The sequence below is a fragment of the Camellia sinensis genome, chromosome 3 (assembly GCF_055761805.1).
Source record: "Camellia sinensis isolate YWXY chromosome 3, ASM5576180v1, whole genome shotgun sequence".
Taxonomy (NCBI): domain Eukaryota; kingdom Viridiplantae; phylum Streptophyta; class Magnoliopsida; order Ericales; family Theaceae; genus Camellia; species Camellia sinensis.
In genome coordinates this window covers 138560530-138632618 of record NC_138963.1, presented here as the reverse complement: position 1 = coordinate 138632618, position 72089 = coordinate 138560530, and the positions used below count along the sequence as shown (strand labels likewise).

The window sequence follows — 72089 nt, the reverse complement described above, 5'->3', positions numbered from 1 at the left end:
GTTTTTGTAACATATTCGGATGTATGACGTTATTATTTGTAATTGGAATATATTAGTTTGTTTGTATATAAGTTTACATTATAAGGTGTTTTTTTTTTTTTAATGATTGTATGTGAAACATGCATTACGGAATAGGTGATAATATATATATTAATTTGTTTGTATACTTATTACAGGTTGTTGTGGATATATACAAGTTGTGAAAAAATTTTATTAAAACGAAAAAAACAAAACAAAAATAAAAATGACGTTTTTGGTGACAAAACAATTGGTAGCCAAAATAAATAAATAAATCTTTTGGCGACTAAATATTTAGTAGCCAAAACGAATTGAAAACAGTTTTGGCGACTAATTTTTTAGTAGCTAAAACTCAAAACACTTTTTGGCGACTAAATATTTAGTTGCGAAAACATAAACTATATGTCATAGGCGACTAAATTCTGTAGTAGCTAAACAAACCTTTCCGCGACAAAACATTTAGTAGCTAAAAATAGCACTATTGGCGACTACTAATTTGGTCGCCGTAGATAATTGAATTTTTTGGAGACAAAAAATTTAGTAGCTGAAGATGTGAGTTAAATGAATTGATGTACCCTTTGGACAACTAATGTGTTAGTCACCAATCTGACTCATCAACGACTAATCCACTTTTAGTTGCTAATACTGCTACTTTTGCCTACTAAAATATTAGTCGCCATTATGTTGGACTTTTGGCGACTAAATTTGTTTTAGTCGTCAAAACCTTCGCTGACAATGTACCCGCGACAAAGCCAGCGACCAAAATTTTTGGTCAGGAAAGCATTTCGGCGACTAAAATCAATTCTTTTGGCGACTAAATTTTTAGTCACCAAAAGTGTATTTTCTTGTAGTGAAAGCCCGGCCCATCGGCCCACTCAAGGCTTAGCCCGAGGCCTAGTGTCAGTTTTTATGGAAAAAAATAAAATTTTAGTAAATAAAAAATAAAAAAATGGTCATGCCTAAGGCCCAGCCTGCTCAAGGCCCGAGTAACCTCTAGGCTTAGGCTTGGGCTGCAATTTTGCACAAGTGGGCCCACCTAGTCTGGTCCGAATTTTGGTGGGAGTCCGCACGGCCCGACAATGAGTCAAAGCTAAATTTACACCTCTACCATCGTGTCCAAATTCTCCTCCTTTCTAGAAACATATTTTTATCATAATAAGACATTAATAAGGAAAAAAAAATTTATACACATCTCTTTTTAGTGGGTGTGTACCATATACCTTAATTATAATATTTTTGAATTTTTATTATGATTTATTTTGATATTAGTTATAACTCATTTTAGTGTTATTGTCATATTGGTTATAATATTATTTTAGTTATGATTTAAAATATCTTTTCTTATACCTCATATAATGTTTAGTTATATGATTTTTTTAGTTATGATTGGCAATGATTTAGTTATGACATTTGTGATATAATAATCAACATCATAAATGTCATAACTTGCATAAGGGTATATACCATAACATAATCCAAATAAAAATACTTCAAATTCAAAAATAAAATAAAATAATATTAAAGTGCATTTCTTTCTTTTTTTTGTATAAAAAAAAACATGGGCCACAACCAATGTAATTTTATTTTAACTTTAAATTTAAAATTGTTACATAGTTTAAATTTTAATAAAAAGAATAAAATTAATGTCACCCACAAAAAATTCATACATATAATAACAACGTATGTAACCCATAATAAACCTTTGCAAAACAAATTTAGGTCAAGTTTGGCTACAAAGAAAAAAGTGTACTTATTTCATCTTTTTATCTTTTTTGGGTCACATCAATCAACATCTCCTCTCTACTTTTTCTACACATAATACAAAAAAAATTAAAAAATACACTTATTTAGTCTTTCCAGACTAGGCCTTAAAGTGTACCTTTCACGTCTAAATCCCGCGACTGCGTATTATAAAGGGGAAATTACTTTTTGATGGGACATAATTCTTTTTTTTTTTGTCATATGAAAAAATGCAAGTTATACTCACACCCACGACTCTTATCTAATTAATGACCAACAATGAGAGAAATCACTAATTTTGGAACTCTAAAAAGATCATTAATAATATGATATTTAATAAAAAAATAAGATAATGTTAAGGACATCAAATTTTCTACTAAATAAATGACTAAATGTATTACATGAATATGAGGTCCGCAATTTTGTGAATCTCACACCCATGTGAGACATTTGATCATTTATTTAGTAGAAAATTTAAAACTTCTAACATTTTTCAAAAAAATAAAACACCAAAATCAAAATATTAAATCATTTATAGTGAGATCTACTACCATATTATTAGTGATAACACTAATTATTGATCTCACTCATTCAATTAATGACGACCAATTTTGTCGCTCATTCAAAAGTCTACAAAAGATAAACAAGCCAGTTTTCCAACCAATCAAAAGAAAGAGAAATTTTCATCAAAATGACCAGATCAGCCGCCCACTGAGCCAACATCATGCATCTCCAAAAATCTAAAAACCATGGTTTTTTTTTTTTTTTTTTTTCCTCTTAGGATGGTTCGACGCGCCCTAAATAAGCAGTTTATTTATTTATTTGTTACAAGTTATTATATGACATTTTTATTTGTTTGCATATTTTTGCATAAAACGTCAATCGACTAAAAATAAACAAATTTGAAGAAAATAACGTTTAAATTTTTAATTTTGTCAATTTAAATCGTAATTTTATAATATATTTTCAATCTAAATCATAGGGGTGAGCATAGTCCGGATTAGACCGGATTGGAGTAAAACCAGAACCAATCCGTTATCTACGGATCCTGAAAAATTGGAACCAATCCAATCTGTTTAAATCGTGGAACCAATCCGAACCAATCCATTTAAATACGGATTGGATCGGTTTAGGACCACGGATTTATATAATTAAATAACAAAAATATATATATAACACTTTATTTCCATAAAAATATAAATATAGCACCATATTAGTTTCACAATGGCAATATGTCTTTTCATAATAGCGACAAACTGTTCTAAAATTTAAACAACCATAAAGAAACTAGTTCCACCATAAGTATTTAGACCATTACAAATTAACACTAAAAACTAGCAAACAAAAGTAATAAAAGAAGATACTATGCAAGTTTAAGTTTGGATTTAAGTTTTTTATGAAATAAGAGAAGATACTATGCAGGAGGGTGTATAATAAAAATATAGACTATTTGTATACGGTCCGGATCGGTTCCAATCCGGAACCGTGGGATTCAATCCGGAACCAATCCGTGAACTACGATTTTTAATTTTTCAATCCGGAACCGAACCACGGATTCAAAAAACCAATCCAAACCTACTGGATTGGACTGGACTGGATCGGATTACGGATTTCACGGATTCCTTGCTCAGCCCTACTAAATCATATGTCTATTTTCATTAAATTAAAATAATTTAAAAAGTATTTTAGTCATTAAACTTAATATAAATGTACATAATGACTAAAAAAAAATTTATTGGTTTAGTCAACGAAATAGTCAATAGTTTAAATTTAAAAAAAATCAAAATATTAAAATTTAAATTAGAAACTCCAGATATATTTTATTTTTTGGGTGATTTTTTTTTTCTTTTTTTGTAATTTTTTTTTTTATAATCAATAAAAAGCATTCTTAATAATGAACCCTTGTTAGAGTTGACAATTAATTGATATGATACCACCTCGACAATTAATTGATATGATACCACCTTCTTTTAACCTTGAAATAGAATTCACCAATTGTCCTTGGCATAGATGATCTTGTTGGGGCTCATCACGTAAGGGTGTTCATTGACTTGAAATAAATCAAGAATTAAATTCATTTTTACAGTATTAGCAACCAATTCAGTCGGTAAAATTTTTGAAATCGAATTAGAATTAAATTATAAAAAAATTAATAATTCGGTTCCACAGTTCTAAACTAAAAAAATTATCATTATATCTAGACTAATTAATTTAATAAAAATTAATTATAACTCTACAAACATTCCAAAATTTTCATAAATATACTTTAAGTTTTAAAATATTCTTTAAACTAATTTTTATAAAAATGTGTAAATTATATAAATAGTGAAAAAAAATTAAATGTGTATATTTTTGTATAGAGATAAAGTAATATATAAATATAGTAAACGAAAGTTTTGCGAATGCCAAAATGAGATAAAGGCATGAAAAAGTCATTGAAATGAAGTCAATGCCAAAATGATTTTCTTCTAACCTCAAAATAGAATCCACCACGTACTCATTAAAATTAACAAAAACATTGAATTCTAAATGAATAATTACAAGAAATTTTTTATTAGGGTATAATTTATCATTGAATAATACATAATTTTGATACACCAAAAATTATTTTGAAGGAATTTTTTTTTTTTTTTTAACTGATGGATACTAGAATCAATAACCTAAATGAATACTCAGTTATGCTATAAATGTATAGAAGATTTTCACACAATGAGATAGATGTAAGACAGAGACTAGATATCACATGTATTTAAACTACTTCTATGAGTTATTTCTATAGTGACCAACTTTATTAGTTGTGTGATTAGTGACTTAATTGTTAGCTATCTAAAAACTACAGAACCAATGCGAGACTGAAAATAAATAGGAGAGAAGAGGGGATTGATAGCTTTCAAAAATATAGAAACTTTGCTACACGGAGATGGAACAAGAAATGAAATGTCCTTAATGGATATGGATCCATATAATTTTTCATCACTCGAAAGATCTATTACCAATGTATAGTGGTCAAATAGGATCATTTTCCTCTCGAGATTATATATCATATGTATCACTCATTCATTATCTTATATTTATGTCTAATTTTATAATAAAAAAAAATCTATTGCCCATTCATTAGTGAGTCGTCAACTATCTCAGTAAAGGAAAGAAGAAAAAAAAACTAACTCAAATGTCAACAACTTTCATTTTCATCCCCTTATATTTATCAGAGTCAACATCTAGGAACTATGCAAACTTCAATTGATAAACAAACCAAGTTTTCACTCATTATAGTACATAGGTATAACAACAACGACGATGATGGAGATTAAGGTTGAGGTAATCGCTAGAGAAACCATCAAGCCATCTTCTCCGACACCCCATCACCTTAAAACTTACAAACTCTCTCTTATCGACCAATTCGCGCCTGCATCATACACGCCACTAGTTCTCTACTACGCCACATGCGGCGGTTCTAGTTACGAAGAAAGAACCCAACTTTTAAAAAACTCCCTCTCTCAAATCCTAACTCGCTACTACCCTCTAGCTGGAAGAATCAAAGATCCTCTCTTTGTTGATTGCAACGACGACGGCGTTGATTACATTGAAACTCGAGTCTACTGTCCAATTTCCGCCATTCTTAAGCAACCCAAAAGTGAATTACAAAACCATTTCATTCCAATCAAATTTAAGGAATCGGGGTCCGGATCTCTCTTACTCATCCAGGCTAGCTTCTTTGAATATGGAGGAATGGCTATAGGCATCTATACTAACCACAAACTTGCCGATGCGGCCTCCTTCACCACATTCCTCAAGGCCTGGGCTGCCACTGCGTCCGGATTCCCTGACGTAGTAAGTCCAGATTTCACAGCACCCTCTATATTCCCAGCAAGAGATGACTTTCAGACCCTTCCATCACAAGTTTATGAGAAACCACCACAGAAGGTTGCTGTCAGGAGGTACTGTTTTGACAATGAAATGGCTATACTCAAAATAATTTGAAAGAGAGATTTGAAGAATAAAGAATATATTCATTCATTCTCATTCTTACATAGCAGCTCTATATATATATATATATGAAGTTTTAAAACAATTTTGACATTCTAATTTTAAGGCATTTTAAATACTAAACCCCACTATTTTGTAAACCACTAAAATGATAACAAAATAAGATTTATTAACATACCACTAGGGACCAAATTATCAATCCATCTTGGCATTTGATTGCAAATTCTGAGTAACTTTTTGGGTAAACATGACTCCAAAATTACTAAAAACAAGTTTATTTTCTCAACAGGTACGTCTTCAACGCCTCCAAACTTCACGCTCTCAAGGCGGAAGCAGCCAACGCGAGGGTACAACAACCTACCCGCGTGGAGGCTGTCATGGCACTCCTTTGGAAATGCGCTATGGATGCTTCTAGATCAAGATTGGGATTGGCATCGACCAATCCAAGGAGGCCATCTATATTAGTCATATCAGCAGATATGCGACCACGTCTTGTGCCGCCATTACCAGAGAGTTCGTTCGGAAACATAGGACGCCCACTAGTAGTGCACGCCAATGATGAGAGTGAGAACGAAATGAACTTGTCAAACTTGGTAAGTAGCATAAGGGAAAGTAAGCTAGAACTAAGCAAAAATTGTGGAGTGTCGGAGATTTGTGGGTTGTTGATGGAGTTGGGAAAGTTACAGATGAGAGGAGGTGAAGTGGATATGTATACACATACAAGTTGGAGTAGGATGCCATTGTATGAAGCTGATTTTGGGTGGGGAAAGCCAACTTGGGGGACGATTGGTCATATAGAAGTGCCTAATGTTGTTGTGTTGAGTCCTTCAAGAGATGGTGAGGGGATTGAAGCATGGGTTACCTTGATTGAAGAAGACATGGCATTTTTTGAATGTAACAAGGACTTGCTAGACTTTGCTACTATAAATCCTAGTCCTCTCACCTCTCTCAACTGAGTTAGTACACTCTACTACTGGATCAAATCAGTCATGCAATCCAAAATCTTCAATTGTGTTACGATAGTACTGCTTTTGTGTTTGATGTGTCATTTATTGTTAAAATTGAAGTTATCTTTTTAGGTACTTTCTGTTGTGTCCCCTTCAAATAAAAAAAAAAAACTGTAATTCTAGTCTTATTTATGTTTTGTGGGTTTTTGCATTATTCCTTTTAATTGTGTTGTATGTTTTTCAATATGTTTTTTTCCTTTGACTGTTGATTCCTCTCTCACATTATTTGAATTTGAATTCTCTCTAAGCACTTTATTAGGAGGGATACTACAAACCAAGAAAAATACATTAGAATTTATTCAAAATATTAATGTGATTCAGATTCATTTTATTGGCCAAAATCTGAGATCCAAAATTTGGGTCCTCGACTTTCTACTTTATTAGATCAATTACTAAAAGTAACCAATAATGTTGTACTTGAAAATTCGATGGCCAGAATTTTACTAGAGGACATTAAAAATAATAATAACAAAAAAAAGAGTACCAACTTATTAACATGTTGTGCTTATTCACCCAAAAAACATGTTGTGCCTTGCATTCTGACCAAATCCTTTGTTGGGCTAAAATCCTTATATTTAGTTAAAATTTTCAGAATTCATTTTTGAAAGTTCTTTTAAAAATTACAAGTTAATATAACAAAAACAAATGCTAAAAAAAATATTTTAAAATTTTTAAAATTATTTTTGTCCAAAAAAATGAGAAAAATCATACACAAATAATGAGATTTCATTTTTATTTCACCAAACTAGTTTTTCAAAATTTCTCAAAAACAAATCCTGAAAACTAAATCATACTAAATCAAATATGACATTAGGATAGTGACTAGTGAATCAGATTTCTCCATATTTTAGTTTTTGCGACCCACGCAAAACAATTCCTTCACATAGATCAAGCAAATCTCGAGCAAAATCCGTGTGCATAGTTCCAAAGAATTAATAGCAACTAATGGGAATTGAATCTAAAACATGAAGAGAGCACACCCCAGGCCCAAGCTACCCCCACTAGGCCAACCCTTTGGAGTTGTGTGGTGGTGTTATTGTAGAGGCCAACAAAGAATTTCTAAAACTAGAAAGAACAGAAAATTTTGAAGAAATCGCCAGGACAAACATAATACATAGATTATGAAGCAAAGCGTAGCAAAGACATGTTCAAGGAAAAATATTAAAAGGACTCACGACAAATATTAAAAGGACTCTTTCTATCATTCTGTCTTTCTGTTTTGAATGATTAACCACAATGCACAAAAATTAAAAAGAGACCTAATCTATGAAAACAACCAGAACTAACACTAAAACTAAGATAATTCACAATCCTACAGGGAGAGACCAAACCTTCAGATCTGCTTAACTGATACTAACTATCGACATCGCTGAGCAGAGATCCCCGTTAGAATGCTGCCACTTGGACTGCAAGTGACATGGTTCGATTGCGATCTGAGTACTACGCATTTGTAAATTATCTAACTCTGTTAACTGCTCTACGCCTTCGCCTTCGCCGCCTCAACCTCCCCGACAAGAGTCTGCTCCGATAGCGCGTAAAGCGAGAGATGAAATTGTCATCAAAATTACCAGAAGCCGATACATTGGCATCACGATTCAAATCAATATCTTCTTCCTCATCCCATGAGTACTGATGATCACTCTCAAACAACCCATGTGAGCTGTTGACATGATGACCATTCCCACCTCCACCAAATGACTCCAACCTGAAAATAGCATCACCCAGATAATCATCCACATCGTAGTCTCCAGAAAAGCTGCCACGATAGTTCCTCTCTATTACATAATCTCCCATTACAATTGCCCCCGGCATAGATGATCTAATCGTGCTCATCACATCCTCTCGTTCTCTCTCGTGCTCAAGCCTTTTCCATTTCTCTGCAAGTGTAGGGTCCACTTCTCGTGGACACGCACATGGGTGCTCTGCCTTTACGTGCTTCCTCAGTTCTTTGTAAGTTCCAACGTACGAGCAGTTATCTTGCATACAGGTTCTCCTCTTGGTATTAAAATATTTGCGTGCTGGTTCCACCACTGTCCAACCTTTCACCTGCCCCCGGCAAAGGGGACACAAAAGCTCAGAAACTTGTGTCTTTTCACTGAGGCAACCTAACCCTAGAAAACCCGATTCATCAATGGACCCGAGCCATGGTTCTGCAATCTGGGTTGAAGAAACTTTAGTATAAGCTTTCTTGTACTGCTCAAGACAATTGGAATAGCGACTGCTAGTCGCACACATATAAGGGCGACAACCCTTGTCGTAAGAGGAGCAGAGGAGGAGGACAGCATTGTGAGGGTACTCCATACAAACCGAGCAAGTTGCATCGTCCCACTGTTTTATCTCTGGTGCTTTTGAACGTTTCTTCTTCTGATGGACATCTTTCAAAACCTTCGAAGAATGAGAAGGTAATGGATATGGGGTGACCCTATGTCGACAATCGGACTTCCGCTGCACCTTGCCAACTTTTGCCATTCACAAATCAAACCTGATACTCGTACCAAACCAAAACAAAATAAAATGCACAGTGACAGATCAAACATTCTAAATCAGCAAATTTCTTTTCAAAATTTTGAGAAAAAGCAAACAAGTTTTTGGGTTAATTGTAGAAGTTAAATCAACAAATCGCCTCTCATATAGGACTCAAATCAGTCGAGAGAATTTTTCATGCTATCTAATGTTTAGTTGCTTCTCCTATAATATATAACAAAGACAGTATATTTAAGGATATCCATGAATCATTACCCCCAAGAAAAATATTTCATAAATTATCTCATTATTATTTCCTTTGCAAAACATGATGAAGCCACCATGAGACACTACAAGTCGAAGCATACAATCCTACACAGCAGTTAAGTAACTAGATGAACCGAGTTATAACAACGATCCAAAATTGAATGAATACCATGCTACAGTTCTTATGGGAACCACATAAATTTAGATAAAATTTAGAAAGGAAAACAATAAAAAAATAATTGTGTATACGCAATATGAATCTTTTACATTCCATACACAATATTAGGATATAACATTCAAGATGTCAAGGAAGCCTCAATGACAAAATCTGATCATGTTAGATGACACAAAAATTTGCAAATACTTACAAAAACCACCAACAGCATGACTTAGAACCTCAATTTCAATTAATGCACTGCAACTAAAGCTTCTCTCAATATTGACTACATAAATCCCTTGTACTGTAGAGTCATATAGACATGCAACATGGTAAAGGACAAGGTTTAAAACTTCAGAATCTAAAAGTAATGACAACGACAAATTTGACCTGCAAATAGAACAGAAACAAGTCCAACTCATGTATGATAATAATGAACCCAAAAATATTTAATAATATAATAAACATTAAATAAATAAAAATGAAAAAAATAAAGAAAAACTTATTAGAACAGTTGGATAAGCTTATTTGCCACTAAAGGATTTCTTGAGACAATTCAATTTATCCATTTTGAGCATTTCATTGTTGAAGCATAAGCTTAAGCCTCCCGTAGAAAAGCTAATGACACCAAAATCAACAAAACTTTATCTCCAAGGCTCTCATGCCCCCCAATTTGGGCATTTCTATATGTTTATGTGTTTGCTATTTTTAAAACAAAAAAATAGCAGCTAGGGTTAGTAATAAAGTTACTATGAAAACCTGCATGGAGTTTTCTTGTATTACCTGAATTTAGACTTGGGTGTGGATTTGAATATGTTAGACTATGCTAGCATATCCAAATCCAACCTATACTCAGGTTAGACCTTGAAAACCTTGTCCCTTCCTAAACCAACACATCATTGTCTTGAGCCGGTAAAAAGAGTAGGTGGTAGTAGGTGGTAGGTGGAGTAGGTGAAGTGGAGGTGGTAGTGGTGTAGTGGGTTAGGTTTAGTGGAGTAGGTGAGGTGGTAGTGGTGTAGTGGGTTAGGTTTAGTGGAGTAGGTTTAAGTGGGTGAAGTAGGTGATAGGTTTTAACAGCCCCCCGCAAACTCAATGGGGATAGGAACTAGCCAACTTGAGTTTGGAGAGAGTAACAAAACAAGAAAATACATAAAAATAAAAGAGGATAGGAGACACTGTATGGTCGTGTCAGACCATTGGTGAAGACACTGGATGGTGGTGTCATAACGTGGTAGAGGGCACTGTATGGTGGTGTCATAACGGTGTAGAGGACACTGGATGGCGGTGTCAAACCGATGTAGAAGACAGTTTATGGGGTCATGTCGGACCGTTGTAGCAGACAATGTTGTGACAGTTGTTGTGACAGTTTACGGAGTCTTGCTGGACCCTTGTAGAAACTAACCGGAATCAATGTCGGGACAGTTTACAGAGTCTTGTCGGACCCATAAAGGAGCTAACCGGAATCAATGTCGGGACAGTTTACAGAGTCTTGTCGGACCCATGAAGGAGCTAACCGGAATCAATGTCGGGACAGTTTACAGAGTCTTGTCGGACCCTTAAAAAGTCGCACCCTCAAAAGGTGTGCCCAATTTTTCAAAAGGCGTGCCATCAAAAAGGCGTGCCCAATCCATAAAAAGGCGTGCCATCAAAAGGCGTGCCTATCAAAAGGAGCGCCCATGTTGTCGGCGAGCGCCGAGAGGCGCATGATGCGCGTGTCTGCCTCGGCTATTTAACCAAGGTTGAGGCGGAGGCTGTGCAAACCAGTCTGAAACCGCCGAAAATCCTTTGAAAAAACTCTTCCGTTTCTGAGAAAGAGATTCTGGAACACTCTGTTGCCATTCTGTAACCAACCCTTCTCTGAAACACTCAGCAACTCATAACATGGCCTCGTCTTCCCGTTCAGCTACCCAGAATATGGCCTCTTCGTCCCGTGGTCTGCTCACTCTCTTTCCCGACCTCAACGAGTCAACAAGAGAGATAACTGGTGCGGTGGCCAGTGAACCTCAACCAAGCGCCTCTGGTTTTGCTCCGTTGAACTTTCCGATGCGGTCGGTGGAGCAAAAAATGGCGGTGCAAACTGATATTGAGGCCAATCAGTATACTTTGAAGTCATGTGTGGAGACCATGACGGCGGTCACAAACTTGTCGCACCGGCTGCAAAGTAGAACAAATGAGGTGCAGCAGCTAAACGCCCAACTGGCTCTGCTCCAACGCATGTATAAGGATGCGCGAGCAGAGATAAGTGTGCTAAAGGCGGAAAATAAGGAGCTGAAGCGGAAGGCCACCGTGATGTTCCGATTTGGAGGTCAGCCATATGCTGTAGTGGAGGAGCAGGGTGGAGTGATCGTGCCCAGTGGAGTGGGAAACACGGAGGCAACACTGTCAAGGGCCGCCCAGGACGGAGGTAAGAAGAAGAGACCGGCGGCAGAGTAGAGAAGGGAAAATCCCACTGTGGATGTGGTTGTTTTTGGTTTGTTTGTTTGTTTTTTTTTTTTTTTTTTTTTGTGGGTGTAAAATGGTGATCGGGGGAGCAGCCCCGACATGAATAAAATGAGTTTGGTGTGCAGTTCGTCTTCTTTTTTTTTTTTTTTTTTTTTCAATGAAAAGTAAGTAAAAGATATGTACTAATGAAAAGTAATCAAAATATATATATGTGGGTGTGTGGGTCTGGGTGGAAGGGTTGATAAAAAAGGGTCAAAGAGTACATGGATTGTGGATGCTGAGTGTGTGCATAATAATAATAAAATGAATGAGTGGAGAGAGGGTTTTATGTGTAAATAAAAGAAGAGTGGTGGTTGGTCAGAGTGGTGGGTGAGACATGGTGGGAACAAAGAGAAGAAAAAAATAGAGGGTGAGGAACAGGATATGAGAGCCAGCAACTTCCCTGAGGAGGGTTCTCACAAAATGGACCCTTTTACTTGTTTTCTCCTTTCTATCAGAAGGGCGTGGAGCCAATTCCTTCTTGGTCACAACATGTCCTTTGTTTAGACCCACAAAGAGGCCAGTGTTAGGTTGCTTTGGAGCCATCACCAATCAGCTCCAACGACGATTTTCTGGGAAAACCCTCAATAGAAACTGAGCAGAGAGAGAGAGAGAGACCGCAAGAAGCCTACCAGAGGTGCAGATCATGCTCTCGCGGCATTTTCAGGGTATATGCAGCTCGGCGACACGCATTCAATGCTTGGGTAGCTGGATCGATCGATCGATTGTTATAAAGAGGGGGTGAAAATTCAGATGGAGGCTTTGGGAGACACAGATCCGAGAGTTACAGAGACTTGCAGGTATTTGGCTGAGGCCCATGTTCAAGCAATGCAATTTGATGAAGCAGAAAATTTGAGCAAGAAGACTCTTGAAATCCATCGTGTGCACAGTCCACCAGCATCTCTCGAGGAAGTGGCAGACCGCAGGTTGATGGCCCTCATATGTGAGGCTAAAGGAGATTACAAATCAGCTCTTGAACACCTTGTCCTTGATGATTGCCAATGGACAAGAAAATGAGGTTGCTTCAATTGATGTCAGCATTGGCAACATCTACATGTCCCTATCTCGCTTTGATGGGGCTGTCTTCTCCTACCCGAAGGCACTCACTGTCTTCAAATCATCAAAGGGTGACAGCCACCCTTCAGTTGCCTCTGTTTTTGTACGTCTTGCTGACCTATATTACAAGACAGGAAAGCTGCGAGAGTCCAGATCCTATTGTGAAAATGCCCTTAGGATATATGCAAAACCTGTGCCTGGAACCACTGCAGAAGAGATTGCAAGTGGGATGACAGAAATTTCAGCCATTTATGAATCTTTTAATGAACCTGAGGAGGCACTGAAGCTCTTGCAGAAGGTCTTGCGAGTTGATGGAGGTCTCAAATTGGTTGAGGTCCGGCGGGCGGTCAAGGCAAGGTTGCCGCCCGCCGGAAGGCGAAGAATACCAAGAGCTTAACCTATTGCTCTGATACCATGTAGAAATTTAATGTATAAAGAGAAATGATTGTATTATTGATAGATTGATATATTGAATGTTACAATGATTCCTCTATATAGAAGAGTAGGTGGTAGTAGGTGGTAGGTGGAGTAGGTGAAGTGGAGGTGGTAGTGGTGTAGTGGGTTAGGTTTAGTGGAGTAGGTGAGGTGGTAGTGGTGTAGTGGGTTAGGTTTAGTGGAGTAGGTTTAAGTGGGTGAAGTAGGTGATAGGTTTTAACAAGATTCAAGGTAGGACAAGTTGGATTCAGGATGGTCCAACAGTATGCAGCTTTAAATATGTGTGCATGAGCCCACCTGCATGTGCATGTGTTCGGTGCACTCCCCATATATTAGAACTTCTAAGATGCAATTTTGATATAAGCAGCCAACATGGTTACGTAAAATATAGATATGCATAAAGAATTTTAGTCTCCAAACATGCCCATTTCGAATTCAGACCTACAAAGTTCGCGCGCACCGGGGGGGGGGGGGGGGGGGGGGGGTTTATCAAAACAATGAAGACACCTTAGCTACATGAACTTGGGTTTCGACTTCGTATGAGTTCACAACTCCACATTTTTCTATTTTTTCTTGTCTTTCTTTGATAAATACAACATGTTTTTATGCAGCCCAAAATAACCCCCAAGATAAAGCAAACGCAAATGAGGCAACATTATAACTTCATTCAATAGTCTATTTCAGATTTAATCAAGTCCTAATTTATACATTCTTTAAGCTGCTCTCCATCCAGTTCAGTTTTATATATTTATTGGTATTGCTATGTTTTAGAGGTCAAGGGTATTGTGGTAATTTTCAAATTTAAAAGAGAACTTGATTGAAAAAGCTTCTCCAAATAGCCTTTTAATATACGCCGTGTACAAGTTTGAAGCCCTTTTGGCACTTTTCTTTAATATACTAATCAAAGCAAAATCTTCTCCAACAAGTGAGCTCATCAAACTTTTTATGTGATGCACTTCTAAACAAGGAGTGGTGCCTAAGGTAGTGCAGGAGTGATACCTAGACTCTTAATTCTTTTTTCTTTTTTTCTTCTTCTCTTCAACTTTTTGCTTTATGTTAGCTATTAAAAGCCCATAACCTGACACTATTAACCTCCTATACATGCCTTTAAAGCCCTATTTTACAAACATGAGAGAGTTTTCCTTCAAAAATTCAGGAACACAAAAATATGTCAACCCAGCCCAGGGTTGTTCGCTTTTACTATTCATCAATCGGGCAACATTTACAGCCCTGAACAACACCCAAGCCTATAAGTTTTTCTTGCCTAACTATAACTCAAACTAATAACCATTTGTTACACCCTTAAAGACCCAAACCAGAACATTGTTTTTCACTAACCTTCTATGTACATAAAGCTAAACCCCCTTTCTTTTACACGCTTAAAAATCCTAATAGTTTGTTTGAGCTAAAAAGGAAAGAAAGAGAAACAGAGTGCAAACATTTGATCAAATGGAAAACTTCACTTTATTCCCATGTGGTTTAAGTCATGTGCGGTTTATCCCTCTCCAAACGTTTGAAAATAACCACATAATCCCCATGTGATTTGTGGACTAAAACGCACGCTAACTTCTGTTAACCGAACATGTAAAATGACCTTTATGCCCTCGTCTTCTTCCTCTTCTCTCTTTTAAATTAAACCTGCAAATATATATATATATATACACACAGCCCATGCCCATTCTTCTCTCCCTTCTTCATCTAACGACTGCCAACCCCCACCCCATGCCCATTCCCGCCCAAAGACCAACCCCCGATCATGGCTTTCCCAACAATAACAAATTTGCACCAACTGTAATATCATTATTTTTATTTATTTAATTTTTGTTGATTTAGAGCTCATATTCTCCCATGGCTGCCAACTTCCAGCCCACGCAGCCCATTCCCGCCCACTAGCCATGACCCAATCACAGCTTCTGAATAATCTGATCACAATTCACATCGACCATAATATTTTATTTTGTTTTTTTTTTTTTATTAAGAGCCTCAACTCAACACCCAATTTAACTGATCTTTTCTCCTCCTGTTCAAAATATATATATATATATATATGTTCAATCCTCATTTAACCCCATGATAGCTATATATATTATAATTAAATTGAAATTACTTTTATAACAGTAGAGAGAGAAAATGAAGTGGCAGGATGATCAATCAATGGGGACTTTCATGGAAGTAGACCAAAGTCAAAATTGTTATTCAATGATATTAGCTCATTTTACAGTTCAACAGAGGTATTTATATGAACTAAATGGCTATTCTGATGTTTTCCTGCAAGTATAGATGTTGATGGCTAGGAAGAATTTAAAGGGGCAAGAGAGAAATAGTGAGAGAAGGAAAATGGTAGAGAGAGAAGGAGGAAGTAGAATGACATGTCTTTGTAAATTTAAAGATGTGCAAGGGGTATTTTGGTCTTAAAATATAGCTTACACTCTTCATGGGTGCGTGAGCCTCACAGCTAGTTAACTTGGATGGAAAAGTAGGAGTGCACTTTGGTCCACAAACCACGTGAGGGTTATGTGGTCATTTCCAAACATTAAGAGGGTAAACTGCGCATGGCCCAAATCACAAGGGAGTAAAGTGAAGTTTGCCCTTGATTGAATTTAGCAAGAAAAAGCGAGAAATTTTGAATTTTTATAAGTAACCCTTGCATAGACAAATTAAAATTTTCTTGTGCTTCTTGTCCTTTTTTCAAAATATTAAAAACTTAGTTATTGTGCAAATATGAGTTGTACAAGAAAATTAACTTTCTTGAAGTTTTCACCAAATTTCACGCTAAACAAATTCAGAAAAACTCTCATTTTTTTCTCCTTCTCTCACTTTCCACCACTTTCATCCTAATCAAACTTAGCCTACGGCTCCACAAATTTCACCTCATTAGATATTTCATTATTAGAAATAGATATGGAAATAATGTAAAACATCAAGTCAATGAACGCACTACAATCCACGAGCAATCAAACCACTTAGCATAGTAACTACCACCAAATGAGTCAAGCTCCATCATAGTATAGTGATGTGTTACACTATATTACTATTAACATGAATGAATATCTCATAAACATTGCAAATGACAGCTCTATATTACCGTATGTGGTGACACTACAACATCTGCAAGCATTGTGCCATGTTGAAGAAACAAAGCAAAAATAAAACAACTTAAGAAAAATCTAGATACATCATAAAATTATAACGTTATATGCATTCATTGAGTATGTATGTGGAAGAACAATAAAATAAAAGAAACAAGACAAGAACAAAAATACATAATATGCTTGTGCTAATAAACACGAACACTTCTAAGAAGGTGGTTTGTCCATGTCGAACACTGACACCCGTCAGACATATCCTGACACATGTTGCACCTGCATCCAAACATGCCTTTTATTTTAAATCACACTGAAACACACTTCAAACACTTGAAAGACACACGTGTTCATCACTTAAACACATTAAATGGGTCATCTAGATTTTTTCCAAATGATAAAAGTTTTTGTTTTCTTTTATAATTCAAATTTTTCATTTTTGTTCTCAAAAGTATGGGTGGTATAGAGAATGCATGAGAGTAGTGCTATTTGGACCGAACATCATTTTTTTGAAATTCAAGAAAGTGTTTCACTTGAAATGAGATGAGATGGTGAGGAGCACATCAAAAAGTCTCAAATATGATAGAAGACATTCAATCTAGTTGAAGAAGGCGTGGGGCAGTAGGCGAGGGTCATCAGGCAGATATGTGCTAGTGGAGCCACATAGTAGGCTGGGGTTAAGGTGGGTTAGTTCTTATGCTACTCCTCGAGTTGCACTTAATTTGGGTTTGAGGAATTTTTTGTGGATTGAGAAAAGGAAGTGACCCATGGTGTATAATTATGAAATATGTACAGATATTGAGGTTCATGCTCCAACCATGTAAAGGTTGTATAGTATGCAAAACTTTTCTACTATATTTCCTTTTAAATCACTTAAGTTCCTCCACTTCACGGGGACATTTTTTAAAGGTCTTCTAGAAAGAAGGGGAAAATTGACGGGGAAATCACTAATCAGTGGTACTGTCAAAAAATTATTACATATTGATGAAAAACTTTTGTCTTTAATTATTAATATACTTGTAAAGTTTACCACTTATTTGTAATTTTTTTAAAAAGCCTACCTTGCATTGAAAACTCAACATGACTTTGTAATCAACATCAACAAACCTAAGAAGTTTCCTCATCGTACTCAAACCCATGTAACATAGACCCTCACCAATGGTATGGAAGTGATGTTAGCAATAACTCTTAAAAATGATACCACTAGGCAATACGAGAGAGATTATCTGAAGATAACTGACACCAAAAGAGTGGGAACTGTTTAGAGGGAAAAAGGTACAATAAGGTGAGGAGTGTCCCACCATAGTATATATAGTATAAACTCAAGTGTGGATATATATATATATATATAAATGTTAGAAACCCATATTTCCCCAATTACTGCATTTTCATAACAACAAATCATAGTTGTTAATTACTTAATACATAAACTGAGATCAATATATATAATCTTAAAGATAAAACAATTCAGAAAATGAAAAGACAAAAACAAAAACAAAACCAAATTCTGGAGAGTAGAAATGACATAAGCAAACTGGCCTTGTTTGAACCAAAAACTCTATATAATTCCAGTAAATGGGTCCCTCTTTTTCCATTTCTCTTCGCTGATGGGTTCACAATAGTAATACACAACTAAAATTTAATCAAATTTAACATACACTTACCCAATTAACCAATAAATAAATAAATAAGCAATTAGACAGATTACAGACCAGAAAAACAAAAACCCATTTTGAAAACCGCGAACTTTAACCAATGAAATTAACAAATGCATCATACACACATATCTCAACAACCCAGAAGAAGGCCCTAAAATTTTAACAAACCTAACCCAAATTTAAATATGTCAAAATAAAAAAGTAAAAGAAAAAAGTCAAAACCCAACAAAATTAAACGTCACAGAGATCAGAAATCGAGATCTGAATCAAAATGTACCTGGGATTGAAGGGTAAGAGCAGTAACGTCGATTGACGAGAGAGAGAGAGATATGGGGGTGTGGGGGCGATGGTGGGGTTTAAGTTTGAATGTGGGGGAGAGAGAGAGAGAGAGAGAACAAACATGCGATGTTTGCTCTCTCGCGCAACGTTGCCGAAGGTTGCGTTGCTTCGTGGGGTAGTGAATGGGGCTGCTGATGCCTGATGATGAGATGAAACTGTTGCTGAAATATATATATATATATATACCAAAAGTTTTGACCCTTAAAAAGATTTGATTGGAATGGCTTAAATAAGTGTATTTTTTATTTTTTTATAAAAAGATATATAAAAAAATAAAGAGGTGATGTGATAGAAAAAAGATAAAATGATAAATTATTTTTAAATTGTCAAACTTTGCCTAAATAATAATAATAATAATAGATAATATAGTTATATATTATAAATTTATAAAAAGTGAAAATGAAGGAAAAAGTTTGGCTAAAATTGGGAAAATAACAAGTCAATATATGGTCGCAAAAAAAAATTTAGACTAGTAATAAATTTTACAACAATACTATAAACTTATAATTACTTATCTAAATTTTATTCAGAAATAACAATTAATGGTTCAAATTTATTTCATTCGTGGATTTCATATTTTACTAATTTAATCTTCACTATACATACATATTCTCAGTAAATTTTAAGATTTCAAACTTTTTCTAAATTTTAATAAATAAAATTATAATTTTTTTATAAATTTAAAATTATTTAAAAAAATTAAAATTTTAAAAAAAAACCTGATTTATAAATACCCTTTCTTTTTGTATTTCAAAGGAAGTGTATTTTACAGGTGTGGTAATATGGTGTGGTGTTTTCAAAAGTTAGTAAAAAAGTTATTTTTAATTTTTTTTAGTTTATTTTTTTTATATAAATAAAAAATATGAAAGTTAATATGACTTAAAATAAGTAAGAAGTTAAAAACTGATTTTTTTTTTTTTTTTTTTTTTTTTTTTTTTTTTTTTTCTGCTTCCCAAAAGAGCTCGGTATATCCTGTAACGTAGATGGGTATCGTGGCTCTTTTGAAACGGATATTCGCGAGAGAGAGAGAGAGAGAGAGAGAGAGACTTAATGGTGAGTGCCACAATGTTGTCATTATTCCTCAACGCAGCCACACTATGTCAACATAAATAAATCTGCATGTATATATTTAAAAATATATTCTTAAGATTTGTTTAAATTATGAATTGTTTTTCATAATTTTAAAAATTATAAATATTTTTTTGTTAAAATTTTTTATTTAACAAAATTAATTAAAAAAATAAAATTCATAATTGCTCTCTAATACAATAATAAAATTACCTAAATTATTAATTGAAACATATTTCTAATATCATTAAAAACTATTAATTAATTTCATGATTTATTAATAAAATGGATAATTTGTTATGAAATTAAAAACTTTAAGGGATGAAATGTAATTTTCAAAACTACATGGAGTGATTCGTATTTTAAACAAATTTTAAAGGTGTATCTATAATTTATTCTTAAAAATATTATATTACTTATAATATTATGCAATTGAAACAAATTAATAGATTATATTTATTACAAGTGTGCTTCACACTATTGTGGTACCTCAAAAAAAATTTAAATTATTTTGGATAACCTAAACAAGTCTTAACGGGGGTTCAGTCCAAGCAAAAAAGCTCACCAACCAAATGTTTAGGGCAAGTCACACCCACCTCTATAAAAAGAAAACATCCCACTATACACCTACCTCTAGAAAACAGGTATGTCTCACTCTCACTTGACACCACACACTACACTTTTTAGATTATTTGGCTTCTCTTTCATAAACGAGAACTAACTTTATCATCAATGTTCCCAACCGGCAATCTCAACTAAGTGGCATCAACTATGTTTATTTTTGCAGATTATGAGCCAAACACCATCTCTTCGTTAGATCTCTTGAACAATCCATATGAGATGACTTTTGGGGTCTCACAATTGGCGTGGAAATGACCTAAAGAATTCAATAAAGAGAAGAACAAAAACCATACTCAAGGTGCTCAAACCGATGTTACATATTATTGTAAGTAAATATGGTCAAAGCACAAAAGTTAGTGATCTTGCTTTATAAAAAATCAAATTTTAACCAACACAAGTTATACTATGTTCATTTGACCAATCTCTTTCTAGGAAAGTAAACCCACAGTTGGGTCTTTGTCTTCTTTCTTTTTGATTATGTTTATTGCTAAAGTCCAACCTATATATATATTCTATTATTAAAAGAGAACAACAATTTTGATGTCATGAAGCCACTCCTAAAAAAAATTTCTCAATTTTTCCTAAAATGACCTTAACTTCTTACAATTAAATCAGTTTTAATTAGGGGTAAAATGAAAAATTAAAACACCAATTTCACTTCCCTCTTCCCACTCTCCACGTTTGAAGCAGTTACAACATCTTCCTTGAATTGCATTTTGCATTTGATTTCACTGAAAAGTACTATACAACTTCACTATGTTTTTCATACAAAAATTCTAAAACTTCCCTGTATCTTCACTATATTTTGCATGCCTTTTGAACTTCCGCACCGGATTGATGCTTTCCAATTAGTGCATCACACAAAAGGAACTACATACCTACATACGGTAAGCAATGAGCATCAAAAAACAATGCTTCTATTATTTTTATTTTTTTTTTCCCCTGTTTGCTTTCCAATTATTGCATCACACAAAAAAAATAATGGTTTGTTTGTTTGTTTGCACTATTGCAATTTTTCTGTGTTTGTTATTTAAAATAAAATTCTATGCCCTTAAAAAAATCATATAAAATGAGTGTCTTGAATTTTTTTTTTTTTTTTTTTTTTGTATTTTTTGTGTAATCATACTTTCCTATTTGGTTCAATTTTTTTCTCAAAATTGTGAATCATAAAATGTGTGCAATTGTTTACACTTATACTTAAACAGTTTGGATTTTTCTTCTTTTTGTTTTTTCGTTCCCCTATTTCGTATATTTCTATTTGGTATTTTTCCACTCTTTTTTTTTTTTTCTCTTATTCACTTTTTTTTGTTTGGCCCATGTGTGGAGTTAATATTTGGTTTTTTTTTAGTAGTAAAAATTGTGATTGTAAATTGACAGATGGTGGGTCTCAACCATAATTGTGATTTTTTTTTTTTTTTTTGTGTAGTGCTATTAATTTTTTTGCAGGTTGCTTTATGACTTTGTATTGTTCAGAATAAACAACTTCTCGGGTGATTCTTTATCAACAATTATCTACTTTGACTGTAAGTTTTCTGTATGGGTGTGTTTGATTGGGGGGATAAGGGGGGGGACTATCCACTGTTTGGACTCCATGTCTGGCCTCCCTCCTTATCCGTTGTTTGATTTTTTTTTAGTCCGGCGGACTCCATGTCCGGCCGGACTCCATGTCCCCCATATGGGGGACTATCCTGTCCTGGGGGGGTGGGATTGTTTTGAGGGGACTAATCACTATTTGGATTAGATGCGAAAATGACAATTTTGACCCTCTACTATTTAATTATATATTATATTTAATAAAATTTAAATGTCTCAATTTAAAAATAAAATAATTTTATTTAACTTTTTATTAATGTTTTATTTATTTAATTTTTTAAAATAATTTTTTATAGATATTTTATTAATGTTTTATTTTAAAATTTTGTTTATGTTTTATTTAATTTCATTATTTAAATTTAATAGATGTTTTAATAGATGTTTTATTTAAATAATTAAATGTTTAATTATTTGGCTTCTCACTTTTTAGATTATTTGGCTTCTCTTTCATAAACGAGAACTAACTTTATCATCAATGTTCCCAACCGGCAATCTCAACTAAGTGGCATCAACTATGTTTATTTTTGCAGATTATGAGCCAAACACCATCTCTTCGTTAGATCTCTTGAACAATCCATATGAGATGACTTTTGGGGTCTCACAATTGGCGTGGAAATGACCTAAAGAATTCAATAAAGAGAAGAACAAACACCATACTCAAGGTGCTCAAACCGATGTTACATATTATTGTAAGTAAATATGGTCAAAGCACAAAAGTTAGTGATCTTGCTTTATAAAAAATCAAATTTTAACCAACACAAGTTATACTATGTTCATTTGACCAATCTCTTTCTAGGAAAGTAAACCCACAGTTGGGTCTTTGTCTTCTTTCTTTTTGATTATGTTTATTGCTAAAGTTCAACCTATATATCTATTCTATTATTAAAAGAGAACAACAATTTTGATGTCATGAAGCCACTCCTAAAAAAAATTTCTCAATTTTTCCTAAAATGACCTTAACTTCTTACAATTACATCAGTTTTAATTAGGGGTAAAATGAAAAATTAAAACACTAATTTCACTTCCCTCTTCCCACTCTCCACGTTTGAAGCAGTTACAACATCTTCCTTGAATTGCATTTTGCATTTGATTTCACTGAAAAGTACTATACAACTTCACTGTGTTTTTCATACAAAAATTCTAAAACTTCCCTGTATCTTCACTATATTTTGCATGCCTTTTGAACTTCCGCACCGGATTGATGCTTTCCAATTACTGCATCACACAAAAGGAACTACATACCTACATACGGTAAGCAATGAGCATCAAAAAACAATGCTTTTATTATTTTTTTTTTTTCCCCTGTTTGCTTTCCAATTATTGCATCACACAAAAAAAATAATGGTCTGTTTGTTTGTTTGCACTATTGCAATTTTTCTGTGTTTGTTATTTAAAATAAAATTCTATGCCCTTAAAAAAATCATATAAAATGAGTGTCTTGAATTTATTTTTATTTTTTTTTTGTATTTTTTGTGTAATCATACTTTCCTATTTGGTTCAATTTTTTTCTCAAAATTGTGAATCATAAAATGTGTGCAATTGTTTACACTTATACTTAAACAGTTTGGATTTTTCTTCTTTTTGTTTTTTCGTTCCCCTATTTCGTATATTTCTATTTGATATTTTTCCACTCTTTTTTTTTTTTTTTTGTTTCTCTTATTCACTTTTTTTTGTTTGGCCCATGTGTGGAGTTAATATTTGATTTTTTTTTAGTAGTAAAAATTGTGATTGTAAATTGACAAATGGTGGGTATCAACCATAATTGTGATTTTTTTTTTTTTTTTTTTTGTGTAGTGCTATTAATTTTTTTGCAGGTTGCTTTATGACTTTGTATTGTTCAGAATAAACAACTTCTCGGGTGATTCTTTATCAACAATTATCTACTTTGACTGTAAGTTTTCTGTATGGGTGTGTTTGATTGGGGGGATAAGGAGGGGGACTATCCACTGTTTGGACTCCATGTCTGGCCTCCCTCCTTATCCGTCGTTTGATTTTTTTTTAGTCCGGCGGACTCCATGTCCGGCCGGACTCCATGTCCCCCATATGGGGGACTATCCTATCCTGGGGGGGTGGGATTGTTTTGGGGGGACTAATCACTATTTGGATTAAATGCGAAAATGACAATTTTGACCCTCTACTATTTAATTATATATTATATTTAATAAAATTTAAATGTCTCAATTTAAAAATAAAATAATTTTATTTAACTTTTTATTAATGTTTTATTTATTTAATTTTTTAAAATAATTTTTTATAGATATTTTATTGATGTTTTATTTTAAAATTTTGTTTATGTTTTATTTAATTTCATTATTTAAATTTAATAGATGTTTTAATAGATGTTTTATTTAAATAATTAAATGTTTAATTTCAACAATAAATAATTTCATTTATTTAAATTATGTTTTATTTAAACATTTAAACATTTGTACATCAACATGTTTATTAAATTATTTTAACACCGGTACATCAACATGTATATTTATTTAACATCTATTAAATTATGTTTTAATACGTCAACATTTGATTACATCTACATTTGTTAATTGTTAATTACATCAACATTTGTTAATTGTTTAAACATAATCTGTACATCAACATTTATTTAATTGCTAATTGTTAATTGTTTAAACATAATCTGTACATCAAAATAATTTCAATGTTAATTGTTTAAATAAAAATTTAAACATTTAACCATTAATATGTTTAATTTCAACAATAAATTTTTATTTGTTTAAATAAAAATAATTTGTACCAGTCAAAAAATTTTATCAATATTAGTATGTTTAAATATCTTTTAACAAAATTTAACCATTAGTATGTTTAATGTTTACTAAAAATAATTAAAATATTAAATATATGTTTAATATTGCTATTACTTAGTAAACAATTGAAAAAGGGTAAAATAGTCTTTCGTTCATTTATCCTATCCAGTCCGTCCAACCAAACGTTGGATTCACTGAAAATAGTCCTATCCAGACATCTAATCCCATGAAAAAACAAACACAGGATACATATCCAATCCGACCAAATAGTCCGGGGGATTCACAGTCCCAGGACTCAAGTCCGATGGATTCTAATCCCCCCTTTTCCAGTCCGTCCAATCAAACACACCCTATGAGTGTTATATTTATAATGAGTGTTTATAATCACAACAATTATTTTGTGTTGAATTTTTTCCTGTAATACTATTAATTATACTTTCTATAAAAATTTATAGAAAATAAAATGTTTCATTGTGTTATCCAGTTAAAAAAAAAGTAATTATTATTATTTTTTTGTTTATATCAACATTTGTGTTTATGTGTTTATAATTGCTGTGATTTTATTTTAAAATTGTTAGTTTTCTTTATGTACATCAACACATCCAGAGCATCAACACCACCATTGGGCTATGCCTCTGTAATTCATTCAACTACTGAGTTACAGAGCAATAAAACAATTCAGCAATGGAAGAACATTTGATATTAAAAAAAAAATAGAACTCCTTCAAAGAAAGCTAAAAGAATTATTTTCTTAGACTGAATTATCTCATTGGACTTTGAATTCTCTCACACAAATCAAAGAGAAAGAAACTAATGGCGCTAAAATAGAGAACACCCGTATTTTCAATTTTCTGAATGCATATATATAGTGGTCAGTTTTTGCATTCATGATCGAAATCTATCAACTTGCCATTCCTATGTTTCACTTTTAGTTAACATTAGTAAATATTGTATTTTTTTTAGAAGATTTGTACATATTTTAATGTACATATATTTTATTTATCAATTACGTTAATATTAAATGTTACATTGTACATAATTACTCATATGATTTATATGTATATTATTAGAAAAAAATAATATAAAATTTATATTATAATTCTAAAAGAAATTGCACACGCATCGCGTGTGCCTAGCCGCTAGTATATATATATGCGTATGTATATGTATATATATTTATGCTCATAGTTTTATCAAATCTTTGTTGAATATCAATCTTGCTTGGAAAAGTTAAAAAAACAAGACAAAGTTAGTAGATCTACAATTGGGTCTTGGCACTCTCTCTCCAGAAGAGTGATTCGTAAATCGAAGAACATGAAGGTTACCGAAAGGGAGCACGGGAAACACAATCTAAGTAGTCCATTTCAATGAACAAAAACACTGACAATAACCATCACAAGCTTGCCGAGTCATCAACAATTATGAAGCTAGCTTTCCTTATGTAGTAATCATAAGATCACAAACTCAAGATCCGGCTGCCACAACTACTCTTACTCAAGAACATCGAAGAATCGAATCACATCAATAAAGCTCAATGGAAGCACTACATTCGCACCTCTCAACTGCCACCTTGCCAGGAAAACAAGCCCTCATCCATTTTCCTCAACACCAATGGAACCATCAACTTTGCCACCAATGTCTGCTCGACATGTCCACGCATGGACCTTTGCACTACTTGGAAACCATTTCATGTTAACCGGTGTAGCTTGCTTTTCGTGCTCCTTTTGGATACGACTAGCCCTACAGTTTGGACTCCCGTGGTTCTGAATCTGATTTCACAAGTGCAATGTAAAACAGTGAAAACAGAAAAAAAGTCCAAATCCAACAATTCTTTTCGGAAAATCAATGTTTGAATCAAATACCAAGAATGGAGTGCTTTGCCAGATTACAGAATCGTCACCTAAATATTTTTGAAAATTTTAGGAGACCCATGACTCGTGTCACAGGCCACTTATCCGTCATCACCAAAGTGTCTCGGCTCAGGAACTTAGGTATGAGAGGGAAAGGTCATGAATTGAGCACCTCACTCACCCGATCAAAGATCTACTAATCATAATGTGATTCTTATTTACATTATATACTCTTGTTCTGGTTTTATTTGGATTAACATTACTATGTGACGCATATAAGTATATACTATTTTGCGAATATTGGAACACTTTGATATCATGTTTGTTTGAAAAATTGCTTTTTGATACTCGTCACTTTGAAAAGGTGAGTTTGTATGCACATTAATCAATTTGTCCTAATTTTAAGCAATTATCCTTCATCCACCAGCATTCAAATAGGTATATCATTTAAACAATTAACCTCATGGAAATATGCTTGGCATGGCAACACAAACATTCGATGCAAGATGCTAAAACTCAAAATTGCTCACCTAGTACTCCGAGCCAAAACAAAGCGAAGCAAAGCAAAATTATTAGAAAAATATGCATGCTCCTAATTAATGCAATATGACTAAATACAACGCACACATTATGTACTTTTAATAGGCTCGGCTATGAACATGGCATATGATTACATTCAAGACATGCAATAAAGCAAGTATTCAAGTAATGAATTTGAACATAAATATTGGGTTAGTATGATGAGTCGAACCTTGAATGCATGCAAGATAATGGATGCAAAGCATAAGAGTGCTTAAGTTGAAAAATGATGTTTTATACTAACCATTGTAAGCAAATAAATAAAAAGGAGAAAGACGTGAGGTTGGAAGACATACAACTTATTACATGTTGACCCTCGCATAAGAGGGTCCGAATCAAAGTTTGAAAATTCGAATTAAACTAATTATTACAAAACTGAATGAATAAATAAACAAAGAATTAACTAGCTAGCTACTCTATTACAACAAGGATAATAATGAGAAATAAACTAGTTATCTAAATTAACTAGTTATAACAATTACAAATAAACAATACTAATTACAACAAGACTAATTGTAACAATAATAAATTAATTACAACAATACTTGGAGCATTAATTTACAACATTGATACAAAAAAGGATGCACAAGGGTTGCATGCACAGTGTCCAAGAAATGCTCTGTCTGCCTAGATCTGCCCTGTTTCACCTTCAACCACTGCCCTCTGTTTTCTGCAAAACACACTCTTGAAAGAGAGGATGCTTGTAGTTAAACAAACTTGATTCCAACACCCTCAAGTTTTATGAAATATGGTTTGAAACTTCAACCAAAGCTTCAAGAACAAGCTCTAATGGAAGGGATGGCAATTTAAACCCAACCCGACAGGGAACCGATCCCCCGACCCCGATTAAGACGGGTTTTTCCCGAAAATTATCCCTATAGGATCGGGGATGGTATTAAAAATTAAATCCTCGATAATTTTCGGGCCGGAGACGGTGATAGCTTCTCCAGACCAGGCCCCACCCCGAACATCCCCGAACCGTCTTTATATAGATACATATATGTTAAGCTTTATATATGTTAAGCTTTATTCTTATTATATTATATATACATGTTAAGCTTTATTACTAGGCTTTATGTCAGATTCTCAGGTCTCTCTCTTTCACTTTGACTCTCCACTCCCTCTCTCAACTCTCTTATTGTCTCACTCTCTCTTAACTCTCTCACGATCCTTCATGGCCTCATCCGTCGCCGATCCTCCATGGCCTCCTTCGTCATGGCCTCCTCCGTCGTCGATCCTCCTCTCCATGGCCTCCTCCGCCACCGATCCTCCGCTCCATGGCCTCCTCTGTCGCCGACTGTGAGATCTAGACTGTTGTTTGTTGATGATTTTTTCAAATTTGTTGATATTTTTTCAAATCTATTGTTGATAATTGTTGTTGATGATTTTTTCAGATTTTTTTCCTTTCTCAGATTTTTTTTTTTTAAGTTGATGATTGTTGATGATGAATTGAAACATACTGAAAATAGATTTTTTTTTTTTTTTTTTTGTTCTTGTGTTGAATAAAATTTATTAAAAAAAAAAAAGTCGGGGTTTTTCCGGGGTCAAGGAAACACGATCCCCGTTAGGGGGCGGGAGTGGGGGAGGTGGTGGCGTCCCCGCCGGGGATCGGGGGCAGGGACGGGGATTTATTTATCTTCGGGGATCGAGGACGGGGAGTATAATCCCCGGCCCCGGCCCGTTGCCATTCCTATCTAATGGTGTATGTATTGTGTATGTATAGCTAAATAAGGTTTGAGAGTCTAAGGAGGAAAGAAGATGGAAGGAGGTCTATTTAGCTCTTCAAAGCTTTTGGAAATTTTGCTAACCTTGAATTCTGAAAGAAGAGGCTTTATTTATAGAATTTGAGCCAATTTGATCAAAAATATATTTAAAAAACAACAACTGGTGAATTTCCGCAAGTTGTCCTGTTTCTTGCCACTACGACCCGGTCGGGCCCAAAAACACACGGTCGGGCCTAAAAAGGAGCTCTGGAAAAGTTTTCATTAAGACCCGGCCGGGCCTAAATGAGGCACGGCCAATTCTAAATGGACCCGGCCAAGTCCAAAAATTTACATTCAAGCCCAACTTCAAACGTGCATATCTCCCTCATCCGAACTCGTTTTTAGGTGATTCTTGAGTCTAAATTGAAACCCCAAAAGTCTACTTTCCAATAGTGATGGCTTCACATCTAAATTCTAAGTGTGAAAAGAGATATGTTTAATTTAGTGAAAGCTACTCATTTTTATCTTAACGGTTTGATGTCCAACCTCTTCCCAAACTAGTTTTCTTCCCTCCCCTCCTATTTCCTTCAACTCCAAACCTATAAATATGATATTTTGAAATATTTTTTAAAGAGTTCACCTCCCTTTCATTTATTTCCGCTCTGTCCTTACTCGGTTTACCAAAAAGTGCAATATTTTAAACGAAATGCGAGTTTCGGAATATCGTAGAAACATTTGGAAAAATATTTTGAAAAAGAGGGTTTTAAGGTCTAAAATAGTTTGGCCAAAATGGGGTGTAAGGTTTGGGATTAGAGCTTGAATTCAAATTTCTTTGCTGAGAATTCAAAAAATTGCACAGTATAACTTTCATCATCGGGCGTTCGGAATAAAGCACCCAAGTCTTAAGGGTGGTAAAAAATGGGGTGTCTACAACCGGCCTTTCGATCCTCCATCCACACTCTGTTGTCACCATAGTTCAATGGCAACCTCAGTCCCCATTTATCAACTCGGCACTCAAACCACGTTTATAACTCCCTCCTTCTGGACAATTACAATGCCAAGAAGATGACGACACCAAGAAAAAACTCAACTAAGGAAATAACGCTATTTACACTTTCTCAAAGGATTGCCAACTTGTAACAAGCAGCAATATTCAACAATGGCTAGCTCACCTCAACTTTAGTTCGGCAAACGCCATAGTTATTCTTGTGGTGATAGTGACGGCCGCACGTAATGGCTCAAGAGCAATATGTGACACTTTGATTTACAACTGAGTCTTGATTTTGTCTCTCTAAAGTGTTCTTGGCAACCCAAAGAACAAGGAAAAGTTGTTAACTAAGTCTAGCCTAGATTTTCTAAGAAGCTTGTTACCAGCATTAATCAACAGAGAAAATACACCTTGAGTAGTCAATAGTAGGTGCCAACTAAGGGAACAGAAGCATCATCTCACCTCAACAAACAAGTTTGTTAGTTGATGGGCCAAGCCAATCACCAATGGCCTGACGTGTAGTACCACTACGAATAGCAAGAAATCTTCATTCACCAACAATTGTCGCCCTTGCCGTCGGCAACACGATTTTTAATACAAGTCCAACGGGTTACAAACTGAGCAACAACAAATGTGATTGGCACAACAAAAAGTGTAACTAACATGGCGGTGATGGCTTGATTCCTAGCTTTATTTCGCACGATCAAAGTGCCAAGAAGATTAAACCAAATAAGAGCAGCTTTCCTCAGAAACGACCTTAGTTTCTAGTTTACTCACATCTTTGGAAAGCACAAAAGAATCGCCAACCACGAGTAAGGATGGTGTAGGATGTCTTTCGGGGTTACCAAGCGCGCCCAACAGTTCAGACTCCCAATCTCCTGATCTAATTTCATTAGTGCAATGTGAAACATAAATAGGAGTCTAGATCCGACAATTTATACAAAAAATCTATTTTATTGCAGAACCTTTGCCATAAATGGATTACATCACCAGATCTCAGAGTTGTCACCTAATCTTTTGGGAAAAAAATTGGAAACCCGTGACTCATGCTAAAGGTCATTGTCTGTCATAACAAAAGTATCTCGATTCAAAAACTTAGGTATGAAGGGGAAAAGTCATGAATTGAGCATCGACGCTCACCCGATCGAAAGATCAACCTCTACCCAGTTATGATGTGAGTTTTTTAGTCTCCATATGTTCATGTTTTGGTTTTTATAATGCTAATATTACTAAGGCAAATAAATATAAATTATGTCACTTGTTCTGGTTTTGCTTTGATTGAATGCATTTTGGAAAACCTTTTTACACAACTCACAAAATAACAAGGAGTTCAGTAGCATAAGAATCAACCACATTCTAACACAAGCAACACAACCTCCGTCCACTAGCATTCAGACAAATATTCCACTTAAGCATATAGCCAAATTGTATAAATGCCAGATATAGTAAGTAACATGTACATGTAGAATGCTAAAACTAAAAAATGCTCACCTAATACTTCTCTATGGTAAACCCAAAGAATGTGTCAGAACTATATGCATGATCATATATACAAATAGCTAATGCAATACATACACAAAAATATACTTAGAGGTCCGGCTACTAACACATGACGTGTGTATCATCGTAAGGCATGAGATAGCGTATATAATTATTTAGAAATGATAAATTTTACAAATGCAAATGAGCGAAACCTAGATGCATGAAAAATGAATGCAAGTCATGAAGTATGATAAATAAAACATGATGTTGCATATACAGAAAATGTATAAATAAAAAGGGATAGAAAGACGTGGGGTTGGAAGTTAATATAACAATGAATGAATTGAATAGACGTGGGGTTGAGAATTATTACAACAATGAATTGATTCAGCCAAATTAAGCTGAATCTAACAAATCATGAGATAAAAAGAAAGAAAGAAAAGAAAAACTATACATAGTATATGCCTAGGAGAGCACTTCCTAGGAACTACCCTATTCTGCTCTGCTCTGTTTGGGGACAAAATTCATCGAGCTATATATAAAATCATCCAGCCGAATTGAAAGAGATCTGGTCATATGTAACATCCGAGAAAAACTCTATTTTTGTGCGGTAGATCCAATATAGAATCAAAACACATCTTCTAAGAGTGTTCATCATTTCTACCATTTCCTCTTGCAAAAAACATTCAAGGAAGAGGTAGGTAGGCCTCAACCCTTATTTAATGATACAAAGACCTATATACAACATGATATTTACAACAAGTTGCCACATGAAATAGAAATTGGGATTGAAAGAAATTCAAGCCCAAAAAATTAATGAGAATCTACAATCATCTCTTTGTGAATAATGGCAGATTAATACACAGATTCATATTATTAATTTGAGATAGTAGATTAATGCCCACTATTTCTTAGTGGCAGTTTTATTTTGAAAGTAAGAGATCCATCAAAGAATGTTGAAAACTCCTCTTCTACCCATGGAATAAGGGTGTCCCCATCCTTTTCCATGTTCAACATGGATTGAGAAGAAAGTTTTAACATATTTGACCAAAAATCTCTTACCTTACTTCCAAAAGAATAATAGCAAAATGAAAGCCAACAACTCTCCTAACACCAAAAACTAAGACTTATCCAACTAGCTCCATGCCACAACCACAACTACTCATTGGAATTGAGTATGGAGTGAAGCACATGAACCAACATGCTTGGATGATTAGAAAGATGGCGAGAAAGTGAATGAAAAGAAAGAAATTACACTACATAATCAAATTTGTGGATGGGTGGTTACTTTCTAACTCCTAACCACATCTACAAGGTTCCATTTTACATATCTATGACAATTAATTATATCTCTAGAAAGCAAGAAGAAGGCACAAAAATGTAGAAAATGAAAGAAACAATCAATTCAATGGATGGGTGGCTACTTTCCACTTCCCTCTACATCCATGAGGACTTATCACATGATTACAACAAGCTGATAGTGAAATTCAGAGCTTTAAGATGGAAAAAAAAAAAAAAAAAAAAAGAGGTAGAAAGTGAGAAAAGTTCAAAAGTTTTACCTCTTAAAAGAGAATGAGCTTCTTGGTTTTCAAACTCCTTCTTGGCACCCTCAAGGTCCTTTAGATATGGCTTAGAGTTCTTACAATCCTCAGCAAGAAGCTTGGAGTTAAGCTTTAATGGAGTTTGGGTGGTTGGTGTGTGAGAAATGGAGGTTGGAGGATGGATAGGGTGATGAGCTCTCAAAAACAAGTCTCTTAGCCTTTGAAAATTTTGTAACCCTTGAGAAAGAAGCTCAGTCATGTATATACAGACATTAGGGGTCAAAATATCTAAGATATTTATGAAAAATTTGCAAAAAAAAGCCAAAATTCCTGAAAAATACTCTCTACCTAAACATTTCAGGCAACCGTACCATTATTCATCTGGCTGACTACATTTTTCATCTGGCCATGAATTGTTGTACAACCAGATGAAAATACACTGTTAGATCAATAGGGTAAAGCTATCATGATTTGAAAGGAGAAACAAGTATTTTAGAAAATTTCACCATTCACATTCATTCCCATTATATTCTTCACTCTTTCCACTAAAAATGATAACATTTGGAGTTTGAAAAGGCGAGCCTCGGGACATTGTAAAAATGTTTGAAACTGCGCAACCAAACGTATTTTGAAAAAGAGTTTTAATTTGGTCTAAAATGTTTTAGCCAAATCGGGTGTTAGGTTGGAATTAAAGCTTGAGTTCGAACTTCTTGTTGAAGAATTCATAAGATTAGCACATCTTGACTTTCATCATCGAGTGTTTGAAAAAGAGCACCCAAGTCTTAAGGCCGGTCAAAAATAAGGTGTCTACAAAAGGCATTGTCCATTCTCAACGACCAAGCCTCATTCAACGGATCAAGTCGATCAAAGCAACCCATACAAGGCTTGGCCTATCTCTCAACTTAGAGTCAAACGATCAAGACCAAGAAATTCATGCGACGAAACAACATGCAACAATGCTTGGGCCAACTATTAGTTCTTTACTTTCTCTCTCTAGAGTAAAAGCTGCTCGACAATGACCATATTGAACCACTCGTATCACTCGGCATTGATTTCACTCAACAAGCTCTCGTATCTTATACTCGGCATACTTCTAGTCCCTTTGCAAAGGATGTTGAAAATTGAACAATAGTAAACTTCTGAAGACCTGTGCACAATCGTTCAATTGCCGAGAATTCGAGAATAAAGAACCAATCAACCACTAAGCATTTGCCTATTGCCAACAACTACATTCACAAGTCCTTAACAAAAGTCTTCCTACTCACCAAAATGTCGCCAGCAATCAATCTTTCACGCCGATCAACAATATCACAGCTCAGCAAAAACCCAATACTTTCTCTCTCTAGAATTATTACAACCATACTTGGGGTAACTCACAACGGCAATCAAAATACTTTAAGTTGCCAAGGAATAAAAACGGAAGCATGGTTCAAGCAACACAGTTAATTTGTTAATGTACAAAACTAGCATGTAGTCCACTTGACCTACATTACGACATACCAATATGCGGTCGAAACAACCATATGACCCAACCGAGAACAAACGTCGATGTCGAACACTCACGGCACCGCCATGTAAGGGCAATAGGGCAAAGCTCGTCTCTTTGCTGGATCTCACAATGACAAATTTTGAAAATCAAGACATGACACGACAACCTACAACAATGGCAAATGCCCACAGCTTCATCTCAATAAACAAGACATGTTCGTGGCATTGGTGTTTGCCTCATTATCATCGTTATCTTGGGCAACTCAGCAACTTCGAAACTAGGTGGACATCATCCACCAGCCCGAAAACATCTCAAAAATCTCACTCAGTAACTACAACATTCCCATTTGGAACAACCATTGATATACTTATCGACTAATGCACCCCTGATGCTTTTCGTGTCACATGAAGTAAAGCTTTTAATCTAGTATGTCGAGCACCCTAAGTGGCTCGTTAATCGACTCATAACGCACAATCTAAGATTGTTAATGACAAGGGCATGAGAAACAATAATACATGAAGTCCAAAGATAAAGCTTACATATCTACAACTGGAGATCTCTCTGAAAAAGTGCTTTACAAATCAAAGATCATGAGAACAACCGATGAGGAGCACCAAAACACGGTCCGCATAGTCCCTCATGTTAAATTTAATCATTGACAATGACCATCGCAAGCTCACCACACCCTTGTTAACGATCCTCTACACGAGCTTGCCATTCTGATGCCAATCAAAGCTAGGTATTGATTTTCTCTCTCTAAAAGTATGCTCCACCAAGAAAAATAACAAAGCGATGTACCGAAGAAGTGCAAAAAAAGTAGCCTCCACAGCATCAAGTGTGATCAATGGTTACATTTCACAATTCTTAAAGACTAAAATCAATTTTTAGATTGATTTTAAATAACAACTATACTACGAAAGCAATAGAGGTAAGGATGATCCTCACAAAGCAAATACATGCATCACGTCCAACGACTATCAAAATTCGTTAGATTCATTCACAAAAGGAGGCAATGATTCCATTAAGCAATTGGTGATCGCTAGCTTACTCCGACTTAACAACACCACGACTCATACTAGCTCAGGGGCAAAGAACCTAGCTTAACAATATACTTCAATTTCCAACAGCTAACAGCACATGCATGCTTAACATTAATGTTTTTTTATTAGCAAGGAAAATTGTTGATTTCCAATCAATAGATGATTATGGCCAATCATAAAAGGGACATTTCGAAATTTCTATTATGCACCGATGAGCTGCTATGTGCAAGATGACAACCCATCACTACATGTTGCCAAAGCTTTATTCAAAGCCATAATACTACAAGACCCATTCGGAGTTCCGAGCACCATTGCATTGGTATTTTCACACAAAGGATTTACATATCCTGCTCAAGTAACAACACTTGGCTTCATTCAACCAAATAGTGGAATATCTTGGCACTACAACTGCTACCAAAATTCCTTAGAGAAAAGCTTTACACAAAAGTGGTAGTCATCCTACTAAGTAATTGCTAAACAAGAAGTCAGTTGATATGTAACACACTCAACCCCTTATTAGTAACCTATAAGCTCGAGTGCTCAAAGGTGAAAAAATGAAATATGCTTTAAGCATGCAACCGACAATGAGCGACATTTCCAACAAGGATCTTCATGTTAAAAAAGCCTTCGTCATACGAAACAATGGCCTGTGCTTGGCATAGTTCTGCTAAAGCCCTACCTCGTTAAGCAAATTGAAGTTGAGTAAGTCCTAGTCAAACTAGGCATTGAACACTAAAACCCTACCTCTTTAAGCAAATTGAAGTTGAGCAAGTCCTAGTCAAGCTAGGCATTGAACACTAAAGCCCTACCTTGTTAGGCAATTGGATATAAGCCCTAGTCATACTAGGAGTTTGAGCAACAAAACCCTAACACGCCTAGGCAATTAGATGTAAGCCCTAGTCATGCTAGGCGTTCAAGCAATAAAGCGCTAACACGCCTAGGCATTCAACCAACAAAGTCCTAATTTTCAAGACATACATACATACATTCACTTATTTTATACATTTATTTATCAAAGATATTCTTTATCAGAGATTTAACATCTATCTGAACAACATAACTCGACAAGCAATAAAAATTCTCATTCCTTTTACTAAAGAAAGCGAAAGTTTTAGGGTAATTGTGGTAACCCAAAACATTTCAACTTATTGGGAGTAACCCAAATAAGTCCTAACGAAGAGCCCAGCCCAAAGTAAAAAGGTCCACCAAGCAAATGTCTAGGGCAAGCCACACCCACCTTTATAAAAAGGAAAGCATCCCCATAAAAAAGAGATATGCCTCACTCCCACCATACACCACACACTACACATTTCAGATGATTTGGCTTCTTTCATAAACGAGAACTAACTTTATCATCAAAGTGTTCCTAGCCGACAACCTCAGTTGGATGGTATCAACCATGTTTATTTTTGCAGATTATGAACCAAACACCATCTCTTCGTTGGACCTTTTGAACAATCCATGAGAGAGGATTTTTGGAATCTCACAACTAGGGATGGCAATTTGAAACCGACCCGACGGGGATCCCCGGCCCCGATCCCGATTTGAACGATTTTTCCTCGAAAAATACTCCCAACGAGGAGAAGACGGTATTTGAAAATCAATCCCCAATTTGTTTCGGGGCGGGGACGATGATCAGTGTTCAAGCCCCGACCCGGCCCCGGCCCCATCCCCGATTTTTCCCGAAGTAAAATTACTTTTATACCCCTTATATATATATATATATATATACAATAAACCAAACCCTAATTCACACACAATACAAACTGTGGTCTCTCATCTCTCTCTTCCTTCCTTGCTGTCCTCTACTCCTCCCCTCTCTCCCCACCCATCTCAGATTCCCACTGTCGCCGATGGGAGCACCACCTCTCTCTCTTTCTCTCTCGTTCTTCTCCCTCCGCCGATCGATTCCCACTGTACGACATTGTGGATACACTGCAATTGTAAAGATTGTTGGTCATGTGAAGAGGAAAAAGTGCATGGCTCAAGATATTCATGTTGATGATCAACGAGATGGAGGAGCCAATGCTCTCAACATTAATAGGTTAGGATCTATAAAACATATCTTTATTGGGCTGTAAAGCTTTTAAGGATACAGAAGGTTGTGAAAAAATTTGGCATCTAGTTTCAATCCGCTATAACCCTCTATTCTTTGTACCTGTATCAATCTGGAAATGTGAAAAAATGGGAATTCACTCTGGAAATGGTTTTACCCTTTTGATGCTTGTTCATAGCAACCAAATCTAATAGTTGTTGTTGATGATGTTGATGATGATAAGATGAAATTGATTTTTTTTTTGGCCGGGAAATTTGCGGGGTCGGGAAAACCCGATCCCAGTTAGGGGGCGGGGGCGGGGGCGGGGGCTGTAATAGGGTCCCCGTCGGGGATCGAGGCCGGAGATAGGGAGATTTTCACCATCGAGGACGGGGAGTGTGATTCCCGGCCCCGCCCCGCCCCGCCCCGTTGCCATTCCTACTCACAACTATATTTTAATTTTAAATGTACCATATCCTTAGAAGGCCGTTTAGGAATTATTTTTTTAACTTCTTTTTTTTGGGTCTTCAGATAATTTTTTTTATATTTAAAATAAAAAAAATTAGAATCTATTCCACTAAATGAACCAGAGAAGTACAAAAAATTAAATTAAATTAATTTAAAAAGTTAGATTTTTTTTTTTAACTTTAATGAACTCTTTTTAGATTTTTTTTTTTTTTTTTTTTTGTACTTTTTAGATTCTTTTACATTAGACAACCAAAAGTACAAAATTAGTAAAAAAATCTTTAAAATTTTACTAAATAAAAAAATAGTGCATTTTCATTTTTTTGTATATATTATTCTTATTATTATTTTGAAATATTTTCACAAATATTTTACATTTTGAGTGGATCTAAAAAATTTTAAAAAAATAATTTTGAAAACTCCAACTCAAGCAGAGTTGTAATTGATATTCAACTTGTATATGATAAAAAGCCCATATGAAATGAATCATGACAACACATTAAGTTTTCTTTATATTTTTTTATGAATGAAAATAATGTGTATATAGCATTGTTCTTTTTATACTTTCTACATACATAATATACAAACTTGGGTAAAATTTTTTAAAAAAAAACTAGAATTTTTTTTTTTTTTTTTTTTTTTCCTTTCCTAATCTTTACCCTTATTCATTATTTAAATACAACATAAAATTGTTAAGGTTGCGGTTAGGAATGCGAGGATGCGTGATTTTCAATTCCATCAGCTCAGTTCAGTTCCAACAGAAGTATATGAGTCACCATTTCAATCCCTCTGAAACTATCTATGTTCAATTATGGGCACAAAGTACATCCAATAATATCAAAAAGTCTTATGGTAACATCTTAATATGAGAGAATTTAAAAAGTCCATACAGTCCATCAGAAATCTCGTTTCGATTCTAAATCGTTCGCTTTTTAAGACATGTTAACCAGAATATTCCTATAATAAATCGAGATGATTGAATATCGATAAATATATGTTTAAATCAAATTTATATTACAAAAAATAAATGATTATTTTTTAAATTATATTTGTCTTCAAATATATAACTACCGATATTCAATCATCTTGATTTTTTGTATAAATATTCTACTCAACAAGTCAAAAAAATGAACAGTTCAAATCACCGAAATCAATTTTAAAATGGACCTACCAAGTTCAAACGCTCTCTCAAGTTGAAATGATAATCTGAGCGAAATCAAACCCAAACAGCTATTCCAATCTTTAAAACCCTTAGATGGAACTGAGAAAATCTACTAATTTTCCGAGGAAACAATCAAAGAAGCAAAGCACAAAAACCAGTAACACAGAAAATCTCTCCCTTCAGAATTTCACTAATACAAATGTAATAATGTATATGTACATTAATTTCGTTTTACATTTGCATGAACAAAGAGAAATATCCAACTAATTTGAGTCCTATCTTTACAATCATTGCTCAATCACAATTTCTAATTTCCAAAATTACTTAACCCGCACTGGAGGGAAACCAAACAAAATTATATTATTCTGAAGAAACCCTTTTGGTTCATTGGAATGAGCTCGATTGGAAAAATCATTCCATCGGAATGTCCATTCGCACGTTCATTGCAAACAAAATTATCATTCATCCATCATTGAAAAAGAATAGTCATCAATAAGAAGGCTATGGATGACCATTTCATTCCAATCTAATTTCAGTTTCATTCTATGAATGACCATTTCATTCCAATCTAATTTCAGTTCCAATCACTAGAATGAAAGTAAATTAGAATAAGATGGTCATTAAATAGCCTTCTTATTGGATGTCTATTCCTTTACAATGATTGATGATGATTCCATTTGCAATGTATTTTTCGTAATTACGGAATCATCATCCATCATTGTAAAGGAATGGCGATGCAAATAGAACGTTATGAACAACCATTCCATTCCAATCTAGTTTCAATTCCACTCACTAGAATGAAAGTAGATTGGTATGAAATGGTCATTTCATAGACTTCTATTTCCATTGTCATTCATTTACAATGATGGATGATAATTTTGTTTGCAATGCAATTTTCATAATATTTTTAGTAAACCAAATGTGAAAATGGACATTATGATAAAATCATCATTCCATTCTGGCTCATTCCAATGAATCAAACATAGCATTAAAGTTTCAGCATGCCGAATATCTGATATCTTCCAGGCAAAAAATCTGATAACTGCTATCCTTTGGATCAGTTACATGACTTGAGGCTTCTCTACTATAAACAAATCCTGATCGACAGAGCTGTTTTCAACAAGGAAAAAAAAAAAAATAGAAGACATCATGAGAACAAGCAAAGATGACAACATTGGCAGCATAGCCATCATTTAGAGTCCCCAACTATAAATTTATGACCAGAGATGACCACAAAACGAGTAGGAGCATACTATGCATGTAGAATAAAATATTACATGAAGCATCCTGACACTGAGGATGAACTGAAAGTCTCCTAAAAGCTTGTTGCATGACAGTTGCCAAGACAAAGAACAAACACAGTAATTTTTTAAAATGTTCTCCCCATTAGAATGCATGAATGCCAACATTGCATCAGGATGCCCATTTCAGAAGCATGGACAGTTCTAAGAACATATCATATGTTCAACACAAACATATGTTAGACACCGGAACTCATCAGACACTTCCCAACACATATTGGACCGTATCCTATTTTTTTCTCAAAACCAAACACGCTTTGGACACTCACAACACATGCCCATTTCTAAAACACAAGTCAAATGCATTGCAAGTTTGAAAAAATTAAATTAAAACATGGATTCATAAATTTCCTCCTTTAGATTTTATTAAATATCCAGAATTCTAGAGCACAAAATTTCCAAATTTGTTAATGAAAATAATTTTTTAAAACAGATATTTGAATTTTTTTTCTATCTTATTTTCCAATATGTAGGACGAGGAAAATAATTTCTTACTATTTTGATAAAATATATATAATGTTGTCTCATGTCTTTTTTAGATTTCCATGACGGAAAGTTTATATCCTATGTCCATACCCGTGACATTCATTCTAAGGTTCCCATAGTCATATTAATCACCAACACATGGTTAGATAAAATACTTGTGACACGGCAATTATGGTGTTTGAATCTTAGAAATTCCTTAATACCAAAATGAACCTTTACCTTGCTATCTTCAACACTGATGGCAACTTTAAACCCGTTGGCCAAAATTGTACGGAGATGATGAGCCTGAGGAAGTGGGAAGTTGGCACCTAACAAACGAATGGTCTAAGAGCTGAGCAGCAGTGGGGCGATCACTTGGGTTAACTTGTAGGCATTTAAAGATGAAATTCCGTGCATCACTCGAAAGCGAATCAGGAACAGGTGGTGGCTCACCCTTTCCAATCCTAAACAATGCCTGCATTTGCTGTAATACAGAGCAAGATGATGTCAAAATACCAAACTATTATCCCTGTGATGTTGTAATTGCACAAATAATTACGAAATTATAACCTACTCAACCGTAAATATTGGTCATGAGGGGAAAGCACATCTAGCAATTGCAGACATAAAAAACATGACAATAAAATCTAGCTTAGTTATTGGGCAAATGAAATAACAAAATAGCATTTAATTCCTTGTATAAGATTCTACATACATCTGCCGCTCAGTGTTTTATCATTAGTGGACCACTAATTATACTGGAAGTATTTTCAGATTTTGAGTTTAAAATGTACATGTATTACCAGTAGTTTGCAGTGAGCATATAGAAGGGGTTGGTTCAGATTTAGGTTGCTTAAGACAAGTAATCAACTTATTCCAATCCTCTTTCATAATTCTATAGCATACAAAACTGATTATGAGTTATGTTTGTGTTTTTTTCATTATTTTTGTGAGTTAATATCTTATTAAAAGCGCCAGATGAGGTGACAATCCATGTACACAGTGAACAAAAGAGATTTAGGGAAATAAAGTGCTATGAAGTCCAAATTATTATGTGGGGAGGCATTAACTCCCTCAATCTCCCTGAAACAAGAACTATGCACCACAATTTGCGAATGGGCTTCTCCATGTCTTAAAAGGAGTGATGGCTTCTTTCACCACAAATGAACACCACCAAACAAAAAGGAGTCGCACTTCAAATCTTCTCTTCTTTTATCTTTTCTTGATGAACGACAAACGGAATTGAATTAGAGAACATATCAAAGGGCCCAACCCTTGTAAATCAAATAAAAAGAAAGGTAAATTACACTTACAACACCTGAGGTTCAGGTTTAATATAGATTCTCCTTCACATTTTGGAAATTACACTAACCTCCCCGGTTGGTGTTTGTTGGTTGACGAAAGTAAAAGAAAATACACAATGACCTTTTTTGAATTTTGTTATAAGGGAATAAAGTTGAATATAGAGAGATAATAGAGATTGAAAGGAAGAAGAACAAAAAATAACACAAGGGTTAACGTGGTTCAACCAATCTTGTCTACGTCTACACACCCAAAGCCCTATGGGCTAAATTTTTCATTCATTGACTTCATCATTTTTTATTACATGGTACACCATATATATATATATCATAGTTGTCAAATCGGGATTCGTATCGTGAATCGAAATGGTCTCGTACCGAATCGCAAATCGAATCGAATCGTGAATCGTAAAGATTCGGTCACTTTTTCTAAATCACTTAAAAACATATATCTACACATTTAGATGTTAAATGTATCTTATGAATATAAAATATTTAGACTTAAATCAACAAAAATGTTATTTTGAATGATAATCACGTAATTTAATAGGTAAGAAGTTAACAAAGGTTCCTATGTAAAATTACCATCTTACCTTTTTTTTTTTTTTTTTTTTTTTTTAAGATTTTTTTATCAACCATTCTTAATAAAGGTAATAACCAAATAGAAACTATTAATTTCTAAAGTAACAATAGTTAACAACGATATTGATATTTGGACAATAAGCATATATACTTTTCTAAGTAAGAGTGAGCAAATAATAAGAAAGAATTATTTAGGATATTTTATTTTAAAGCCTAAAACATTTTAACAGGTATAACTGACCTCACACATGTAGTATTCAATTTAATAAAATAGTAATAGATAATTCATAGTGTAACTCTAATCTTAAACATCTTTAGAAGATATATTACAATTTTTTGAATGGGACAAAAATGAGAAGAAAGGTTAAAAATATGTTAGGTCTGACCGGATCTGATTGGATCCTATTAAAAACTCCATGATCACTAAAATAATAACAAATCATATATATATGTTGGTTATTTTGGTATTAAATACTTTTAGAAGTTATATTATGTCATTTTCACTAAAAAGATGAAAAAAATGAGTTGAAAATATGTCGAACACAATAATTTCAAAAATTGCATGAATCGTAAAAAGTGAATCGAATCGTGAATCGATTGTGAATCGTGCGATTCACTAGAGATTCACTTCCAAAATAGATTCACTCATAGATTCATATCGATTTTGCAAAAATTGCGTATCGAATCGCGAATCGAATCGCGAATCGTAAGATTCTGATAACAAAGATATATATATATATAGAGTGGGAGATACAATCAAATCCCTTCAGTTCAGGGATTGAGATAAAGCAAAGATAGAAAAAATATGATAAGCGCAAATCATGAGATCTCCCTATATTCTGATATCTTTCATATCACCATATATATAGAGTGAGGGATACAATCAAATCCCTTTAGTTAAAGGATTGAGATAAATCAAAGAAAAAATCATGATAAGCACAAATCATGATATCTCTATATATTTTGACATCATCCATATGACCATATATATAGAGTAGGAGATACAATCAAATCTCTTCAGTTAAAGAATTGAGATAAATCAAAGATAGAAAAAATCACGCTAAGCACAAATCATGAGATTTCCATATATTATAATATCTTCCATATCTTATTATATATTTAACAATAAAATTTTATCTTCGACAACCTTTATACCCTAAAATGAAAAGGTGAAATTATCCTAATACACTTTGCCATTTTTCCCACCTCATCTTTCTTCCTCCTCTCCCCTCATGTTCCCTCTCTCATCTCTCCCTCAATCAGCACACCCAACCACCCCCACCATTACCACACCTCCCACCCCAATAAGTACAAATTATCCTAATACACTTATCCTAATAACTTTGTGGTGTTTCCTACGAGTTGCTGTTAGACAAAATAAAAATTGAAAATTAAAAACTATTAAACAGGGAAAAAATAGTTCTTAAAATGTCAGAAGATATTCATCTATATTCACGGTACTCACACGCACTACACTAGCTCCAAAGATCAGACTTCAGTAGCAAAAGAAGATGAGCTCTATTATACGTAACAAATCTCACCAAGTACACACCACAAACTACTAAACTCAAAACAGATAGTGAACTACAAGAATCAATTGAGTTATACAAATCTGCAGTAAATGTTTGAACGATACTTCAAATTTCAGATTAATCTAGTCAAGGCTAGCTTATTTCAAGAACTACATGCATGTATAAAGTCACAAAAACTTGAAGTACCTAGATGACTTCATTTAAACAGGCAAGTACGAACACAAGCCAATCCAAAAATGCAACATGGTTAACAAGAATATCTACTATCACACGCTCACTATCAAAGTTGTGTAGATTTCTCAACAGAGAGAGAGAGAGAGAGAGAGAGCACATCATTTTTAGAAGAAAATATAGAAAATACACTACGTACACATTCTAAATGAGAGTATGGAATTTGACGGGTCAGCATCTCTAGGACAGTGCACCCAAGGCTCCATATGTCTGCAGCAAGCCCATATCCTTGGTTCCTCCGTTTAACAACCTGTAATGGTAAAAATGTGATAATTAGAAACAGATTTTATGTCGGTTCTGTAAGCAGTTGTTTAGTATATGCATGCACTAATATAGTTATCAAAACCCAAACCCTAATTAGAATACAATTATCACGCTGCCCTTATATTAGACAAATATATACTAAACTACAATAACAGGAAAAAGATCAATATGAATCAGGTCTTCCTTAAAGACGGCAAGAGTCGTGGGAGGGAGAGAAAAGTAGGGCAGATACTCAAGAAAGGTCACATGACGAGAAACATATAACTTTTAGTCATGTGGTCTTTCTTGAGTGTGTACCCTACTTTTCTCTCCCTCCCACAACTGTTCCCGTCTCTAACGAAGACTTGATTCATATTGACTGCTTTTTATACTGAACATACTAAACTGATCATATTGATTGTTTGCATATTGATGTACATCAGCAAGCACTAACATAGTTACTAAACTTATGCTGATGTACTAAAAAGATCTACAATTGGTGCAGAAGGAGATGGAAGGACATCTGAACAGGTCATTTGATGGAGCAATTGGGGTTGTGCTTTTGTCTCTATCAAGGAGAATTTTCATGATTCTTGGTCTCATATTCAGAAGACGATGTGGAGATCGTTTAACCATAACTTTTATCATCTATAGTGACTAAAATTCAAGATAACGTTAGTAGAGATTCAAGGTAAGTCCCCAAGCTAGAGATTTAAGATAAAGTTAGCAGTATATGACTAAAACTCAGAGATTTTCAACTAATTCTATGAATAACCAGATATAACAGTTAAGTATAAACATGCTAATAGTACTGGAATCCCAATCATTAGTGCATTGATCTATATGAGTAAAAACACAGCTGAAATGCACTCCATAAGCTAATATTTAGAACCATTTTCCCAATGTGATGACATGGCTGTTCAACTAGGTTATCAGAAGAACTGAGAAAATCCTTTTACACACACACACACATATATACGCATGCCTGTATAAAGCCCTCAATCTAATCAACTCAGGAAAAGAAGGGGGTGGGCAGTTGAGGCAAACCTCAGGTGCCATCCAGAATGGAGTTCCCTTGCAAGATTTGACATCATTTAATTTAGTCACCTGCACAATGTTATCAACCAGCAATATTAGCAGGGAGAAGCAAAGGGAACTATAGTGTATCAGAAGCTATAAAAGAGAAAATGATATCACAATCTGAAGATGGGAAGGGGAGAACCTTTGCCAATCCAAAATCTGCAAGTTTAACAGATCCATTGGCATCCACCAATATATTAGCACATTTTATGTCCCTGGAAGGCAAGAAATGGAAAAAATAAGAATTTAGAAACTTCATTACATTTATCCATGTTCATATACAGACAGAAATTGCCACTGGAGATGGCAAAGTTTACCCAAGTAATGTAAAATTGGGAACAAGAGAAAAAAATTGGGAACAGAGCTGCCACACCACAATTCTTACCTCCTCTGTTCTCTTCTTACTCTCCTCTTTCTTTATTTTTCCTTTCCTCTTACAATACTATTAGGACACATATAATGCATTCCACAACCTATATAAGCTTTCAAATGATCAAGAGGATTGGAAGGGCACAAATCACCCTCCCTCAGTGAGTTTCACCACTTCCTCCTTTGCCATCCATTCTAATTCATCCTTTCATCAGTCTTTCCTAATTTTTTTTTTTTGTTGTTGTTGTTGTTGTTGTTGTTGTTGTTCCTGCTAGCTTGTTCTATTCCCACATTCAATATATTGTCCCCCCCGGTTTGGACTATTCAATGTCGTTCACCTTTAGGTATATAGCCCTTATATTGGAACCCTAGTCTTTTCAAATTTCAACCCCTAAATTATATCAGAATGACCCCTAACATAAGTTGCATTATGAATCACACGAGCTCTAAAAGCTTCTCCTCCTATTAAGATTAGGACTCATAAATAGAAAACTTTTGCTTTGACTATTAAGATTATTCTAGAGCTAATATGGACACCAAAATGTATTATGATCCATATTACGACCCATGGACCATTACAACATATCTCGAGAAAATATAAAACCAACATAACATACAGATATAAATTGATAAGCATAAATGATATTATGACTAGGCAGCAACTAAGAAGCACGGTTACAGACATGGAATGGCATGGACACACTGATGGGGAAAATTTTCAAAAAATATAAGACATGAAACGCACGGGACACGAGCAAAATATATAATTTCATTTATTTAATATATGTCATATATAACTGTATAAGGATAAGCATTATTAAGCCTTGTATATGAATACTTAATTCAAAGTGACAACATGCAATGCAACACTAATTTCTAAAGTCAAAGAGAAAAGTAACTATACATTTTTTTATTTTTTTATCATTGAATATTCCAAGTTATTTTATTCAAACTTGTAACATACTTCATGTGTGTCTACGCAATAGACACGTGTTCCCCAAATGTATGAAGTGAGTCCGAGTCTAACAAATTTTAAAAAATATACTTGGACATGTGTGTAACAAATGTTGTAAAGTGTTAGATAGGTGTTGTGGCGTGTTGGTTTCGGTGTCCGACATGACACGCCACCTTCTTAAAAGTTTATGTTCTTCTTATGGGCACCAAGGGAGCACAACCATGTACAACAACCTATATCATCTATACAACCTCCTTTCCCCAAAAAACTCTACGGAATGAAAAAATTGGTTCAGAGATGGATCGACAATACCCGAAAACCAACTATACAAAAAAATAAAAATAAAGAAAACTTCTTCTCAACTTAAAATTAGGTGCTTCCTTTTGAGAGGGGGTCTTACATCCATCTCTCAACCAATGGCAGCGTAAGCTTAGATGGTGTTAACGATAGCAAAAGTCGTGGATTAGTTTTTATCGGTGTAGGGTAAGCGTCCAGTAGTAAGAGTAGATATGAACCCTGTAGATCATCCCCATGGAGTGGAGAGGGTAGGGCCCCATTGTAGAAAAAAGAAAAACAAAACAAAAGAAAAAAAACAAAAATTATTTTCGACTTAAAAGTAGGTCACTAATTTAAACTAACTCCTAATTTAACCAGGCCATTGTGTCTTCATCTATTTGGTGTTTCAACCATTTCGGTTCTATCAATTTTATAACTATCTCCAAAATGGGTGGACCTAGAATGACTATGCATAGATTTCTCACCAAATAATCCACATCAGAGCCAACGAAGCTAACAATTAGGCCTTCTTCCTCCTCCCCGCTCCATCTCCTTCCATAAATGGAGTAGATCTTTCACCATTCCAACAAAATACCCACACTAAATCGAGCACGCACAAAATTGATGTCCATAACACCCTAACCACTACACAATGGATAAGAAGCAAGGATCAAAATTTTGTTTCGGTATATTGATTCAATTAGATTAGAAACAAAAACATAAAAGAAAACAATAAAATAATTTGGAAACATGTGCAAATGTTTGGAAGCAAAAACTAAAACCTATATAATGTTAATACATTCTCAATAATTAAATAATTGAACATGCCAATTGGGGAAGGAGGTTGTTCATTGCACCCAAAAAAAAAGAAAAAAGAAACACTTTAAAAATGGAAAATTATAGTAGTAGTATAAATGAAATATATATATATATATATATTAGTGAAAATTTTATTTTATTTTTTAATAACAAAAAAAGTACTTTGCAATAACAAAGGGGGAAAAAAGAAAAAGAAAAAAAAAAAGAAAAGTGAATTAATAAGCTACTCCTTTCTAGTTTCTCAAATTTTCTAATAAATTTAATATTTTTCTTTGTTCTCAAACATTTTCTTGTGACAAAAAGAGGCAAGTAGAAATGGAATTTGCCGGATATTACTAATATGTTTTGAAACAACTCATTTTCAGTGTGTTTTGTAGAAGCTGAAAGCTACAAGTCGTCCCCTCTCATTTTGAGATGAGCCCACTATACATGTCTTTTCTCAGACATCCCTTTGTCAACCGCCAAATTACCTACACATGCCTCTCCAATTGCATGGAAAACACCCTCATCACACAAGTGCGTCCCATTCCCTGCTGCCCCTTTTCTTATTGTCATGATTTAAATCATACAGAATAATATAATTCTAAAAAAGGAACCGATTTTCCCTAAGGAAAAGGAAAGCTCATAAACGTCATGCGAATGGTAGACACAAAATTGGACTATGAAACACTTCGATATATTTTATAAGAGGAGATCAAAACAACCAAAGAAAAAAGAGAAAATCTTAAGAACATATAATTTACCAAATTAAAGAATTACATGTTAAGCACAGTTGTATCACCTGTGAACCACATTTTTCTCATGAAGATATTTCAAACCATGCAAAATCTGCCTTGTGTAAGAGGAGACCTGGGAATCTCGAAGCTCATATTTCTGATAGAGCTTTAAAAGGGAACCTTTGGTTACCAACTGAAGAAAGATATAGAGTTTTGATTCATCCTGCAATGACCATTGTGTACAAGACAAAATTTAGAAGCTGATAACCATTAGTTGCAAGAGAAAGACAAATATGTATTTGTTATCTAAAATTTGCTAGGGATAATATTTGAAAACAAAGATCTATGGCAAACGTAGCAACTAGCAAAAATGTCGTTGTTGATATAAATCTTGAAAATCAAAGTAAGACATCAGGCAACGGACTCACTCAGCTTACCTCACAAACTCAATGTAACATTGATTTCATATACGTGAAACTGACCCGCAAACACTGGCACGTGTGCCACATATTAACTCCACAGAGACTAGACATATGCTCACGGATATATGTTCTTTTTATAAGAAAATGAAATTTTATTAATGCAACAAACAGGAAGATAAGGAATTCTTTTAGCCCCAGGAAAATTAAAATCCAGCATTCTAACAGCCCACAGAAAACCCACGAGGCCATGCAAACACAAGCCCTCCAACCCAAACCCCAAAAACCACAATGAAAGCTCACAGGGGATAAAGAGGCCCCCTACCAATAGTCATAATGAATAATCCCTCGTTAGCAAAGAAATCAGCTAGGTTGTTGGTGAATCTAGGAATCCATCTGATCTTAGCTTATAAAGCAATGAGAATCTCAAAGATCGATCGCATGAAGTAACTGTGTCACCATGATCCCAAGGACTGAACCCAACCCACAACGACCTATGCATTGTCCTTAATCAAACAATTCCTAAGACCAGTTTAAGAAGCCCAACATCTTCCAAGAGAGACAAATCGAGTAATGAACCCATAGGGCCATAGCCATCTTGTTAAAAGAAAACAGCTGATCAAATATACCTACAATGCTAATCCGACCTGGGTCCCCAGGAGAACAGCAATGGAATCGATTATAATTCTACCACGAGGTTGGAGCCAACATGTGTTGCCTTCGAGGATTAGAGGATGTCACACCTCTCCAGTTGCTGATAATGACATTCAATGGCATCCCTCTAAGAGCTTTAGCAACCAAAAAAAATAAGAGAACCATATCCTACAGATCATGGTTGCTTGATTGCACACCTGTGGAAGTTCTGGAATTTGAACCAAACGGCCATGTGGTAGCCTCCATAGCCATACCATAAGAGTATTGGCTTTCTCACTACAGCCAAATCCTCTCAACGTGTGTTTTAAAAAGCTCTAGGCGCACTGAGGCAATAAAGTCTCCTATAGCCTAAGCATGAGGCGTGAGGCGCGAGGCGAGATGTGTGCCTCACCAAAGCTAGGCGCAAGTTGTAGCATATAAGCAAAATTTTAAAATAAGTGAAGTTTTCAACATAAACATAACATTTTAAAACCAGGCAAATAATCTTTAAATATAACATTCAATCTTCTAAAAACCACAAATATATTATCTAACAAAAGAAGAAAAGGTTAATAAGAATCCACCTTTTTGCATGCACAAGCATAAAAAGAAAGAAAGAAAAAAAGAGGCAGAGAGAGAGCCAGGACCAGCAAAGAAGGACAACCTAGTGAAAGAAAGCGGGAACAGTGGCTGTAGCAGAAAAAGAAAGAAAGAAAAAAAGAGTGCGAGAGACAACCAGGACCAGCGAAGGAGAACACAGCAAAGAAGAAGAACCTGAAGAAGACACATGTCGATCTTTCTCTTTTCCATGCAATGTCAATCGATTTTTTTTATCGATCTCCACCTAGGGTTTTTTTTTTTTTTTTTTATCACTTTCTAATCACATTTGGCCTTTTATATTGAAGGGTTTTAATTCCCTGTGGGTATAAACGCAGAAAAATTGCTTAATCAACAGTTTGAGTAAAAAAAAACACAAGGAGAATAAAGCCCACGCCTTGCACCTTAGAATAAAGCCCTCGCCTCAACACCTTTCGTGAGCCTTCCATTCCTTGCCTTGCCTCGATCTGTTTGACGCACAAGGCAGTGCCTCACTGCGCCTCGAGGTTAGACGCACGCCTAAGCGCACTTTTTAAAACACGGCTCTCAATGACGTATCAAGCAGAGATCTAAAGTCCCAAGGGTCAAACCACTATTCAAACAACAAGGCCAAAAGCCTACGCAAAAGACCAAATGAGGCAGCACGATGAATAAACACGTAGCTGCAACTCCATGCGAAAGATCAAATGAGATAAGGATGCAGCTGAATGTGATTGACACTACCTACATTGAATATATGTGCTAGTATGTTTGTTGCCTCGCAAAGTTACAAAGTAGTAATAATTATTTCTCATGACAGAAAAATGTGTAAGAGGCATATCTCAAACTTCTACATGTATTTTATAACCAAGTTGTTTAAAATTAAAACCCTATTCAAGTTAACTCCATTCCAAATATCTACTATCTCCATTTCCCACAACAAAAGAAATGAATGAAGGGATAAATTTGGTAGAATGCAATCTCAAACACAGTTCAAGGAAACAAAGAAAGACAACTACGACGGGGGAAAAGAGTAAATAGCCACTATTCAAATTCCAAACAGAGTAAATAAATATATGATCCTTTTATTTTAGCAAGCCACAATTCAAATTCTGTATACAGTATCCACAATATTTGAAAGTTGTATTGCACCTATGCCATCCTCGAAACTCATCAATAAAGATAATGCATACACAATCTATTGCTACTTAAGCAATTGATCTTCAATGGTAATCAAAATTTGACAATATAAAATTAACTCTTGGACCAAGAATGACTGAAAACAACAATAAATTCACTGCCCTCGAATAATTATGGGGCACTTATGGGCCAATCCTGTTGTTCAGACTTATTTACTTATAAGTCCTATTCCTTTTTTCACCTATCAATATCCTTAAAATACCTTTCCCTCACCTTTTTCATCCCCATTATCAACACTATTATGACTCCCTCCTCCCCTACCAGCAACCACCTCCAGCCACCAACGATCACCTCCGGTGATAGTTTCCAGCAACGTTTTTTTGGTTTTTTTTCAACAAAGATAACATCCAGGGACAATCGCGAGGCAGAGAGCATCGAGAAGAAGTCGCGAGTCAAAGACTTGCGAATCAGCTAGGTCGCGAAATTTGTCCAGAGAGCTTCAAACCAGAGAGAGAACTAGGGGTTTCGACAGACTGAACTAGAGAAGGGTCGAAGTCTTGCAAAACCAAGATGGGTTGACCACGAAGGAGAGCCAGAGAGAGAAGACGAGCTGTGAGGAGGCGATGACTGTAAGTTTTCTGAATAAAACTGTATATTAGTCTTGAATTGATTGAACAAAGAATACATACATCATTTATATAGAGTATCACTAACTCCTAATCCTACATGAATACATTACTGAGATATATAGAAGTCTAATAGATATAGGACACTTATTCTTAATCCTAGGAGAACACATATTCTCATACCCCCGCTCAAACTCAAGGTGTTTTAGCAGAAAACACTAAGAGTTTGTCAAGAAAAAACCGAAACCGAGCAGTGGTGTGAGTCTTAGTGAAGAAGTCAGCAAGTTGCAGAGCCGAAGAGACAAAAGGAAGCGAGATAAAGCCAGACTGCAGATGCTGACGGACAAAGTGACAATCAATCTCAATATGCTTTGTCCGTTCATGGAAGACAGTGTTATGAGCAATTTGAATAGCACTTCGGTTGTCACAATAGAGAGAGGTCGGGGAAGATTGAGGGACGCCCAACTCAGATAAGAGATTACGAAGCCAGACAATTTCAGCAGTAGCATGAGCCATAGCACGATACTCAGCTTCGGCAGTAGAACGGGCAACAACAATCTGTTTCTTGCTTTTCCAAGAAATTAGGGAATCACCAAGAAACATACAGAAACTAGAAATAGATTTACGATCATTAACATCACCAGCCCAATCAGCATCAGCATAAGCCACCAAGTCTAAGGAAGAAGTAGAAGAGAACAGCAAGCCCTGAAAGATAGTACTGCGAAGATAGCGAAGAATCCGAAGCAAAACAGCCCAATGTGTAGAGCGAGGGGCAGAAACAAATTGACTAATCACATGGACAACATAAGCAAGATCAGAGTGAGTAACTGTCAGATAGACTAAGCAACCCACAAGCTCGCGATATAACGTAGGATCATCTAGAGGAACCCATCAATAGTGTTGAGTTTTACATCAATGGGGGTATCAGACAGCTTAGTGTCATTAAGTCTGGCATGATGGATAACCTCGTTAGCATACTTAGCCTGGGACAGAAAGTAACCCTTGGGAGAAAAAGCCACCTCAATGCCAAGAAAATACCGCAATGGTCCCAGATCCTTCATTTCGAAGATGCAGAAGAGATGCTGCTTGACCTCAGAGATAGCAGAAGAGTCAGAACCAGTGATGATCATATCATCCACATATAGTAAGAGAGCAACAAAACCAGCCGAGGTATGTCTTAGAAACAAAGCAGAGTCGGAAGCAGAAGGATGAAACCCAAGCTCGGTAACAGCAGTCTGAAAGCGATCATACCAAGCACGAGGAGACTACTTCAGACCATATAAAGCACACCGAAGACGACAGACTTGGCCAGAGGCATGGTGAAGACCAGGGGGAGGACGCATGTAAACCTCCTCAATAAGATGGCCATTAAGAAAAGCATTCTTAACATCCATCTGATAAAGAGGCCAAGAACGAACAACAACGACAGAAATCAAAGTACGGACAGTAGTCATCTTGGCAACAGGAGCAAATGTCTCCTCATAATCAATACCATACTCCTGGGAGAAACCTTCGGCCACCAGACGAGCTTTGTAACGCTCAAGAGAACCATCAGAATGAGTCTTGACTTTGTAGACCCATTTGCAACCAACCAGATTCTTACCAGCAGGAAAAAGAACCAACTCCCAAGTACTAGTTTGCTGTAGAGCAAACAACTCATCTTCCATAACTTGAACCCAATGAGGATCCTGACAGGCCTCCTTGTAAGACTGAGGTTCTGCAAAAGAGTAAATAGCAGACAAAAAGGTACGATAGGAAATAGAAAAACAAGTATTAGACCAACCCAACATTTTTGGAGGATGACGCGCTCGAGAGGAGGATATCGGTGTGCAGCAGGATCAGAGTCATCAGAAGCAGGGGTAGAGACAACTGGTAGAGGAGGAGCCTTGCGACGAGAATAAACTAACAACGGAGGAGAAGAAGGAGGAGAAGGCGAAGGAGGATAAGCAGTCAGAGGTGAAGCAGGAGGAGAAGATGGAATAAGCTCAAGAGGAACTGTGGAGATGTACTCATCAGATGGGACCTCAGAAGGAAATGGATCAATATGAACCAAATCCTCTTTGGAAACTGGGGCGGTGAGAGGAGGAAGCTGAAAGTAAGATAGACGTTCGAGAAAGGCAACATGGCAAGAGACATAAAGGCGACGAGAAACAGGGTCATAACAGCGATAACCTTTCTGAGTGAGACTATATCCCAAAAAAACACATAGGACAGATCGGGCACTAAGTTTAGTCCTATCTTTACGGGATAAAAGGACAAAACACGCAAACCCAAACACACGAAGGAGGGAGTAATTAGGAAGTTGAGAAAAGAAAGCCTCATAAGGAGACCGACCAGAAAGAAGGGAGGTAGGCATACGGTTGAGAAGAAAAGCAGCAGTAAGAACTGCCTCACCCCAAAACGGAGCTGGAACGGAGGCAGAGAGAAGAAGAGACCTAGCTGTCTCAAGAAGATCACGGTGTTTACGCTCAACTCGGCCATTTTGGGCAGGTGTATTAGTACAAGAAGTTTGGTGAATGGTACCCAAGTTGGACAAATATTCACAGAATTCAGTTTTAAAGTATTTCCCACCCAAGTCAGACCGCAACATTTTAATAGTAGATCCAAACTGTATAGTGACCATAGACTGAAAAGTACGATATATCCGGTAGAAGTCAGACTTATGAGTCATAAGATAAATTCACGTGTAACGGGTGCAATCATTAACAAAAGACACATAGTATACTGAACCCCCTTTAGTAAGAACAGGAGAGGGTCCCCAGACATCAGTATGCACAAGAGAGAAAGGAGAAATAGAAATAGATGTACTTTTATTAAAAGGTAAAGCTGACATTTTGACAAGTTTACACCCCTGACATTCATCAATTTGACTAGGAGAAACTTTACCCAACAATCCTGATTGAGCTAAAGACCGTAAGCAGTCAACAGACAAATGACCGAGACGAGAATGCCATAAGTAAAACTAACTCGACTGAGAATCTAATTAAAACGAGGAAAGTGCAGCTGGAGTGGTGGATAAGGGGAGATGCAAGCTTTCAACCACATAGAGATCTCCAATTCTACGGCCGGTCCCAATCTGCTTCTTGGACACCCAATCCTATACACAACAGACAAAAGAGGAAAAGATAACATCAAAACCAGACGCATCAAGTTGACTGATAGTTAACAAACTGACAGATATCTGAGGAACATAAAAAACAGAAGGAATAGTAACAGCAGACATGGCAGAGGGTAAGACAGACCCAATAGATAAAACAGACATACCAGATCCATTAGCAGTATTAATAGTAATAGGAACGGGTGGGGGAATACAATTTTGAAGTAAAGAAAAGTGAGGAGTCATATGATGAGAGGCACCAGAATCAAAAATTCAGACAGAAGAAGGGATACCTGAAGAGGACCCAAACAAACCTGAATGAAGAGAGGTAAGAGCGGAGGTAGATGGGGATGACTGAGAGGTGGATAGGATATGCTAAAGTTGTGCAACCTGAGCACGCAGGGAAGCCAAGTCAAGATCGGGAGCCGGAGTAGATGCAGTATAAGCAGCAGGAGGTCGGAAAGTACCCGAAGTAGGACCACGAAACTGTGTCTGAGAAGACAGAGCAGGCTGACGTCCCTTTTTGCGACAATTGTTCTTCCAATAACCCCGCTGATGGCAGAAAGCACACTCATCTGGCCCTAATGGTCTTCTCTTGGGTTTCACAGTAGCCTGAAGCTGATGAGGAGGAGGGGTCGATAACAAGGGCGGCTTGGCAGGAGCCAAGAACACAGAAGGAGACAAAGTCTGACTGGCCGTCTTAAGACGGGTTTCTTCAGAGAGGAATTCACAAACAATAGCATCCACAGAGGGAAGAGGAGATCGGTGAAGGATGCCACCTCGAATAGCCTCATACTAAGGGGAGAGAGCTGTTAAGAACTGGAATAAACGACCCTATTCCCGAAACTCAATATAAGCATCTAGTATCTTGAGACTAGGTGGTTCCATAAGAGCCAACTGATCCCAGAGACCTGTCATCTCAATATAAAAGCCCTGAATAGTTTGATCCCGCTGACGAGCACTCTGAATAGTTGTTTCCAACTCATACCGCTTGGCAAAGTTGGACTGCTGATAAACACCGAGTAAATAATCTCACACTTCCTTGGCAGTACTGTACTTGGAAAACATCATTCCAATACGGTCATCCACAGAGTTATGAAACCAGGTTAGAACTTGGACATTATCACAATCCCAAGTGTCACAGGAAGACAGATACCCTTCTACCTTCGAGTCCGATGGACGAGGAGCAGAACCAGAAACATAGCCCCATTTTTTTTGATCAAGAAGAAAATTCTTCATAACACTGGCCCAATAAGCATAATTGCCACCAGTGAGTTTACATTTAATGGCTTGAATTTTAGTGTTTGACATTGTAATAAAACACAAGTATGGGTCGAAGTATAAATAAAACAAATTAGGGCTTCAAGTGTAAATACCCAAAACCAATAGAATAGAAGAGTAAATCAAGCCAAGCTGAGCTAGAGAGAGGCTTTGCCGAAAACGACACCACCGAGAGAGAAAGAGAGCAGACCTTCGTGAGAGACAGAGAACGAAGTTGAAGAACAGAAGATGACTCGAAGGCAATCAGACTCAAAGGCGATCAGGCCCAGACAAGAGTGAGCGAAGTAGAGCGAAAGTGAGACCTTGCTGCCTCACGAGCACAATCAGACCCAAACGAGAGAAGATGACTCGAAGCACCAAGTCGACGCACTGAGAGTACTGCGACGACTAGCAAACACGGCTTCGACTAGCAATCGCAACTCCGAATTAGGAACAAATGGGTCACCCACCCAAGTTGAAGACAACCAGTGAATCTGAGAGAGCACGAATCAAAGAGCAATGGTGATAGTGCTAGGGTTTTGAATCATAGAGTAATGGTGATGGCTCTGATACCATGTAAGTTTTCTGAATAAAACTGTATATTAGTCTTGAATTGATTGAACAAAGAATACATACATCATTTATATAGAGTACCACTAACTCCTAATCCTACATGAATACATTACTGAGATATATAGAAGTCTAATAGATATAGGACACTTATCTTAATCCTAGGAGAACACATATTCTCACAATGACTAGATGGGTCGAACCGTTAGATGGGTGCGACTACCAAATAGCACAAACAGAGAAGAAATCCAGATGGGTTGACTGGGACAAGGCACAATCACGAGCAGATGGGTTACGAACCAGAATGAGCAGATGAGTCGACTGAGATGAGGCACAATCACACACCAAAGTCGAACCAGAATGAGCCTGGGAGAAGCAAGCACGAACATGAACAAGAGAGTAATGGAGACGGCTTTGATACCATGTAAGATTTCTGAATAGCTTTCTGTATCTCATATATTCAATGTATCAAAGATTACAATCAAACCTTAGATTATATAGCCCTAAATCCTAAACCAAAAAGGAAAATACAAATACAATTATAATTATGTCTCTAACAGGACTCTAACACAATCATGTCTCTAATAGGACTCTAATTTGTACACAACACACAATAATATATTCTATATTCTCACACTATCACCACCATATCACTACTACCACCACCTCTAACACTCAATCATTCATTCTCACACTCACATTTACACACACACACCCACTTTCTGTCATTTACTTACATACTTATTCACTCACAAAAATATAACCATACATAGACATATACACAGAGGAAGTATCAGAGACTATCTAACGAACTAATCAAAAATATGTTCAATGACAAATTTATCGCAAATCGATTTGTAAAAAAACTATAAACAACAAATTTGATTGCCCTTTTACTCATGCTCACTTACAAGAACCCACCCTCCTTTCCCACACACAGAAAAAACAAAAAGAAAAAATGAGAGATTAATAAAGTTATCACAAAGAGAGAGAGTGAGAGAAAAAAGGACTAGATCTGGAGAATCACCATTGTTTAGAGTCATTTAGAGTTGATTTCACCACTTAAACAACTAGATCGGTGTAGATCTATATGAGGTCACCAGAAAACGGTGGCTAACGATGATAATACTAATAAAGGATAAAGGGGATGGTAGGAGCAATAGAGGAAGTGATGGCTGTGTAGATCGGCGATGGTGAAAGGTGATCGGAGATGGTAAAGTGTAGATTGGTGACAGAGAATTGAAGATCTACAACGAACGGTGTAGTGTAGATCTGCAATGGTGGAGGTGGATAGGCAACAATGGTGGTGGATCTGCGATGGTGGCAGTGGCGTATAGATTGGCTATGGTGTATAGATTGGCTATGGGGATAGTTGGTGAAAAGCGGTAGTGGCCAAATGATGACGGTGGTGGTGGATGGCGACAGCAGTGGTGGTGGTGGATGGCGACGGTGGCCATGGCGATGACAATGGCTGTGTGAAGCTTTTGGAGAAATAGTGGAGAGAGAGAGAGAGAGAGAGAGAGAGAGAGAGGGGGAGAGATGAATATGAAAGATCTTGATAGATTAGAATTTATTAATTTAATGAGGGCAACATAGGTAATGTATGATTTATTGGTGCATTCAAAAAGTCAATAGGACTTATTGGTATTTAAGCCTACTTAATGGGACTAGTTGGTAATCAACCCTAAAATTATATATACAAATCATTACAGTACATTATTTCCTTCTCATTTCAAAGTTTTGGTATTATATCTCCCACTGTCCTGAATCCCATTTGAGATGGACAAACACTATAAACTTGCCTCTACCTTGCACATGTCACGGTCAATATCCTCAGTTTTAAGTTTAAGAAGAGACAGCAGCCCACAGAAATTTGTCATATGTCACCTGTTACTATTTCAATGCAATTACTAAGCTTAAAACGCTGACCCTCAGGCACAGAGATGAACAAGAAAAATCTGAGAGACCAACAACTACAAGTCAGTATGAAAAGCAAGAAAGCAGTACCTTATCAGTGCCATAGTATTGAACTATGTTCTCGTGTTGAAACTGACTTAGAAGAGCAATTTCCTGGACAAAGACATTAGAAAACAGAACACTGGGAATGAGCACAAGAACCTCGACAGGAATCTATTATCAAAAAACCATAATATCAATATTAGGGGGAATCATATCAAGAACATCTACTGACACAAAGCTTAAGATTTTATCACCTGCTCAAGTTGGTAAATACTTTGCCTTCCCTGGTCTCCTTGATCAAGCAAAGAAACTTCCTTCACAGCAAAAAAGAAACCACCACTGCAAGAAAACACAAAAAAATAGTAAGGTTCAACAAGTGCACATAGGACCAGTGAAAAGCATTTGTGTTTGCCAAGTACAGAAAGAATTTAGAACTTTGCAAGAATAGAAAAGTAAGGACTCCAAAAAGGATAAAATTAGGCAACAAACATACAATATCTGTGAAATTGTTCTTCCACTTTTTTCTTGTTTATAGAAAGAAAGAAAAAATCTAGAAATAGACAGAACTGAGTGAAACATAATCACGGTGTAGAATAAGTCAAGAAACAAAACCAGGAGGTCAAAAAGATACAATGAAAAAATAGAAAGATAACTGTGCTTTTCCTTGGCAACGGAACAGCCTCCAGAGTTTCCAATATGTGAATCCAAGAAATGCATCTCCAAAGGGGTCAAATCACACAAACCCTCCCATATAAGGCTTTAAAAGCTCCTCTCCAACGTGCACCTCCACAAGGACCACAACCATGATCCTAATAAACCTAACTGATCTTGACAAGCCTTCTAAGGCGCAAACCTCCCAAGTGAACCAGGGTACATGCAGTCTCCCCATCAACCAATTTCCTATCCTCTTCCCAATTTCCCCATAAAAAAATCCTTTTGCAACAGAATTAGCTATTTTAGTTGACTTGTTGACTTTTTACAAAAAGGCATGCAGAAAAATAGAGAGAAAATTTAGGCTCTGTTTGGTTGTGCTCTGTAATCAATTTTCTACCCGTGTGTTGGAGCATGATGTTTGGTTTCGTTTTCAAATCAATTTTCTACACTCTGCAGAGAGAACTCTGATGCACAGGCGCCTTTTTTGTCCACCCGGTTGTCCACCCGGTAGACCACCCGGATGTCCGGCTGATTTCCAGATTTTTTTTTTTTTTTTGCAATTGATTTACATAATCGGGACAAATATTTTCTGAAAATTTTTAAATTTTTTATGTGCTTTAAAATAATTTTGAATTGTATGTTTAGTTATGAGTTGTAAATTTTTGTATCACATATCAAATGTCACATCAATAATTCCCCACTCAAATCAAACCTCTTTTCCAAAACTATTTTCAAAACTCTTTACCAAACAAATTTTCTTCACTCAAATCATAATTCCACAACACACAAACTCAAAATACAACTCATACTCTCAAATCACATTTACAAAACACAACCAAACGCTACCTTAACCTTTTGGTTGTGACTTTTTGGCTATTTTAGTAGGTCGCCAAAACAATCCAATGATGGTTAAAGACTTTAAAGAGTGTATTAAGAATTGAGCAAACTAATCAATCTATAAAATAAATAAATAAAAAGAATTGAGCAAACTAGAGAGCATGCTTTTTGTTAGGATTAAATGCCTAATATTAGATAAATACTGACACTTTCACTTCATTTACTGAAGCTGAAATCGCTCTAAAATTAAATCCGAAACAGTATTGGCTATTGGAACCAAGGTACTATCCATGAGACCACAGCTTACAACAGGAATCAACTCCAACTTGCCTAAATCAACCCCAAGTCTTGAAACCACCTCCAAACACTACAATACACATCCCAAAAATATAAGCCACAACTCATCCCTCCACTAATGTCTAATACCTAGATACGCTTTTCATTTGCTAACTTGTACATATGTCCTAGCTCCTTACTCTACCTAGAGGGCAGGCCCCCATTCCCTATCAACATTGCACAAGAATCACGTTTCCCTCACAACATCATTTTGCAACTTGGAAACCATATTTTCCACCTTGCTTTTCAACCTTGAGGAAAGTAATTTTACCAAGATTTTATATGTTCTACCCAATAAACTAACTACTAATAGGTCTGAACTCCTATATATCTACCACCCTTTTAGGATTTGGGAAGGGGGGTTTGTTGAGGCTTTCTTTGGATTTCGCAGGACATTCAGATTGTGGGTGGTGGAGGATGAGCTGGTATAGAAAGGTACTATGAATGGTTTATTCTTCTTATCTTCCTTCTAAAAATTGTCTTATATAGAATTTAAAATAAAGACTCTAAACAGAGGGAAATTGTTGAATAGTCCAAGTATCATGTGGCATTACCTATATGATGTACATAGTCAATGGAAAACCGCAATACAAACTAGCGAACATGGCAGGTCACCATTGTTCCACCCATAAAGATTTTTGGTATGTCATTGGTTGGGAACACCACATGTACATCAAGACCATCCAATAATTACCCCGAAGGAGAAAGAGATCTATGCAAAGCCCAAGTTCACAAGTAGACGTGGGTGTTTGGGAAGTTGCTATTTTAGTAGGTTAAAATTTTTGTGTTTGAAAAAATAGTTAGATTTTTTTTGTAATTAAATGTAATATTTATGAGAGAAAACGTAAAATGACATTTTGTCTTCTTGACTATTTTAACCTATTTTGTCATTTTGTGAATTTTAACCCAAAAAGTCAAAAAAAGCTTTTGCCAAACACTGGTGCTCCTAACCAATCACGTAGTGAAATTTTTTACAAGTGTGATATGTTGGGAGTGTTTGGAAAGAAGATTGGACCAAAATAACCTATTACAACACAAAGCTTTCTTTTGGCGTAAGCTAAAATTGGATTTTTTGGGCTAAAATAATCACAAATAGACAAAATAGGCTCTTTTAGCCAAAAAATCAAAAAGTTACTATACGTTATCACATCACTCTCTCTATTTTTTTGCACATTTGTTCGTAAAAAGTCAAAAAGTTACTAAAATAATCTATTCCCAAACGAGACCTACAAAATGTCACATCCAAATCATAGTCATTTCATTTTTTCTCTTACAAAAACTAAAAAACCTATCTCAATAGAAACTTTTTGACTCCAGGCTAAAATAGCCAAAAAGTTAAAAATCCAACCCACATCCTAAACGAACCTAAAATATCTAATGAGATAAAATATCACATCCAACCCATAATCATTTTATTTTTCTCTCACAACTATTAAATCAACTAAAAAAAACTTAACCAACTTCCTAAATATAATTATTTTAGTCAGATTTAAAACAGTCAAAAACTCATATAGTTAACTAAGGGTTCGTTTGGAAAGTGGGTTTGCTTTTTGACCTTTTTTTTTTGACTATTTTAGCATAGAGCAAAAAAGTCTAGTTTGAAAAGAGCTTTCGGCTTTTTTAGCTTTTTTAACTTTTTTTTGTAAGAAAAAGAATGTAATGATTATATGTTGAATATGATGTTTTGTCTTATTGGGTTAAACAGACTATTTTATTTTTTGTGACTAAAATAGCCAAAAAAAATCCAAGTTGGACTTCCCAAGCGAAGCCTAAAATAGTTAACTTTCCCAACATGGCCGTTTATTCACCTCTGTTAGGTTTATGTTTGTTGCAATTTTTCATTGGTTGAGACTAGGCGTAGACAATGCTATCGTTTCATAGAACTAGTCTAAAATCATTAAAAATAAAAAATAAAAAAATGAATAAAACTTACTCATCGATGCCTTCATATACTGATCCAAACGACCCACTACCCAGAAGGTCACCCTTTTGCCAAGACGGGTTAATGCGTCTAAATCCACCATTTGGCGAGATGTTCGACGTGGTGGTACTAGAAGAATCATCATCATTCGAAGTCGGTGTGAACGATCCCGACTCAGAAAGAACTGCAGTCTCTACCATCCTTACAACATTTACCTCCTCTCGCTTCACAATATCTTCATCCTCTTCATCATCAGAAGAAAGGAACCCTCTTGCAGAAGAGGACGAACCTAAATCACCATCCGGAGCAAAAGACTTGAAAATATCCCATGTTGAGCACGTATTGTCAATGACTGGTACTGAAATTCCCGGCGGAGGAGCAAGAACAGGTGGTCTAATGCCCTTAATTCCTCCGCCGCCATACCGAGAAGAATCGATAACAATCGGAGGCGAAAAGTTCTGATTCCCACTAAAATCCCCAATCCTAACACTGTTTCCTAACCTATCTGACAATTCACGAACCATAGCAGGCTCGAATGGTGTAAACCCATCAGATAATCCATCATCCTCCACTAGGGTTTGGACTGTATCGACTTTGGGACTGTCCAACCGCCGTAACCGAGACCTAGGAAGAAGATCTGACGATGAACGAGCCTTCCTCGCCTCCCAAGCTGCTGTGGGAATCGCAAAGTCATCTGGACCGGAAAGCCCTAAAGTCTGGCAAATTATATCGAATTCGCCTTCAATTCCGTGAACCCTGAAGCTAGTTCTATCACCATAAGGGGATAAATCGAGCGATCGAGTTCGAAGAGGTGAAGTCGCCAAAAAAGACGAGGAGGGCGAGGTCGTCGTCGGGTCGTAGTCTATGTTCTTCTTGGCCAATCGACGATCGAGCTTCGGACCACTTGCTTTGTGCTTTGAAGAACCCATGTCCTCCTTGCGTTTCTGGCTACTACGGCCGAAGAATTGAGGTATGTGATGCATTGAGAGCTCGACCCATCTAAGCCCCTGACTAACTATTCATCAGAAAACCAGAAAAGTTGAGCACATTCGAGTTTTTCCTCCCTCTACTCTCTCTCTCTCTCTCTCTCTCTCTCTCTCTCACAGTGTGGATTTGAAGGACAAAAGCTGGTGAAGATGAGAAAATTCGAGTGATTACTTTCTCTCTCTCTCTCACTGTTTCTCTCTCCACTGCGATTTTGTTTGGAGATTTTGGGGGTTGAGGAGAGACCACAGTGTGGATTTGAAGGACAAAAGCTGGTGAAGATGAGAAAATTCGAGTGATTACTTTCTCTCTCTCTCTCACTGTTTCTCTCTCCACTGCGATTTTGTTTGGAGATTTTGGGGGTTGAGGAGAGACCAAATGGAGACGAAATGTGAGAGAGAGAGAGAGGTGGGAGTGTAAGACTGAGAGAAGACCGGTAAACGCCGTCGGGACTTGTGAGGAGAGAGAAAAAAACGCGGTGAGTCGCGAGGGTGGGGTCGGGTCATTACTTGTCCGAGAGTCCGACCGGATAACCCTTTTGCTCTATGGATGGGCATGGACCAGGTCAGCCCGGGCTCAAGCCGGACTTAGAGTGGATATGTAGCCCTGTTTGGGAAGATGGGATGGGTTGGGTTGGGTTGGGTTAGGTTTAGAGTTATTTTAATTATAAAAGGATAAAATAAATTTTTTTAACTTAATAAGACAAAATATCACATTTAACTCATAATCATTACATTCTTTCTTTCACAAAAAATTAAAAAAATTAAAAAATTATTTCCAAACGTGACTTTTTAGCCTTAAGTTGAAATAGCTACAAAGTTAAAAAGTCAACCCACTTCTCAAACGAACCCGTAGTAAGCCAAAAAAAGGTCTGTCCTCGTTTAGGAACATTTAGGTTTTGTTTGACAATTATATATTTTAGTTAAAAAATTAAAAATTTATTATAAACTCTCATATCATTCTCTCTATTTTTTTGTAAATTATTTTATAAAAAGTCAAAAAGTTACTAAAATAGTTTGTTCCCAAGGTCTCGTTTGGTATACAACAGTTTTAGCCTAAAAATCAAAAAGTTATTAAAAAAAACCAAAAAGCCTATAACCTATACCAAAAAGTCAAAAAATTTCTTTTTTTCTCTACTTTTTACACATATTTTCTTAAAAAACTAAAAAATTGCTCAAAACTAAAAAATCATTCAAAATATACTAGTTTTTTTACCTCATATTTTAACCAAAAAATTAAAAAGTTACTAAAAAAACATGTTCCCAAATGAGGCCTAGTCTCGTGTGAGAACAAGTTATTTTAGTAATTTTTTAATTAAAATATAAGATAAAAAAATTAATATATTTGGATTGACTTTTTAATTTTTTACAAAAATATATCTAAAAATTATAGAAAAAAATGATTTTTTTTTTGTATAATTTGTTAAATTTTTACTTTTTTTAATAATTTTTTTACTTTTAAGTTAAATGGTGATATTTTTAAAAGTTAAAAAATTATTAAAAAAAACCAATAATTCCAGCCTATTCCATAGGGGTTGGATAACTCTAACAGCTCTTTTGTTTTGAAGGATAACTCATGGGGATTAATAGTCCGTTGTTTGGTATGGATTTTTTAGTTCGAATTAATAATCCCTCCGGACTATTAATCCGGAATTCACTGGCTTATTGTATCCCTGGGGGGCCTGGGACAGAATCTATGGGATAATGTATCCCATGGGATTGGCTAGCTTTATTACATCTTTGACCCTCTCATCTTTCTCTTAGCTTGTCCAAATTCAAAATTTTACTCTGTATGAAAGTAAAACTTTACTCTGTATGAAAGTAAAATTTTACTCTGTATAAAAGTAAAATTTTACATTCTGAAACTAAAAGTAAAATTTTACTCTGTATGAAAGTAAAATTTTACTATGTATGAAAGTAAAATTTTACTCGGTATTAAAAGTAAAAGTAAAATTTTACATTCTGAAACTAAAAGTAAAATTTTACTCTGTATGAAAGTAAAATTTTACTCTGTATAAAAGTAATATTTTACATTCTGAAACTAAAAGTAAAATTTTACTCTGTATGAAAGTAAAATTTTACTCTGAATAAGAGTAAAATATTACACTCTAAAACTAAAAGTAAAAGTAAAATTTTACATTCTAAAACTAAAAGTAAAATTTTACTCTGTATGAAAGTAAAATTTTACTCTGTATGAAAGTAAAATTTTACATTCTGAAACTAAAAGTAAAATTTTACTCTGTATGAAAGTAAAATTTTACTCTGAATAAGAGTAAAATGTTACACTCTTAAACTAAAAGTAAAATTTTACTCTGTATAAAAGTAAAATTTTAGATTTAATATTCTTATTATTTAGTAAATAATTCAAAAGGGCAAAATAGTCTTTTGAACATTTATCCTTCTCCATAATATCCCAAACAAACATGGGATTCAATAGAATAGTTCAATCCAGACCTCTAATCCTATGACTAAACAAACATAGAATACAAATCTAGTCCGACCAAATAGTCCAGGGACAATGTATCCCAGGACTAACAGTCCAATGGATTACAATCCCTCCTTATCCAGTCCGTCCAAACAAACGCATGCACTTCAAAAATTAAGTTGAATATTTTATTTATTTTTTATTTTTTTAATGCAATTTTATCTCTTAACTAAATGATCAAAATAGCCAAAATGCTAATCCAACCAACAACACTGTTCCTGGCCAGCTGCCGAAGTCCAGCCAACCGCCCAACTCCAGCCATCTCCTTCCTAGCTCCGATCACCCCTTCTCAATCTCTCTGGTCACGTATTTTCATAAAAAATTTAAAAATCAACTAAAATAGTGACTTTTAAAACAACATGGAAAAAAAATACCTACGTAACTATATATATATGTTTACTTACAGTGGAGTAACATTTTACTAGACTTATTGATAGAGTTGGGTAATTCTTAAGTATGCAAGTGCATATCATTTGTACTTACGTAAGTTTTGCAAATATACGTAAGTTATCTCATAAAATTACGTAAGCTTTCACAAACATATATAAATTAATCTATAAAATTTTAAAATTACAACTTACATATATTTGTAAGAACTTATGCGATTTTATGAGACACTTATATATATTTGTAAGAATTTATACAAATATATATGGTATGCACCTTAGACACCCAAACACTTCCCCATAGAGCTACCAAATTCATTTCCATTCCTTTCTTATTCTTTGTTTTTCCCTCCCCCTTTTGTTCGTCGTAACTTTTACAATTGTTTAAATATACTTTTGTATAAGTATTTTACAATCACAATTTTCTTATACATTTTTTTTTTTTTTTGGGTAAGAAAAATAGATGTGCAGATACGCTACTCCACACATCCGCCAAAGAATATTGCCCATTAATACTCATAGACATCTGCCAAAACCAATACCATACCCACATCGGAGCCGAAACTAATGTTCTAGTGTACTTTGGGCATTAAGAAGTAAATGTAACCCCAGTAATCCACTATAGGAGAGACTTGAACCCAAACATTGAGCGAGATGGACCAACTCCTTACCACTGACCCAACAGACCATCCGTATTTTCTTATACATTTTTAAATAATGAATATAAACAAATAAAACAATTCATAAATATAAATAAAAAGCAATGCATTTATAAATGGAATAAAATGGTTACAAAGAAATAAAAGTAAATAAAAGAAGATAGTACATAAAATATAAACTCCAGAGGAAAAAGGAAAATTCTATTTCCATACAGCATTTAGTCTCTGTACACATCATATCTCAGTTCACACACTTATGGATTTCATTATATGTTATTATTCTTATTTTACACACCAAATGTTCCCATTATAGCCCTAACCCATAATTTGCACATACACCACATAAAAACATATTTCCACACACCACATTTTCACACCTCTAAATCGTTTTTATGGGATGTTCAAAAAAAAAAAAAATCATTTTCATGGTACACACCAAAGCCTTCTACATATAAAATAAAATAAAATTAAAAAAATAACTTTTGTATATAAAACTCACATTTTCATCATTGTTATAGTGTTCTAGAGGAAAAAAAATTTGGCGCTCGAGCGATGGATTGCTCACTCAACCTATCTTTTGGGTCTTCTAGTACTTTTGTCTGCATATTGAACTTTTGAGAGTTCGTGTTCTGCGCTCGAGCAAATATTTTTTCGCTCGAGCGGTCTTGTGTCTCCGAAGCTCAAGCGCAAGTTTTATTGCTTGAACGGTCTGTTTGGGATTAGCATTTTAAAAAGTCATTTTTTGGTCAAATTTAGATCATTCTCTCTCTCTCTCTCTCTCTCTCTCTCTCTCTCTCTCTCTCTCTCCTTCCTCCATTTCCAAAAGTCCCAAGCTTTCAAGCTTGGATTTCATCTCCTTTTACTTAATATCTCGCCCTAGTTTCAAATACCAAAACGTAGAGTACGACGAAAGCTTTCAAGTAATCTAAGCAAATCATGTTTTCCTCGAAGTTGGATTTTCGAGATTTCTTCTCTTCTTGCTAGAGGTAGGGATTTCTTTACTTCTATTCAATACTTCTTTTATAAATAGACATGTGGTATATTTTTATTGCATAAAAAGTATGATTTATATGTTATTGTGGTTGTTGGGCTTAATGCCTCATGAGAATTGGTTTATTGTATTTACTTATGTTAAATGCTTGCATTTAGAGATTTTGTCATTGGTTATCGGCAGAGAATGACATTGTTGTATTGAATAGATTATGTGTATGTATTACACTTGTATTTTTTATATGTTTAGCCTATTATGATGGTTGGTAATGTACATGCGTTTAGAATGAGAGGTATCATTACCTTCCAGCTAGCGCTTAGAGAAATTGGCAAAGGTATCATTACCTTCCAGCCAGTGTTTGGTAAATTGGCAGAGGTACTACTACCTTCCAACTTGTGTCTGGTAAATTGGCATTTCGTTTTGGAAAGGTATATGCTTGACTTATCATGTTTAAGGCAAGTAGAGCATTGTTTCGTTTCTCATTATGTCTCGGTGTATCCGTATATATCATACATGGTAATGGTCACGATTAGTTGAGGCTAGGTTGTCTTATGTGATAATATAATAGTCATTGCACCCGTAATATTTTCATATTCATGTTAGAATGTATGTGTATGTAGCTAGGCGTATTGGACGAGTTATTGAAAGTGTTTCTTTACCATAGGCTTAAGGCCAGGGAATGTGATAAACATATTAGAAGTGAACGGATGTCATGTATTGGGTGTAAACAGTGAGAAGTAATCAGGTTTTGTGAACATATTTTCAAAGAAAATCAGTTGTTATGTGAAAATGGGAAATGAGAAAGAAAAGTGAATCTTTTGTGTTGTTAAATATAACATCCCCAAAGTAAATCCAATTTGACATCAACTATAAACATGCACCATATACTCAAACAATTACAAGATCAATCCTAAGAACTTCTCTTTCTCATTGAACGATAGATTACAACTTACAAATTACATGTTAACAACTCGCAGTTCAACAAGTTAGAGAAAACAAAGCTATTATCCCCTAGGTTTATAATTTATAAACGTGGCCATCGTAAACAAAAGGGCAAGTACGACAAAAGAGAACAATATAAATGTTCAATGGTTAGATTACAACTTCAAAAGATCACAAAATTCTAAAATTTAAAGGTTGGTCATCTCCTCCTTTATTGATGTGGCTGCGGTTCACCAAATCCTGAAATGTTGTTAGATAGGAATGAGCTATGGCCTAGTAAAGAATATATTTAACCAAGTATATAAACATTTGATTTAAAATATGCATGATCATAACTAATGTCCATGGATACTAAGTTTCAAATTTTATAGAACTAGGCACACCATTATGTTAAATTCCACATTTCTTCGTCCTCACATGGATGGCTAGCAGGCACCTCAATTCCTCCACGTTTGTCGTCCTCACACAACCGAGCATGTGGATACCTCAAACATCCCCACATTTGTCGTCCTCACACGACCAAACTAGTGGACACCTTAATTTTTCCTACGCAGGTAAAGACATAGCACACAACAAGCAACATTCCAAAACTATTTGTTTTACCACAACACGAAGTATCCTAAAGCCCTTCCAATTTGCCCATTCATTTCTCTTTCATTATCAATCATGGTCCATGAACAACACCTAGGGTTTCCCAATAATGTTATGTCTTTTCTTTTCATTTTACACTATTTTTCATTAGTAAATACTCAAATCTTTCACCAATTTTAGGCAAAACTCATTATTACCATTATATATATATATATATATATCACCCATTCCAAATCATACACCCATACCATAAAATTTACTCACATTTAAACCAAATTATAGACATACAAGGATAAAGATATTCATACCTCAAGAGTTGTGAGAGAGAGATGAAAACCCAAAAGATGAACCTCTACGATAGCAAGATCCAATCGGTTCAAAATACAGCCCTTGATGAGATAAAACAACTTTGATGAAGGAGTAAGAATGGATTCTAACTAAAAATAGATCAAATCTAGGGCTTGTTTGGTTTGCTTTTCGGAGAGTTGTTTTTGAAATTTTTTTCCAAAATTTTGTTTGGTTTGTGGTTTTTCTAAAAAAAATTTCCAAAATCTCTCTCTCTCTCTCTCTTACATATCAATCAATCACTTTTTCTCTCTTCTCTGTCTTTCTCAATCACTTTTTCTCTCACACGCATCTACTTAATTACAACAAAATATCAAATCATCTCAAACTCCCAAACTCCCAAACTAATTTCAAAATATATAACCAAACAAACTAAAAAAATTTCAAAACTCTCTCTCCAATTTTTTTTAAAAAAATCACTCTCTCAAAAGCAAACCAAACACATCCCTAGTGTTTAGAAGCTAGGTTTTCGAAAAAAGGGGTTTAGAGAGAGGAGTGCGAAAAGTGAATCCAAAAAGTTTTTGGATTGAAATTTAATATTGTTGTCTCGAACAGACTGCTTGAGCGAACTGTTTATTGCTCGAGTGATGCACCAATTGCAAGTAGACCGCTCAAGCGAACTATCCATCGCTCGAGTAGTAAACGCGAGGTCTAAGAAACTACAATGAAACTATTGAAAGTTTAACATATTCGCTCAAGCGACCACTCTATCGCTCGAGCGGTCTCGCTTACAAATGAGCAAGATACTAGAAACTCTACTTTACCGCTTGAGTGACCAAGCGGTCACTCAAAATAGGTTGTTACATTGAACAAACTAAATGATTTTGGGAAAAAATACTTATATAAGTATACTTTGATTATAAACTATCACGTTATGTATATAGTATGATATGAAGCATTCATGATCATAACTATCTGTATATTGTTATTGTTTAGGATCAAGTTGGAATTCCTACTAGACTTTATATTCATCCTACATTGCTAATTTTTTTTCCAAGTGTATGTTGAGAAGTGGCTTAAGATCGGGAATCTTCTTATCTGTTGGCCACGGGGCCTATTGATGGAATGCCATTGTAAAAAAGGTTGAACCCTTTCTCTTTTATGTAATAGTGTAAGCCTACGGGCAATTTATTAATTGTAATTCATGTTGTATTTAAATTTGTATATACGATAAAGGGAACCTTTTTGTATTTATGGATGTTAGTGGATTTCGTTTCCATATTGTATTAATAAAAATGGACTATAATGATGGATTTGGTAAATATTAACCGAGTAATAAAACGTGGGGCGTGATAGTTGTATTGATTGTAAATAGTTATATTCTTATCTGAATCTGAACTTCCATTAATTTGCAAATCATCCATCACAAAAATCAAGAATGATGGTGGGTTCGAATGAAAAAATGGTAGAAGTAATAGAGTATGAACTTATACAAAGCTAGAGAGTGAACAATGAAAACATATCAGAGGATTTTATGGCAAACAATAGAGGACAATAGAGTGTAACAATAGAAGAAGTAAGAAACAATTGAGGGTTTTAATTTCGAGTGATTTTCTGGGCAAAATTGAATTTGAGATTAACTATTATGTGAGTCGAGTAAATCATCAGGGCAATTAGAAAACAAAATGCTAGGGCCCATCCATAATAAAGCCCAAAATTGTTCAAGCCCAATAGGTTTGATGAGCCCAACGCTGATCACAAGACCGCCGACTAATGGGAATGCTAATCAAGAGCTGC

General features: G+C 35.3%; 3 protein-coding genes, 1 long non-coding RNA gene and 1 pseudogene across 9 annotated transcripts; 3 read left to right on the top strand and 2 right to left on the bottom strand.

Moving 5' to 3' along the window:
• The first annotated feature begins 4933 nt into the window (after nt 1-4933).
• Nucleotides 4934-6878, top strand: LOC114280453 (akuammiline synthase 1). Its single transcript, XM_028222829.2, has 2 exons — nt 4934-5696; nt 6035-6878. The coding sequence occupies exons 1-2, from the start codon at nt 5056-5058 to the stop codon at nt 6699-6701; spliced, it is 1308 nt and encodes a 435-aa protein (XP_028078630.2). The 5' UTR covers nt 4934-5055; the 3' UTR covers nt 6702-6878.
• Nucleotides 6879-7834: 956 nt separating this feature from the next.
• LOC114280463 (uncharacterized) lies at nt 7835-18890 on the bottom strand. 4 transcript variants are annotated; one of them, XM_082920918.1, is made up of 3 exons: nt 18630-18887; nt 16875-16973; nt 7835-9234 (listed from the first exon to the last, which is right to left on the bottom strand). In XM_082920918.1, exon 3 carries the CDS (start codon nt 9219-9221, stop codon nt 8208-8210), a length of 1014 nt encoding a protein of 337 aa, XP_082777044.1. In that variant the 5' UTR covers nt 9222-9234; nt 16875-16973; nt 18630-18887; the 3' UTR covers nt 7835-8207. The 4 variants fall into 4 exon arrangements, with proteins under 4 accessions (XP_082777044.1, XP_082777045.1, XP_082777043.1 ...); XM_082920919.1 differs by having other exon boundaries at nt 16904-16973; nt 18630-18847; XM_082920917.1 differs by lacking the exon at nt 16875-16973 and having other exon boundaries at nt 18630-18890.
• On the top strand, nt 12874-14432 carry LOC145821862 (protein KINESIN LIGHT CHAIN-RELATED 1 pseudogene; annotated as a pseudogene).
• A 1524-nt stretch (nt 18891-20414) lies between the features above and the next one.
• On the top strand, nt 20415-27005 carry LOC145822799 (uncharacterized). 3 transcript variants are annotated; one of them, XR_014364505.1, is made up of 5 exons: nt 20415-20705; nt 21807-21903; nt 22504-23224; nt 23768-23864; nt 25969-27005. It is a non-coding gene; the product is annotated as an uncharacterized LOC145822799 (long non-coding RNA). The 3 variants fall into 3 exon arrangements; XR_014364503.1 differs by lacking the exon at nt 25969-27005 and having other exon boundaries at nt 23768-24130; XR_014364504.1 differs by lacking the exon at nt 25969-27005 and having other exon boundaries at nt 22504-22662; nt 23768-24129.
• A 12225-nt stretch (nt 27006-39230) lies between these two features.
• LOC145822798 (mitogen-activated protein kinase kinase kinase 1-like) lies at nt 39231-64330 on the bottom strand. The gene is made up of 10 exons (XM_082920916.1): nt 64201-64330; nt 62983-64055; nt 59477-59561; nt 59271-59333; nt 49008-49165; nt 45950-46022; nt 45775-45834; nt 44624-44734; nt 41079-41322; nt 39231-40182 (listed from the first exon to the last, which is right to left on the bottom strand). Exons 2-9 carry the CDS (start codon nt 63951-63953, stop codon nt 41107-41109), a joined length of 1737 nt encoding a protein of 578 aa, XP_082777042.1. The 5' UTR covers nt 63954-64055; nt 64201-64330; the 3' UTR covers nt 39231-40182; nt 41079-41106.
• Nucleotides 64331-72089: the final 7759 nt, after the last annotated feature.

Excerpts from the sequence above, each read along its gene's own strand:
- LOC114280453 (XM_028222829.2), top strand. The coding sequence starts at position 5,056 with ATGATGGAGATTAAGGTTGAGGTAATCGCTAGAGAAACCATCAAGCCA. Across the intron at positions 5,697-6,034 it reads CAGAAGGTTGCTGTCAGGAG|GTACGTCTTCAACGCCTCCA; the intron begins GTACTGTTTTGA and ends TTTTCTCAACAG.
- LOC114280463 (XM_082920917.1), bottom strand. The coding sequence starts at position 9,221 with ATGGCAAAAGTTGGCAAGGTGCAGCGGAAGTCCGATTGTCGACATAGG.
- LOC145822798 (XM_082920916.1), bottom strand. The coding sequence starts at position 63,953 with ATGCATCACATACCTCAATTCTTCGGCCGTAGTAGCCAGAAACGCAAG. Across the intron at positions 49,166-59,270 it reads AATACTATGGCACTGATAAG|GATGAATCAAAACTCTATAT; the intron begins GTACTGCTTTCT and ends TGGTCATTGCAG. Across the intron at positions 45,835-45,949 it reads CAGATTTTGGATTGGCAAAG|GTGACTAAATTAAATGATGT; the intron begins GTTCTCCCCTTC and ends AACATTGTGCAG.